The sequence below is a fragment of the Aedes albopictus genome, chromosome 2 (genome assembly GCF_035046485.1).
Source record: "Aedes albopictus strain Foshan chromosome 2, AalbF5, whole genome shotgun sequence".
Taxonomy (NCBI): Eukaryota; Metazoa; Arthropoda; class Insecta; order Diptera; family Culicidae; genus Aedes; species Aedes albopictus.
In genome coordinates this window covers 493,558,184-493,630,272 of record NC_085137.1, presented here as the reverse complement: position 1 = coordinate 493,630,272, position 72,089 = coordinate 493,558,184, and the positions used below count along the sequence as shown (strand labels likewise).

The window sequence follows — 72,089 nt, the reverse complement described above, 5'->3', positions numbered from 1 at the left end:
GACGTGGTGGTGAAAACTATAAGAAAGCGGCCAGTATTCTAAATAACTTTGCCGATGGTTAAGGCTTGAATTACGTGGTATGTATTTAGGATGCTATGAGATCCATCACCTGGAAGTGCTCCTGACCAACTTTACCGAACTTTAAGATCGTATCTTCCTATCTGGCTTGAATTTTGTGCTATATGCAGGTATCTCACCAAAGTCATGCGGGAAGTGACTATGAACACGTGGTGGTGAAGTTCGAAATTAAAAAATCAACCACCTGGAAGTGCTCAAAGTCCTGAACAACTTTGCCAAATATCGGTAGGGAACTGAGGGCATAACGCCCTCCGGGGACAAAACGCCTCCAGGCGATTTCATCATGGAAAGCGACGATTTTCATCATTTGGAAAGATTCCCTAATTTGTAAGGCACAGAAATTTAAACATTGCGCGCTGGTTATAGGGAATCAACTCATTAAACTACCACGCGCCTCCTGCTCCTTCATTTGCTGCTAGGAAGTGTTCGATGGAGCCCCTTGGTATTTCACAACAAGTCAAAGCGGGAAATGCCAGCGGGCGTTTTGCCTCCTACAGTTTTCCGGAACCTAAAAAGTAACACTCTTTTGAATTGTTCATTTGAATGGGAAATTTTGTGGGCACGCGGGCCAAAAGTTGAAGTCTCTTAGGTAAGGGAGTAAAATACTCTCCAAGGCAAAATACAACCGGAAAAACAGTACAATTTGAGGTTTATGCTTAGGCGGGGCGTTATACCCCTCTTTCCCCTACCTTCCTAGTTGACTTCAATTTCGCGATACATCGTACCATAGTCGTATCGGAAGCAACTATGTACACTAGCGCCACGTGGTGGTGAAACTCGGAACTATGAAATTCAACACTTGGAAGTGGTTGTTGTTCTTGGCAACTTATCCGAAGACAGAATGTTCCTACCTTGCCGATGTTTCTAGAGATCTCGCTACAGAGACATGGTAAACATAACGATCAAAACGGAATCGGAAGAAGTTTAAAATGTGGAACTAATGTATATGCCTGGCTCTCAGTGGAAGCAACACGAAATTCCAATCGGCTTTCACTACAAGTTGCAGGGATAGTGTAGGTTTACTACGAAGCAAAAAAAATGTTAATTAATTCCTGAAATATGGCAACGCAAAGTCTAAAGTTCCACGTTTTTCATCCTGTCGGTACTTTACGTTAAAAAACTCATATTGGTACAGGGGGTGGCCAAAATGATTGGGATAGGTAACTTTTTTTCTCTCACAAAAAAGTTCAACATGCTGTGACTTTTCATAGAGTGCATAAAAAAATATCAAATTTTGACTGTTTGTCAACCTATTATGTGTGCATCAAAGATACAAATTTGGGCCCGATTGGTCAATCTTTCGCGAAGTTAGAACTGTTCTCGTAAAACATTATTTTAGACTAAAAATTTTTGAACTGTCATATCTCCGAAACCAGTAAACCAAATTGAATGAAATTTTGAAAGTTTATCAACAATATATTGATGCTTCATGCGACATTATAAAATGTAATATTTTCACACGGCGAATAAATTTATACCGGTTTGACATTTTCACCCATATAGAGGAAATTAAGACAAATTTACAATATCACACAAAAATTACTAAATATGTTCTTCCTTCAACCCAAATAGGAAATAATATATCGAATTAAAGATATCTTGAGAACAGAAGTAGAAAATCTTTGGATATCAAAACTAAAATTTAATGACATTGATGAAAAAAATTTAAATTTTTTCGAGAAAGATCCAAAAAGTGTCAATCCATGATAAGTTTTTTGAACGTTTAAAGAGTACATATGTTTTAATAACTTGTGAAGCATTTAAATATTGTTGATAAACGTACAAAATTTCATTCAATTCGGTTCACTAGTTTCTGAGATATGACAGTTCAAAAATAAGGTGTCTGAAAAATAGTGTTTTACGAAAACGGTTCTAGCTTTGCGAAAGATTGACCAATCGAGCTCAAATTTATACCATTGATGCACATATAATAGGTTGACAAACAGTCAAAATTCGAGATTTTTTGATACACTCCATGAAAAGTTACAGCATGTTGAACTTTTTTGTGAGAGAAAAAAAAGTTGCCTATCCCAAACATTTAGCCGTTTAGCCAATAGAGTAGCCAGATCCGGCAATAGTCAAAAGTAAGAGCAATTTTAAAAAATGTGCGAATGTTACACATTCTATGTATGCGCTGCATGGATGTACTTTTATTTTAGAGAGTTGAGGTATCGCATGAATGGGTTTGGTTTCACCTCCAGCCCGGAACCGGTTGCGGAACACTGCCGGTAGTCTTTTGAATAGTCTGAGCCTATTTGCTTGCTAACGTTTATTAGGTTATCAAAAAAGCCGCGCTTTGCTGTGCCGCATGCATGGGTTTGATTCAATTTTATATTTAGCCGCTTTTGGAGGGAAACCCGGAACTAGTTTCGGCACTACTGGCAGTCCCTAATGTGGTCTTAGCTTACCTTCTTGATAACCGGTCATCAAGTTGTCGGAAAGCCGTGATTTGATGTGCCGCATGCATAAGTTTTGTTCACTTTAATATACGACCACTTCCAGCGAGACACCCTGAACCGGTTCCGAAACACTACCGGTTCAGATATGGTCTGAGTATTTTTTTATGCCAACCTTTCGTTATCAAAAAAGCCGCGCTTTGATATGTCACATGCATGGATTTGGTTCACTTTAATATTTGGCCACTTCCGGCGAGACACCCGGAACCGGTTCCGGATCACTACCGGTTCAGATATGGTGTGAGGCTATTTTCATGCTAACTGTTCATCAGGTAATCGAAAATTCCCCAGTTTGATGTGTCGCATGTATGTGTTTGTTACATTTTTATGTATGACCCCTTCCAAGGGCACTGATCCGGAACACCTAATTGGCCATAACTCCAGAATGGCTGGACCGATTTCAATAGGAAACAATTGGAGCAGATTCCAGATCGAATGAACCGTCGGTCATTTAAATCGGTTGAGGCTTACTGCCAAAAAGTGATGTGAGTTTTTTGTACACACACATACACACATACACACATACACACATACACACACAGACATCACATCAATTCGTCGAGCTGAGTTGATTGGTATATGTGACTCGACCCTCCGGGCCTTCTATCAAAAAGTCATTTTTGGAGTGAACATATAGCCTTTCCAGTACACTTAGTGTACGAGAAAGGCAAACATGTATGAACAAAAGACCACGCAGGTTGGAGGGGGTTTCAGAATCTCCCACGTGGTTTATGGACAGCCCCATAGTCCATACTTCGTGCCCATAGAGTGCTACTGGTCTAATCAGCGTTTTGTTGACGGTTAACTTCGTGCGGCGACGAACTTTGTTCGATCGTGGCATTTGGCGGCGGAATTCAAAGTAGGCTCGATTTCCTGCCACAATGCGTCTCTGAATTTCTCTGCTGGTGTCGTTGTCGGCGGTTACCGGTGAGTCGAAGTACACGAATTCTTCAACCACCTCGATTTCTTCACCGTCGATAGAAATTCGGGGTGGCGGGTGCGGTAATTCTTCCCTAGAGCCCTTTGCCATTATGTATTTGAAAGTACTTTGTTTTCGACACATTAATGACTATGACTATTATAATGATTATAATCCGATTCGCCGCCTGTCTCAAATTTGCGAGCTATAATATCAATATCATCAGCGAAACCAATCAGCTGAACGGACTTCGTGAAATTCGTTCCACTCGAGTTTATGCTCCCTCTCCTTATTACACCTTCTAAGGCGATTTTAAACAGCAAGCACGGTTACCTTGCCGTAACCCTCTGCGAGATTCGAAGGGGCTCGAGAGTGTCCCTGATACTTGAACCACAGACAAACAGACGTATCACTTGGAACAAATTGCGATAAAAATCATCGTCAAGAAAACATAATCGCCCAATGCTAACCAGGCTGTGTTACGCAAACCACTCAGTAGGTGGCAGTAGTGAGCAAACGTCAAACAGGAGCAAAAACGTTGCGAGCGCCGTGACCGAGCGATTTGCGAACTACAAAATATTTGAACTAACCGGTAAAAAGGGTAACGATGAGAAGTGAGTAGAGTGAGACGTCTGTTTGTCTGTGCTTGAACTACGCACATCACTCATCAGTCATATCAGTTTATCCGGGAATCCGCATGCGTGCCTAGTCTGCCATAGCTGGTCTCGATCGATTGTATCATACGCAACGATCAGCTATTACTCTCTTGTATCGATCGCTACACGAAGCTTTTTCATGCGATTAGTACGGTCGTTGATGTTACTATGTAGCTGCTAGTTAATCTTCTTCTAGTTGATATTCTACTCCAATTTCAATCATTTACTTTTGTCGTTTTGGATTTAATTGAACCGAGGAAAAAACCCAATTCATCGAATAATTAACAACTTTGTTGATTAGTACGTACCGTTCGGAATTGCATTCCGGAAGACTTCTTAAAGGAAATATTGTAAAGTCTATATGCTTGTTGTGTTAAATAAATGGTAACGTCGAGTTTGTTTGTGACATGCAGATAAAATATACGAGATGGATAGAGGCAATACAGAAGAATGTAAGGTCTGAATTTTAGCATTTTATTTTTACGATACGAAAGAGCTTATCGAAAAATATCCAGAGAATTAGTTAGAGATATGATTAGTGGAGCTCTGAAAAATGGTGAATAGACAACCTGTAGCTCCAACATAGCTCTGGTCCTCACAAGTTCCTACCTCATGCTTCAAGGGGTCAATTAACGACAAAGACCGCCAGCTAAGAGCTGTGTGCTTAGTTGGCAGTGCAGCCTGGGCACTGTTATCCTTCTGACTTCAGCTAGATTGAGGAGGTGCGTCCCGAGCGTCTAGCCACCAAGGAAGAAGGGCTCAACAGCGTCTGGTCTGGCATTCGCGGCTGAATTACAAACGCTGTGCCGTGTCAGTTATTCCTAAGGTGATAAGGAACTACGATTGGAGACTCGGTACCTGGAACGTCAGAACCCAAAAGTGAAGCTTGACGAGTGAGCCGTTTGCCTCGTGAATTGCAGAAAGTAGGTATGTGCGTGCGTGGTATAGGCACGGTAAAGGCTGGGTATGCTGCGCAATTCAGATCCCATTGTGATCCACTAGCCTCTGCCCAGCAACTCCTATCCCTACCTCCACGCGGTACCGGCCGGAAACTATGAGCAACCTTAGGGAAGATCGGGTAACCAACCCCGGTGGGAACTTTGGTCGTAGGCTGACAGGGAAGGCAAACCTGAGCGCCTGTTCTCCAGGAGGAGCGGCTCACAACAGCGTCTGATCCCCATGTTAGGGGTAGCTGATCTACGTCCGAGTTCCAGGGAAGGACTCTAAGCTCAACTGTGCACTATGGTCCTCCGGAAAGTAGGGGGTTGGTGTCAGGCCCTACGAGCCAGCCATAAAAAGCCATTGTAACGGAAAATCAGCAACAGAATAATACGAACCGAGACCAACGGCAACGACCCCAGCGAACAAAAAGGACTTGCGATTGGAAACTCGGTACGTGGAACTGCCGATCTCTCAACTTCATTGGGAGCACCCGCATACTCGCCGATCTACTGAAGGACCGCGGGTTCGGCATCGTACCCGAGCAGAAGGGCATACCTTACAAAAACCAAGCGAAGAGCAATATGTGCTCTAATACCTAAAATTGTTATTGCTGTGTTACTCTACGAAATGTTATGAGAACATCACAATAACAGTTGTAGGTATTTGAGCAGAGTTTGGTATTGATGTAGTATTTGTTGGTTTAGAAGTGAAAATAACCAAAGAACATAATTTGCTATTATATCATGAAGTCATCGAAAAATTAAACATTTAATAACATGAAATGATATTAGTTTGTTATTCAATAACTTTGGAATAACAAATACAGCACTTGAAATTTTAGGTATGCATTCATTATTGAAATAACAAGACTTGTTATTTTCTAGGTGTTATTTATACAAAGTTTTTGTATTCGTTTTTGCTATTTTGCCTCTTATTACCACCTACTGAAGGGCATATCAAGGTATGGTAGTATTTAAGATAGATACCTTGATATGTTATTCACTTGTTATTTTCTTCTGCTCGGGTAGCGCTGCAGGAGGTGTGTTGGACAGCATCAATGGTGCGATCGTTTAGAGGTAATCATACCATCTACCAGAGCTGCGGCAACACACGCGAGCTGGGAACAGCTTTCATCGTGATGGGTGATATGCAGAGGCGCGTGATCGGTTGGTGGCCGATCGACGAAAGAATGTGCAGGTTGAGGATCAAGGGCCGATTCTTCAACTTCAGCATAATAAACGTGCACAGCCCACACTCCGGAAGTACTGATGATGACAAGGACGCATTTTACGCGCAGCTCGAACGCGAGTACGACCGCTGCCCAAGCCACGACGTCAAGATCATCATAGGAGATTTGAACGCTCAGGTAGGCCAGGAGGAGGAATTCAGACCGACGATTGGTAAGTTTAGCGCCCACCAGCAAACGAACGAAAACGGCCTACGGCTCATTGATTTCGCCGCCTCCAAAAATATGGCCATACGTAGCACCTTTTTCCAACACAGCCTCCCTTATCGTTACACCTGGAGATCACCACAGCAGACGGAATCTCAAATCGACCACGTTCTGATTGACGGACGGCACTTCTCCGACATTATCGACGTCAGGACCTATCGTGGCGCCAACATCGACTCCGACCACTATCTGGTGATGGTCAAACTGCGCCCAAAACTCTCCGTCATCAACAATGTACGGTACCGGCGACCACCACGGTACAACCTAGAGCGACTGAAGCAATCGGATGTCGCCTCAGCATACGCGCAGAATCTCGAGGCCGCGTTGCCAGAAGAGGGCGAGCTCGATGAGGCCCCTCTAGAAGACTGCTGGAGTACAGTGAAAGCAGCCATCAACGACGCAGCCGAGAGCACCATCGGGTACGTGGAACGGAATCGACGGAACGAATGGTTCGACGAAGAGTGCAGAACGGTTTTGGAGGAGAAGAACGCAGCGAGGGCGGTAATGCTGCAGCAAGGGACTCGACAGAACGTGGAACGTTACAAACAGAAGCGGAAACACCAGACCCGCCTCTTTCGGGAGAAAAAGCGCCGCCTGGAAGAAGCGGAGTGTGAAGAAATGGAACTGCTGTGCCGTTCCCAAGAAACACGGAAGTTCTATCAGAAGCTCAACGCATCCCGCAACGGCTTCGTGCCGCGAGCCGAAATATGCAGGGATAAAGACGGAGGCCTCTTGACGGACGGACGTGAGGTGATCGAAAGGTGGAAGCAGCACTTCGATCAGCACCTGAACGGCGTGGAGAACGTAGGCACGGGAGCCCACGGCAACGGAAGGAACGACGACGCCAGTGCAGCGGAGGACGGAAATGAACCAACTCCCACGCTGAGGGAAGTTAAGGATGCCATTCACCAGCTCAAAACCAACAAAGCAGCTGGTAAGGATGGTATCAAGCTACCGGAGGAGTGGAAGGAAGGGGTAATCTGCCCCATTCACAAGAAAGGCGACCATTTGGAATGTGAGAACTTCAGGGCGATCACTATTTTGAATGCTGCCTACAAAGTGCTATCCCAGATCATCTTCCGTCGTCTGTCACCTAAAACAAATGAGTTCGTGGGAAGTTATCAAGCCGGCTTCATCGACGGCCGGTCGACAACGGACCAGATCTTTACCGTACGGCAAATCCTCCAGAAATGTCGTGAATACCAGGTCCCAACGCATCACCTGTTCATCGACTTCAAAGCGGCATACGATAGTATCGACCGCGCAGAGCTATGGAGAATCATGGACGAAAACGGCTTTCCTGGGAAGCTGACTAGACTGATTAAAGCAACGATGGACGGTGTGCAAAACTGCGTAAGGGTTTCGGGTGAACTATCCAGTTCATTCGTATCTCGCCGGGGACTGCGACAAGGTGACGGACTCTCATGTCTACTCTTCAACATCGCGCTGGAAGGTGTGATGCGACGAGCCGGGCTCAACAGCCGGGGAACGATTTTCACAAAATCCGGTCAATTTGTGTGCTTTGCGGACGACATGGACATTATCGCTAGAACATTTGGAACGGTGGCAGAACTGTACACCCGCCTGAAACGCGAAGCAGCAAAGGTCGGACTGGTGGTGAATGCCTCAAAAACAAAGTACATGCTGGTAGGCGGAACCGAACACGACCGGATCCGTCTGGGTAGTAATGTTACGATAGACGGGGATACTTTCGAGGTGGTGGAGGAATTCGTCTACCTCGGATCCTTACTGACGGCTGACAACAACGTGAGCCGTGAAATTCGGAGGCGCATCATCAGCGGAAGTCGGGCCTACTACGGGCTCCAGAAGAAACTGCGGTCGAAAAAGATTCACCCACGCACCAAATGCACCATGTACAAAACGCTAATAAGACCGGTGATCCTCTACGGGCACGAGACATGGACCATGCTCGAGGAGGACCTACAAGCACTCGGAGTTTTCGAGCGACGCGTGCTAGGAACGATCTTCGGTGGCTTGCAGGAGAACGGTGTGTGGCGGAGAAGGATGAACCACGAGCTCGCTGCACTTTACGGCGAACCCAGCATCCAGAAGGTGGCCAAAGCCGGAAGGATACGGTGGGCAGGGCAACAACCCTGCAAAGCTGGTATTTGCAACGGATCCGGTTGGCACAAGAAGGCGTGGAGCGCAGAGAGCACGATGGGCGGACCAGGTGGAGCGTGACTTGGCGAGCATTGGGCGCGACCGAGGATGGAGAGCGGCAGCCACAAACCGAGTATTGTGGCGTACTATTGTTGATTATGTCTTGTCTTAATGATGTTGAACAAATAAATGTATGTATGTATGTATGTATGTATGTAGGTATGTGCGTGGCAGGAAGTCTGGTGACCCAAATCTGGTGAACGCGAATTCAGGGCGGTGGATCCCCTCGCCAACACGTCATTCAATTTTATCATATTTGAATACAGGCAGAACATGGAGTCGGATTCATAGTGATCGGGAAACAGATGAAGCGAGTTATGAGGTGGAAGCTGATCAACGAGCTGATCAGCGAATTGAGGATTTGAGGCAAACTCTTCAACTACAGCGTTATAAATTTCTATGCGCCAACCAACGACAAATCCGGTGACGTGAAGGATGCGTTTTACGAAAGTCCTGAAAAGACCTATGGAAAATGCCCAAAACACTACGTTAAGATTATCATTGGTGACGCCAACGCTCAGGCAAGAAGAGAGGACTTTTCCGTCCAATACGGAGAGCCAACACTTCATCATCGACACAGATAACTACCTCGTAGTTAATCAGATTCGAGCTCTGTTATCAACAGTGTCGGACTCTACGAACCGGCGATCGATGCATTTCAACATCAAGTGTTTTTCAGCAGATGGTACGGTAACTGACTAAATATCACCAGCAGCTGGACGAGCGGATAATTGAGATCAACGAGAGCGATAAGCTCACCACTCTGTGGCAGTCTGTCCACAGAGCGTTGTGTACGACAGTGCGAGAGGTGATAGGTGCTGCTCATAGACGACCAAGGGACGGGGACTGCCAGAGGGTAACGAACAAGAAGCATGTTACCAGAAGCCGGATGCTGGTGTCGGGGGTTCAGTAAAGCAAGGAGTGACATAGGGAAGCTATGAGTAGGCGAAAAAGAATCCACCGCTAAAAGAAAAGAGAGCATGAGGAAAGTGTGTATGCTCAAACGCATGAGAGTATGGAACCGAATGATATGCGGAGCCTTCTCCTGCCATGTGCGCCTTCTCCTGCCATGTGTAACGACCATGACGGAAACATTCTGGCAAACAAAACAAATGGTGGCTGCCAGAATTCAAATCAACAATGACGAACAAGCTGTGGAATATCCAACGCTAGATGAGGTCAAGACAGCCTCCCGGACAAACTCCCGGCCAAGCTTCTCAAGTAGCGGTAGCGAGCAGCTGTATCAACTCTTACACCGTATTATATTGAAGATTTTGGAAGAGGAAGATCCACCTACTAGTTGATTGGATGACCCCATTGGCCCTCTATACAAGAAAGAGCATCGACGGGACAGCGCGAATTACAGAGAATAACACTTCTCAACTCAGCGAACAAGATGTTGTCCGGAATTCTGTTTAACAGGCTAAGGTGATTTGATAATTTGAGGAGCCCTTAGTCGGCGAATATCAGGTGGGTTTTCGTGATGGTTGATCAACGACGGAAGTACAACTTACATACCTTACTTACCTTACCGGTCAGACTGAGGCCTGAGTGTCCTCTGCTGTACGTAGGATTCGTATCCATTCTACTCGGTCCATGGTTGTGCGACTCCAGTTTCGCACTCTGCGAAGGGTCCGCTAATCGTCCTCCACTTGATCGACCCATCTAGTTCGATGCGCAGCACGTCTTCTTGTACCGGTCGGATGGCTCTCCTCGTGAACCAAATTAATCGGGTTGCTATCCGACATCCTGATGACGTGACCCGCCCACCGTAGCCACCCGATGCAGCTCGTGGTGCATTCGCCTTCTCCAAGTTCCGTGTTCCAGCTGCACTCCACTGTAGATGGTACGCATCACCTTCTGTTCGAAAACTCCAAGGGCGCGTAGGGTCTAATCAGCGTTTTGTAGATAGTTAACTTCGTATGACGGCGAACTTTGTTCGATCGTAGAGTTCTGTCCAAAGTAAGCTCGATTTCCTGCTACAATGCGTCTCTGAATTTCTCTGCTGGTATCGTTGTCGTCGGTCACCAGTGAGCCCAAGTACACGAATTCTTCAACTATCTTGATTAGACACATTGATGACTAATCCGATTCGCCGCCTGGCTTCATTCTTTAGTCGGATGTACGTTTCCGCCATTGTCTCAAATTTACGAGCAATAATATCTATATCATCAGCGAAATCAAGCAGCTAAACGGACTTCAAGAAAATTGTTTCACTCGTGTTTATCCCCGCTCTCCTTATTACACCCTCTAAAGCAATGTTAAACAGCAAGCACGAAAGACCATCACCTTGCCGTAATCCTCTGCGAGATTCGAAGGGACTCAAGAGGGTCCCTTGTTTGCAACGATTATCATTATTTTAATTGCTGGTGCAACTTGGATGGACAATTTGCCATACAACTGAGAAGCGTCCGGTATATGAACCCATACGGTTTGCTCTTTTTTCGGTAGCCACGAGTTTTCCATTGACAATAGCCTTATCAGCAATGCAGTGTACTTCTCCAGAATTATTGTTGTTGTCAATAAATCTAGGTTCTTCTTCGGAGCAGTAATCTATGCTAGTCATACATTTGGGAAGTTCCTGTTTATTTGCGCGAATAGATGTGATTACTTAAGAAGCAATTCGAATGAATCGATTTCTTTAAAATCCTCCTGATTGATTTTCTGGTATTATTGTTGACTAAATGTTTGTCACATTGCGCACACTTACAGCCGGAACTTAAACGTTTAAATTGTTAAGAACACATGTTCTCAAAAATCATTCAATAATATGACCCTTTCTAACGTTACTCCTCAGTATTAGATTGGGCCTGCCGCACTACAATTTGTCTTGAGCCGGCAAGCCACCGGCCCATCAATTCCGTTTTCAGTTATGTTTGGATGCTGGACGGATTCAATCGAACGATCATCTGAAGCACAAGAGAGAAGCATGTTCTACTTGCATCCCGCCCTGATATGGGCTATCGCGTTGTGCTGCTTGTGCGCACTGGTGAGATTGATATTTCCCTTCGGGAAGATGCATCCGCAAAATAAAGAATTAGTAGAAATTTATTTAATTTTCCGTTTACAGCTTTACTTCTGCACATTTGCGTTCTACTTAAAGGGCGTTAAGGGATCCATCAAGCAAATGATCAGCTTGGTTCCGATGGCAGATCTGAGTCCAAAATTGCACTCGACGGCGGTCAGTGTTTTTGTTATCGATGTGGAATCAGGGCGCAATCAGGAGCGCCACGTGTACAACAAGAGCGCAACTTTGAATTTGGATGCTTTGGCGAAAGAAGGTTTCATGTCTCTTGGCGAAACCGATGCTGATTTACTGGAAAAGACTGATAGTTTAACTAATTTGTTGGTGTGTGATGGAAAGAATTAGAATTTCCGCGATCAATAAAACGCTAGAAGAAAGCTCTGAGTAATGAATATCATTCTAATTATATTGGGGAGAATTAGGTCGTGTTTACAAACTTGGTTGACGTTTTCTAAAAAAAAGCAAAACTGTGCTTCTTTGTGGATCACCGTTCCCCCTGGATCTTGGTCTGCCCATCTTCAACTTTGCGTTGTCTTTGATATAGTTGTCATCATTAAAAAAAAAGTTAAGTCAAAAGTAGTGTTCTAGTTTAAAATTGAACTGTGTGCATTAAATATGTATTCACTGTACACCACTCTCTGGCTTTCAATGCCAACCATTGCATGGATTTGTACATTGCGAGGCAAGCACAATGATACACTATGTTCAGGAAAATCGAGAAACGTTTCCGACCGGAACGGGAATCGAACCCACCGTCTCCGGATGGGCAATCCAAATCCTTATCCACAAAACTGACTGGAGACCTGTTAACTATTACAGTAACTGTACTTGTAGTAGGTACATCTACATCGTTATGCCAATTAATCAATATACAGGGGGTTGCCAAAATGTTTGGGATATGCAACTTTATGTTCTCTCAAAAAATGTTCAACAAGCTGTAACTTTTCATAGGAGTGCATCAAAAATTCTCAAATTTTGACTGATTGTTAGCCTATTATATGTGCATCATTAGTACAAATTTGAGCTCGATTGGTTAATCTTTCGCGAAGCTAGAACCGTTCTCGTAAAACACTATTTTTCGGACAACTAATGTTTGCACTGTTATAAGTCCGAAACCAATGAATCGAATTTAATGAAATTTTGTGCATTTATTAACAATATATTGATACTTGATACGACGTTATTGATTGTTATATTTTCTCACAACGAATAAAGTTATACCGGTTTGACATTTTTACCCATATAAAAGAAAATTATTCAAATTTACAACACCACACTAAAATACTAAAAGTGTTCTTCCTTTAATCCAAATAGGTTCTAATATATATTATTAATGATATCTTGAGACTAGAAGTAGAACATTTTTTGATATCCAAGCTGAAATGTAATGGTGTTGATGTAAAAAAATAGCATTTTTTACAAGAGAGATTCAAAAAGTGTCAATCCATCATTACTTTTTTCATCGTTCAAAAAGTGTCTATTTTGGAAAGACTTTTGCAGCATCAATATATTGTTTATAATCGTTCAAAAATTCATTTCGAGCCCAAATATGTACCGATGATGCACATACCTATAATTAATAAACAAACAGTCAAAATTTGACTATTTTTGATGCATCCTTTGAAAAAATACAGCTTGTTGAACTTTTTTTTGAGAGAAGAAAGAGTTGCCTATCCTAAACATTTCGGCCATCCCCTGTACATCTATACTGTCCCTATTCGCATAGTAGTCTCATGTTCGCTGGGTTTTATATTAACGTGGGACTGTTGTGCGAATTTGGACAGTATAGACTGTTCCAGAAATTATAAGCACACCTACGCATAGCGAGAAAATAATAATTTTTGAAACAAACAATTACGATTATATTTTTATATTTTTATTTAAAGTATATTCTTCGATATATGTAACGAGTTTATACATTAAAATGTGTTTTTATATCCATAATGTTCATTACAAAAATCAACTTTTTAACTCTCTGCACAAACTATTTTTTTTAATACTTATTTATGCTGAATTCATGTACTATAAAATAATCTTTTTCCATTTTTTTTACGAGATCTTCACACAAGACTTCAAAAACATGTTTCTTAAGATACTTGATTGGCGGTTTTCGGAAAATAACATTTGGCCTGTGCATACGGGCACTTCAAAATTTTGAGAAACTTCTAAATTCAGCTCTTTTCATTTTTTAAGGAATGTGTCCACAGATTTTGGAATTTTTAAACATGTTCCTACGACAATAAAAATATTTCACTCTACGCACAATCAAGCTTAGGCATTGCTTTTACCTATATTTAAATTAAATTGTAGTTTAACACATGCTCTAGTATAAATGTTGCGACTTGTTTCAGCTATTGTAAAAATTGGTTTTTGGAAACATCAATTTTTGAAATTGAGTGGAAGTTATTATATATATATAGATTATATTTGAAACTAAAACCAATGATTGACCGATGGATATGTGTAATTACTGTCATGAATGTATTTTTTTCAATTTTTTTCTAGTGTAAATTTTTACATAGAAGATAAATATAAAAATGCAGTGGCATACGTGGGACCGCGCATAACTTGCGAACGGATGGTCCGATTCGGGTCGTTTGAGTTTTGTTCTGTTAGTTTTCACCCCAGGAAGGTTTTTTTTTTCCTGTAGGGTAACTTATCACTACGACCAATTTTCTGATCTTTTGTGATACACCACCCGCTTTAATCTATGTAACCACATATCAAGGCGATAGGTCACTATGAGCAGAGACCCTCAGCGCATGATCGTCGGATGTTTCCCCGCAGGGAAGAATGTGTCGTATAAAATTAATTACTTTACAAGGCTGTAAGTACCATATTTCAGAGGGCTGTAGGAATCCCTTATCAAAATATCTTACTCTTGTAGTAAAGAGTGTAACACAGTCACATAATAAATGTGCAGAGGATTCAGATTCCTCATCGCAAAATCGACAAGCATCATCTTCAACTTTTCTCATTATTTTCTTGTGATAATTGGTAAGACAGTGTCCTGTTATTAGTCCTGTATATGTGCACAGGTCTTTTTTGGACAGTGAAAGAAGCTTGTTTGTAATTGATACATTTGGAGTAATGAACTTTTTAGATTGTCGTGCACCTTGGGTTTTATTCCAATTTGCATGAACCATAACCCTTTCCCAGTTCCTCAGTTCCATTTTTATGGAACATGGAGAGTTGCCACAAAAAGGCTCTGGGCCTAGAAGAGGTTTTGATGATCCTATTCTTGCTAGTTCGTCTGCCTTTTCATTCCCATCTATCCCTTGGTGCCCTGGCACCCAGTAAATATTTATGGTATTGTTAGCAGATAATTGCTGTAGCAAGAGAATACATTCCCATACTAACTTCGAATTACAGCTGTAAGATTTTAAAGCAGTTAACGCTGCTTGACTGTCAGAGAAAATGCAAACATTTGAATGCTTGTATTTCCTCTTCAAACAAATTGTGGCACATTCTAGTATTGCTTGTATTTCAGCCTGGAAGACGGTTGGCCATCTACCCATTGAGACTGACAAACTTACACCAGGGCCTATTACTCCAGCTCCCACTTGATCGGAAGGTTTATGAGACAAAAAGCATAGAAAAATTGAGCGTTTTTTGAAAATCGGGTTTTCGTGCATTTGGAACGGGGACTTGGACTTGACTAGGGACTTGAAACGTCAAAAAACGCAGTAGGCAAGACAAAGTTTGCCGAGTACAGCTAGTAGAAGATAAATTGCTAATCAAGGTTTTTTGAAAATATTTAGTGCAATTTGTGCAAAACGTTTTTGTGGTACTACTAAGGAATACTATGCAACTTACAAACCAAAAGTCAAATGTTACTTTCGATAGCCAGTATTTGATGTTAATATATTAGAGTAGGATATGTGAGAAAATGAAGTTGGTTCATGCATTCATTCCTAAATGGCTGGGCTGCAAAGATGTGCTTATAATTTCTGGAACAGTCTATACTGCCCATAATCGCATCCCATGCAACACGACATGTTGCTAAGCCAGTAATAGCAACCTTAGTGCAATTTATTCACTGTCCGTATTACGGACGACAGAACACAATTGCTTCTTCTTTGAAACCCAAAAAGTGCAGATTCTGAATTCTTATGCAACATAAACGAGAAGGAATGATAAAAAAATGGAAAAAGATTTTGTCCAGACTCGAACTATGGACACCAGGAGTATTATCTACTCACCTTACATACTACACCAAGAGCTCTGTGAGAAAATCGATGCTCAACGCACCATAAAAGCTACTAAAGCTACTTGTTACTTTATTGCACCTTCTTTGCCACAAGTTAGAGAACTGTCAAAATGAAAAGACGCTCAAGTTTTCTGTAACGCATTTGGAACCTAATCTGAACAAACAAACCTGAGTTAGATGTTTCAAGCATGTTACATAACACATTTAATGTAAGCTGACTGCATTATCACTTGCGAGCAATATGTAAGCTCTGCCTCCATGAATCGATGTCAAACACGTGGTAATTTGTGATTCCTATGAAACAAAGCCGCAACTTTACGAATTTCGGAGTTTAAATGCAACTCAACTGACAAGATGGAAGTTTCGCGTGCTTCTAGTGCAACTCATTTAGACCAAAGCATAGAAAGCCACATTCTGGATGATGTTGCAGGTGCTGCTTGGGATAGTTGACGTAACCACCATTGACAATGTCAGGACTCACAAGCTAATATCTATCAAATGTGCATAATTGTGACCAGTTTTATTCAATAGAGCACAAGATCTATTCACTAGTTAGATATCAACATGAAAAAAATCATAAACCTTTCATTAATCATTGTTATATTTTCAAAAGTGTGTTGAAAACTACAGTGGCGCTTACGTCAACTATGCGATTATGGGCAGTATATATGAATGTTAAACTAGAAAAAACGAAATTCTTCCAAATGTTGTGTAGTACGTTCAGATCTAAAATCAGTTTTAAAACAAGTTTCCAGTTTTCAAACGATTGGCAACATTGCGGTTGATGAATAGTATTCATTTTATTCTGTTGACTATCGTATTTTACAGATCATCGTGTTGAAGCGTATTGCGACATGTTTCGTGCATAGCTGTTGTATATGGGCATCTTATTGAAATGTACAAATGTATTCATTATTTTATCGGTAATTGAAGAATTGTACTCTGACTGAACGATTAGCCGTTACATGCTCTGGCATAGAGTTTTTAAATCCGTCATTTGTTGACTACCATCCATGCAGGGATTGGCGGCATGCACCGTGCGGTGCGAAAAAAGGGTGTGCTTCACACAATCGCAAGTGCTCGTCTCCCGTTTTGCCGAGAGACAAGAGACGTATGAGTGAGAGCTTTCGTAATTGTGCGAGAGACAATCGCAGCACTAGCTCTACGGCGCAGGGAGTAATGCACGGTGCTTGGGACTGCGCTTGTCTCCAAACAGAAAAAAATCAATTAATAAATTAATTGAAGAGTTTGTGTTTTCGGCAAAGTTGTTAAGCTTGTCAAGGGTTGACAAGTGATGGGTCGTTTGATTCGAAATTTTTGCAATCATGCGTAGTATCAAGCCAAGTGCTAAGTACGGAGACAAGCACCGAGAGAGTGCAGCGTGAGAGACAGGAGAGCTCCAGCGCGCGGCAAAGCAAGCGAGCAACACACAACCGATTGCGCGTACTCGTCTCCTTCTAGTTTGTTGTGCTGTCTCGTAGCAGAGTGTGCAGCACGCAAAGAGTTTTGAGTCGCACCCTATCCCTGCATCCATGTGATATTGACATTGACCTGTTGCTTTTGGTCCCCTCGGACCAGAGATGCCAGATATACAGATTTTTCTGTATTATACAGATTTTTAGAGGTTGATACAGACAGGATACAGAGTACAGAAAAAATACAGATTTCATGATCATGATACAGATTTTTCCTCTGCATATTTTTTTTCCTCACACATTCGCGCAAGATGGAAAATAAAGTTATAAACATTATTGAGAGTACAACATACATACATTTATTTGTTCAACATCATTAAGACAAGACATAATCAACCATAGTACGCCACAATACTCGGTTCGTGGCTGCCGCTCTCCATCCTCGGTCGCGCCCAATGCTCGCCAAGTCACGCTCCACCTGGTCCGCCCATCGTGCTCTCTGCGCTCCACGCCTTCTTGTGCCAACCGGATCAGTAGCAAATACCAGCTTTGCAGGGTTGTTGTCCGGCATTCTTGCAACATGCCCTGCCCACCGTATCCTTCCGGCTTTGGCCACCTTCTGGATGCTAGGTTCGCCGTAAAGTGCAGCGAGCTCGTGGTTCATCCTTCTCCGCCACACACCGTTCTCCCGCACACCGCCGAAGATCGTTCTTAGCACGCGTCGCTCGAAAACTCCGAGTGCTTGCAGGTCCTCCTCGAGCATGGTCCATGTCTCGTGCACGTAGAGGATCACCGGTCTTATTAGCGTTTTGTACATGGTGCATTTGGTGCGTGGGTGAATCTTTTTCGACCGCAGTTTCTTCTGGAGCCCGTAGTAGGCCCGACTTCCGCTGATGATGCGCCTCCGAATTTCACGGCTCACGTTGTTGTCAGCCGTCAGTAAGGATCCGAGGTAGACGAATTCCTCCACCACCTCGAAAGTATCCCCGTCTATCGTAACATTACTACCCAGACGGATCCGGTCGTGTTCGGTTCCGCCTACCAGCATGTACTTTGTTTTTGAGGCATTCACCACCAGTCCGACCTTTGCTGCTTCGCGTTTCAGGCGGGTGTACAGTTCTGCCACCGTTCCAAATGTTCTAGCTATAATGTCCATGTCGTCCGCAAAGCACACAAATTGACCGGATTTTGTGAAAATCGTTCCCCGGCTGTTGAGCCCGGCTCGTCGCATCACACCTTCCAGAGCGATGTTGAAGAGTAGACATGAGAGTCCGTCACCTTGTCGCAGTCCCCGGCGAGATTCGAATGAGCTGGATAGTTCACCCGAAACCCTTACGCAGTTTTGCACACCGTCCATCGTTGCTTTAATCAGTCTAGTCAGCTTCCCAGGAAAGCCGTTTTCGTCCATGATTCTCCATAGCTCTGCGCGGTCGATACTGTCGTATGCCGCTTTGAAGTCGATGAACAGGTGATGCGTTGGGACCTGGTATTCACGGCATTTCTGGAGGATTTGCCGTACGGTGAAGATCTGGTCCGTTGTCGACCGGCCGTCGATGAAGCCGGCTTGATAACTTCCTACGAACTCATTAGTTTGAGAGTACAAACCCATTTAATTATTCATATTTTTCACATTTGACCTTAATTTTCAATAATTCCAATTAAGGAAAATGTTTCTTTCGAAGTGAATTTAATAAAAAAAATATTACGAAACATTAAACGTCCTAGATATGCAATAAGCATACGTCAAGGTCGGGCTTCTTTACGTTTTAATCACGTTGAAATCTTAATCTTGTAAAATATAAATTTTCAATCTTCGCCCAAAATTAAGTTTTTCAGCAAGTTATCAAAGATTATGTTGTTATATGAAAAAACCGAATAAACTATATCTTGACTGATTTTTTATGTGTATTGCTGTTTGCTTGACAATTTGCAAGAGTCGCAAATTTCCAATGAAATATTAAGTTGTAAGGGAAATTTAAGCTTGAAGTGAAATAAAAGTTGGAAACTTGGCTGAGCATAAGACCTGATTTTTTTTATGCTTTTCATTCTTATATGTAGAATTAAATAAAGAGAAAACTTACGAATAATGTTTTCGTTGAAAATTGAAAATAATGACAGTTTTTTTAAATAATAATATCGAATCTAACCTGAAAAGAAATAGCCAGTACACACCCTTTCAAACAACTGAGTGTTAAAGATTTAAAATCGATAGAGCTTTTGAAAACTACAGAGTAAAAAAACAACTTGCAAAAATATAATGCATCGAATGTAGCAAAAGGAACACGTCATATCTGATGGAAATTTTTGAACATTCTCAACGTTACCTTGCAGATGAAAAGAAAATAATTGCGAATGCGAATTAAACTCAGGTCCTTTGGGTGTGAACACACGCCCTAGCAATTTTGGCCATCTTAGCTTGTTGAAGCATAGAGAGGGCGACATAGGAGGGTTTTTTTTTAATTTCGATAAAAGACGGAGAGGCGCCTAGTATATGGAACACCGGTAATGGGAAGGGTTTTTTTTAAGAAATTCTTGTAGAGATTCCTTGAGGGCATTCTTAAGATATTCCATGATTAATTTCTCCAGGAATTCTTTTGAATAGATTTCTAGGGGTTCCTTCTTAAACTCCAGCAAGAAAAACTTTACACACTATTTTTGGAGATTTGTTTAAAACATTATCGAAAATTTCTTGTCGACGGATAACTCCATTAATATCTCCACGGATTCTTTGAGAAATTCATTCAGAAATATTTCCAAAGAATTTCTACGGAAATTCCTTAAGAAATATCTGAAGAATTTATTTCTGGGATCTTTGCAAATGTTTTGTAATGCATTCCACCAAGAATTTCCCGAAATGTTTCTCCAGGTATTTCCCCAGGAAGTTCTTAAGAAACTTCTTCTAGGATGTAGAAAACGAAATTCGGGTTAAGTACTGTTCCTTTCAATTCCACTAAGAATTTGCATCCCTTGACAGATACTTATTTCGACCTCAACTGTAAGGTCGTCTTCAGTGTCTCGTACTTGACTCGACTGGACTTGACTGGAGTCATGTACGAGATACCGAAGACGACCTTACAGTTGAGGTCGAAATACGTATCTGTCAAGGGATGCAAATTCTTAGTGGAATTAAAAGGAACAGTACTTAACCCGATTTTCTTTTTACTTACCACTAACTTTACTTCCTCTAACTCTTTCTTTCAGAATTTCCTGTTTAGATTTCTTCAGAAATTCGTATGTGATGATATATTTACCTCCAGAGATTTCTTCAAAATTTCAAAATTAAGAAGTTACTTCAAAAAAAAAAAAAGAAGTTACTAAAAAAAATAAAAGTTCTGAAGTTCTTCAAGTAAATTATTCACAAATCCTAAAGCGATTTGTTCGAAAACTGCCCCCAGGGATCTCCAAGATTTTTTTTGAGAAATTCGTTCAGTGATTCCTGTTGAAACTTTTTAGAAAAAAAAATGAAAAAAATCTTGATAAACTTCTGGAGTAACTCTATCAATGGAAGAATTCTTGAGATATTTCTGCAGTGATTCCTGGAAAATCCGTGAAGGAATTTCTGGAGAAATCTCTTAAAAAATGCAGACATTGCCGACAAAGGTACTTGTGGATTTTTTTTAAAAAATCCTTCATTGAATATCTAAAGATTCCCTGAAGGATTTTCTGAAGGGATCCTTGGAAGAACTGCTGGAGGTACTTCTGAAAAATTCATCGAAAAAAAAAATCTCGTGCAGTTTATGAAGAGATTACTTGGAAGAATTCTTTAGAGAACCAATAAAGAAATTAAAAAAAAATGGAGAACCCTCTACAAACATTATTTGGAACATTTGTAGAAAAAATCTTTGGAAAATGCTTAGTAGTTGAAGTTCTGCAGCAATTGATGATAGAATCTTTTGGAAAAAAAAGAAAAAAATCCTGAAGAAAGGTCTGAACAAATCCAAAGCAATGCAAGAAACTCAAGGAACTATTGTATAAACTCCTGTAGGAACTTTCCAGAAAAATCTTTTGAGCATTTCTAGAGGAATTTCCAAAAAAATCCCTGAAAAAACAGAGTAATCCTTTAGGTAGAAATTTTAGCGACAATTTCTGGAATGGCTCTTGAAGTTTATTTTTTTATAATCTTTCTAATTTTGTGTATTTTAAATTATGCTAGTTCTTCATACAAACTGGAAGTTTCTGAATTTCTGATAGAATCTCTGAATGTTTGTTAAAGAAAAATATCTCCTGGAATTCAATCTTTTCAAGATACGTGACAAGAAATTCTAGGAGAAACCCTTGGAGAAATTCAATGATAAATTTTCGGAGAAATGCTATAGAAAAACTCCTGAAAAAAATTTGGAGGAATTTCTCCAAAAATATAGAAAAAATATATTTAGAAATACAAACATAACTTATGTAGCAATCCCTGAAATAATTTTCTCTTTAATCCTTTAAAGAATCCCATGAGGATTTTCGAAAGGGATTTTCGCGTAAACCCGTGAACCAGTTTCATGATATTTTTTGAGAAACTCCCTGGAAAGTCCCAGGGAAAATTCCTGGAAGAATCCCTGGAGAAATTTTCACACAAATTCGGCGACGTAAAAGTTCAGAATTATTAAGAATATAGGGCTTATGTGCTAGTAGTGGACCCTGAACCCCCTATAGAAAAACCCGAATATTAATGCCAAAATCACCTGATTCGAGGCAACTTCCACCGGGGGAACATCAATTACATTGTTCCACAGCAGTTCCTGGCACACAAATTGCCAAGTGGTTTCAAAAATCGATTATTTTAACTATTTAATGAGTGTAAACATTCAAAAGGGTCCACTATAGGCACATTCAGTAGGGTTACTTACTGCAAATAGAAATGTTCGTGCAAAATTCGAAACACAAAAATTTACATGTGCAACATACAGATTTCTTACGGGGTCTGACTGGATTTACGGAAACTTGGTGTTTTTTTGGCTTTTAGTCACAGTTTCAAAATACAGACAAATACAGATTTTCTAAAATCCTAATACAGATTTTTGGAAAAATCATCTGGCATCCCTGCCTCGGACTGAACATAAAAATGTATTCTTCAATGTAATAAGAACAGGCCCATATAGCCGAGGCGGTAAACGCACGGGTATTCAGCATGACCATGCTGAGGGTGACGGGTTCGATTCCCGGTCGGTCCAGGATCTTTTCGTAAAGGAAATTTCCTTGACTTCCTTGGGCATAGAGTATCTTCGTGCCTGCCACACGATATACACATGCAAAATGGTCATTGGCAGAGGAAGCTCTCAGTTAATAACTGTGGAAGTGCTCATTGAACACTAAGCTGAGAAGCAGGCTTTGTCCCAGTGAGGACGTTACGCCAAGAAGAGGAGAGGAGAAAAGAATGTAATAAGAAATATCGAATTTATTTGAAACTCTATGTTCACATATACAACACTCCTGTTAATGGTCGTCATTCTTGTGTATTCATTTTTGATCAAATATATTGTTTGTTTTTTTTCCTTTCAAAAATCGTTTAGTCAGAGTGGAACAAGTAAAATTAATTACTTAGCGATCTCTCGGTTTTAAGCTTCATTTTACGTTTTTTTTTGCAATCAATACAGAATGATGCTTTGTCGAATAGTAATGAAGAGTTATGAAAAAAAAATATCAAGAAAATTTGAACATGAGCATGAGCATTGGTGACCGTACACTTCGTAGTTGCTACTCCGTGATTGACGAGAGCTAGAGAACCAACAGAAAAGTCTTGGAATTAGCACAGCATCCTCAATGTACACTTTATTGGGTCACTAACGGCGCCGGCCACGTCCTTACGGTCAGCCGGGGAAGGGAAGGAATGATGGTTTGACAACCGTTGCTACTAGAGGTTGTTTATAGTACTGTGCCCTCCACAGCGATGTGATGCATGCAGGGATGCCAGATGATTTTTCCAAAAATCTGTATTAGGATTTTAGAAAATCTGTATTTGTCTGTATTTTGAAACTGTGACTAAAAGCCAAAAAAACACCAAGTTTCCGTAAATCCAGTCAGACCCCGTAAGAAATCTGTATGTTGCACATGTAAATTTTTGTGTTTCGAATTTTGCACGAACATTTCTATTTGCAGTAAGTAACCCTACTGAATGTGCCTATAGTGGACCCTTTTGAATGTTTACACTCATTAAATAGTTAAAATAATCGATTTTTGAAACCACTTGGCAATTTGTGTGCCAGGAACTGCTGTGGAACAATGTAATTGATGTTCCCCCGGTGGAAGTTGCCTCGAATCAGGTGATTTTGGCATTAATATTCGGGTTTTTCTATAGGGGGTTCAGGGTCCACTACTAGCACATAAGCCCTATATTCTTAATAATTCTGAACTTTTACGTCGCCGAATTTGTGTGAAAATTTCTCCAGGGATTCTTCCAGGAATTTTCCCTGGGACTTTCCAGGGAGTTTCTCAAAAAATATCATGAAACTGGTTCACGGGTTTACGCGAAAATCCCTTTCGAAAATCCTCATGGGATTCTTTAAAGGATTAAAGAGAAAATTATTTCAGGGATTGCTACATAAGTTATGTTTGTATTTCTAAATATATTTTTTCTATATTTTTGGAGAAATTCCTCCAAATTTTTTTCAGGAGTTTTTCTATAGCATTTCTCCGAAAATTTATCATTGAATTTCTCCAAGGGTTTCTCCTAGAATTTCTTGTCACGTATCTTGAAAAGATTGAATTCCAGGAGATATTTTTCTTTAACAAACATTCAGAGATTCTATCAGAAATTCAGAAACTTCCAGTTTGTATGAAGAACTAGCATAATTTAAAATACACAAAATTAGAAAGATTATAAAAAAATAAACTTCAAGAGCCATTCCAGAAATTGTCGCTAAAATTTCTACCTAAAGGATTACTCTGTTTTTTCAGGGATTTTTTTGGAAATTCCTCTAGAAATGCTCAAAAGATTTTTCTGGAAAGTTCCTACAGGAGTTTATACAATAGTTCCTTGAGTTTCTTGCATTGCTTTGGATTTGTTCAGACCTTTCTTCAGGATTTTTTTCTTTTTTTTCCAAAAGATTCTATCATCAATTGCTGCAGAACTTCAACTACTAAGCATTTTCCAAAGATTTTTTCTACAAATGTTCCAAATAATGTTTGTAGAGGGTTCTCCATTTTTTTTTAATTTCTTTATTGGTTCTCTAAAGAATTCTTCCAAGTAATCTCTTCATAAACTGCACGAGATTTTTTTTTTCGATGAATTTTTCAGAAGTACCTCCAGCAGTTCTTCCAAGGATCCCTTCAGAAAATCCTTCAGGGAATCTTTAGATATTCAATGAAGGATTTTTTAAAAAAAATCCACAAGTACCTTTGTCGGCAATGTCTGCATTTTTTAAGAGATTTCTCCAGAAATTCCTTCACGGATTTTCCAGGAATCACTGCAGAAATATCTCAAGAATTCTTCCATTGATAGAGTTACTCCAGAAGTTTATCAAGATTTTTTTCATTTTTTTTTCTAAAAAGTTTCAACAGGAATCACTGAACGAATTTCTCAAAAAAAATCTTGGAGATCCCTGGGGGCAGTTTTCGAACAAATCGCTTTAGGATTTGTGAATAATTTACTTGAAGAACTTCAGAACTTTTATTTTTTTTAGTAACTTCTTTTTTTTTTTTTGAAGTAACTTCTTAATTTTGAAATTTTGAAGAAATCTCTGGAGGTAAATATATCATCACATACGAATTTCTGAAGAAATCTAAACAGGAAATTCTGAAAGAAAGAGTTAGAGGAAGTAAAGTTAGTGGTAAGTAAAAAGAAAATCGGGTTAAGTACTGTTCCTTTTAATTCCACTAAGAATTTGCATCCCTTGACAGATACGTATTTCGACCTCAACTGTAAGGTCGTCTTCGGTATCTCGTACATGACTCCAGTCAAGTCCAGTCGAGTCAAGTACGAGACACTGAAGACGACCTTACAGTTGAGGTCGAAATAAGTATCTGTCAAGGGATGCAAATTCTTAGTGGAATTGAAAGGAACAGTACTTAACCCGAATTTCGTTTTCTACATCCTAGAAGAAGTTTCTTAAGAACTTCCTGGGGAAATACCTGGAGAAACATTTCGGGAAATTCTTGGTGGAATGCATTACAAAACATTTGCAAAGATCCCAGAAATAAATTCTTCAGATATTTCTTAAGGAATTTCCGTAGAAATTCTTTGGAAATATTTCTGAATGAATTTCTCAAAGAATCCGTGGAGATATTAATGGAGTTATCCGTCGACAAGAAATTTTCGATAATGTTTTAAACAAATCTCCAAAAATAGTGTGTAAAGTTTTTCTTGCTGGAGTTTAAGAAGGAACCCCTAGAAATCTATTCAAAAGAATTCCTGGAGAAATTAATCATGGAATATCTTAAGAATGCCCTCAAGGAATCTCTACAAGAATTTCTTAAAAAAAACCCTTCCCATTACCGGTGTTCCATATACTAGGCGCCTCTCCGTCTTTTATCGAAATTAAAAAAAAACCCTCCTATGTCGCCCTCTCTATGCTTCAACAAGCTAAGATGGCCAAAATTGCTAGGGCGTGTGTTCACACCCAAAGGACCTGAGTTTAATTCGCATTCGCAATTATTTTCTTTTCATCTGCAAGGTAACGTTGAGAATGTTCAAAAATTTCCATCAGATATGACGTGTTCCTTTTGCTACATTCGATGCATTATATTTTTGCAAGTTGTTTTTTTACTCTGTAGTTTTCAAAAGCTCTATCGATTTTAAATCTTTAACACTCAGTTGTTTGAAAGGGTGTGTACTGGCTATTTCTTTTCAGGTTAGATTCGATATTATTATTTAAAAAAACTGTCATTATTTTCAATTTTCAACGAAAACATTATTCGTAAGTTTTCTCTTTATTTAATTCTACATATAAGAATGAAAAGCATAAAAAAAATCAGGTCTTATGCTCAGCCAAGTTTCCAACTTTTATTTCACTTCAAGCTTAAATTTCCCTTACAACTTAATATTTCATTGGAAATTTGCGACTCTTGCAAATTGTCAAGCAAACAGCAATACACATAAAAAATCAGTCAAGATATAGTTTATTCGGTTTTTTCATATAACAACATAATCTTTGATAACTTGCTGAAAAACTTAATTTTGGGCGAAGATTGAAAATTTATATTTTACAAGATTAAGATTTCAACGTGATTAAAACGTAAAGAAGCCCGACCTTGACGTATGCTTATTGCATATCTAGGACGTTTAATGTTTCGTAATATTTTTTTTATTAAATTCACTTCGAAAGAAACATTTTCCTTAATTGGAATTATTGAAAATTAAGGTCAAATGTGAAAAATATGAATAATTAAATGGGTTTGTACTCTCAAACTAATGAGTTCGTAGGAAGTTATCAAGCCGGCTTCATCGACGGCCGGTCGACAACGGACCAGATCTTCACCGTACGGCAAATCCTCCAGAAATGCCGTGAATACCAGGTCCCAACGCATCACCTGTTCATCGACTTCAAAGCGGCATACGACAGTATCGACCGCGCAGAGCTATGGAGAATCATGGACGAAAACGGCTTTCCTGGGAAGCTGACTAGACTGATTAAAGCAACGATGGACGGTGTGCAAAACTGCGTAAGGGTTTCGGGTGAACTATCCAGCTCATTCGAATCTCGCCGGGGACTGCGACAAGGTGACGGACTCTCATGTCTACTCTTCAACATCGCTCTGGAAGGTGTGATGCGACGAGCCGGGCTCAACAGCCGGGGAACGATTTTCACAAAATCCGGTCAATTTGTGTGCTTTGCGGACGACATGGACATTATAGCTAGAACATTTGGAACGGTGGCAGAACTGTACACCCGCCTGAAACGCGAAGCAGCAAAGGTCGGACTGGTGGTGAATGCCTCAAAAACAAAGTACATGCTGGTAGGCGGAACCGAACACGACCGGATCCGTCTGGGTAGTAATGTTACGATAGACGGGGATACTTTCGAGGTGGTGGAGGAATTCGTCTACCTCGGATCCTTACTGACGGCTGACAACAACGTGAGCCGTGAAATTCGGAGGCGCATCATCAGCGGAAGTCGGGCCTACTACGGGCTCCAGAAGAAACTGCGGTCGAAAAAGATTCACCCACGCACCAAATGCACCATGTACAAAACGCTAATAAGACCGGTGATCCTCTACGTGCACGAGACATGGACCATGCTCGAGGAGGACCTGCAAGCACTCGGAGTTTTCGAGCGACGCGTGCTAAGAACGATCTTCGGCGGTGTGCGGGAGAACGGTGTGTGGCGGAGAAGGATGAACCACGAGCTCGCTGCACTTTACGGCGAACCTAGCATCCAGAAGGTGGCCAAAGCCGGAAGGATACGGTGGGCAGGGCATGTTGCAAGAATGCCGGACAACAACCCTGCAAAGCTGGTATTTGCTACTGATCCGGTTGGCACAAGAAGGCGTGGAGCGCAGAGAGCACGATGGGCGGACCAGGTGGAGCGTGACTTGGCGAGCATTGGGCGCGACCGAGGATGGAGAGCGGCAGCCACGAACCGAGTATTGTGGCGTACTATGGTTGATTATGTCTTGTCTTAATGATGTTGAACAAATAAATGTATGTATGTTGTACTCTCAATAATGTTTATAACTTTATTTTCCATCTTGCGCGAATGTGTGAGGAAAAAAAATATGCAGAGGAAAAATCTGTATCATGATCATGAAATCTGTATTTTTTCTGTACTCTGTATCCTGTCTGTATCAACCTCTAAAAATCTGTATAATACAGAAAAATCTGTATATCTGGCATCTCTGGATGCATGCAACTGTGAGCATAAACAAAACAAATATACAAGAAATTGTGTTACCTCACAATTTAGAAAAATGGTGAGACCCTGGAGATTCAGAGTATACATTTTGAGGAAGTCTTATGTAACGAAAGAGATCTTGCGTCACCTCGCAATTAGGAGAACTGGTGAATCATTATACAATGTTACATGCTTTTATAACGATGAAATCGAGATATTTAACCAAAACCTTATGCTGGCATTATTACGACGGGCCGCACAAACTACAGGAAAAATATTGAAACATAATTGAGGAACAAAATACTGCGGCCAGCACCTCAAAGTGATGAACTATACAAAAATACAGGTAAATTTCATGAAAAACGCAAGAGAATGAAAATATAGAGCCAATACATGATAATTATTAGTGCAATCCTCACCGCTGAAATACTAATTCTGTCAAACAGAAACCAAGTCGACACTCACAGTGACAAACCAAACAAATTAGGTGAAAGATTGTTATAAACATATACTTGAGATAATCAACAACAGATATTATTATAACAAACATCATTAGGAAAAGTGTTGATCAATTATTGAAAATATAGTATAAATCCAAACAATAATGTTTAACAATAATATGGAACGAGCTCACCCATTAAGATTCATCTTTATGCCACCGAAGAACTTGCAGCTACACCAGTCATCATGATGACCATTCGATGCCAAAGAAATATCTACACGACCGAGCATAACAAACGGAACTCAATTCTTCCACTATGCAGCACCCATTCACACCGACCAACGACGACGATGCTACTTTTCGCGAGACTACACTACCGTTCGCTGCTGACGACCGAACCGAGCAAATGGAACTGATATCTCTATGGGAAAATTTCAAGAAAAACTCAAAATTTACAGAGCTGTGAACTTCAAAGTCGTTTTTTATCGAAGTTCCTCTGGAATTCCTCCAGAAGCTTGCCGAGAATTTCTTCAAGAGATCTTCGGGAATTCCTTTGGGAGTTCCTTGGGAATTACTCTAGAGAAGATCCTTGAGAATATCTCCAGGAGTTCATAGAAAATTCATCCATGTTTTCTTCGGAATTCCTCCAGAACTTCTTTTTTTTTTGTCTGTATTAACGAGATTTTTAACCCTAGGCTAATTCATCTCGGGACCCACGTTTTACTTCCCTTCCGAAGGAAGAACCCACTAAGTGAGTATGTCGGGAGTGGGATTCGATCCCAGGTCCTCGGCGTGATAGCAGAACTTCTTCTGGAATTCATCCAGGAGTTCCTCGGGAATTTCTCCACGAGTTCCGCGGAGAGATTCTCGGGTATACCTTCAGGAGTCCTCCAGGAGTTCCTAGGATATTCATCCATGTATTCCTTGGAATTCTCCAGAGCTTCTCGATTATTCTCCCACGAGTTCATCGGGAATTCCTCCTGAAGTTTCTCGGGAATTGCTGCAGAAGTTCTTCGGGAATTTCTCCAGGAGTTCCTCGGGTATTCTTCCAGGAGTTCATCGGAAATCTCTTCAAGAGATTCTAGCGTATACCTCTAGGAGCTCCTAGAAAACTCCTCCAGGAGTTTACCGAGAAATTCTTCAGAAGTTGCTCGGGAATTCCTCCATGTATTCCTCGGAATTTTTCCAGAAGGTCCTCGAGATGTCCTCCAGGAGTTCCTCGGGAATTCCTAAGGGAGATCCTTGGGAATCTCTCTAGGAGATCCTCGAGAATCCCTCTAGAATTTCCTCGGAAGTACTTCCACGAGATTCTCAAGAAATCTTTCATTAGTTTATCAGAAGTTCAACTGGATATTTCTTTGGATACCTACAGGAACTCCTGAAGAAATTCCTGAGGAACTTCTGGAGGAATTTTTGGGAAACTTATGGAGGAATTCTCGAGGAATTCTGAGGAACTCCTGGAGGATCTCCGGATTATCTCCAGGAGGAATTCCCACGGATCTTCTGGAGGATTACCCGAGTATCTCCAGGAGGAATTCCCAAAGAAACCAAAAGACGACCTTCTGGACGTATTTCCGAGGATATCCTGGAGAAATTTCCGAGCAATTTTCGGATTTCTTTGTGAAACTCGTGGAAAGAAATACGAGGAACTTCTTTAGGTATTTTCAAAAAAAAAACATTAAAAATACTAGGGAAAACCTAGAGAGAACCATACATTATTGCTGGAGGAGTTTTTGTTGAACTTCTGAAATAAATTTCGTGGATATTCTGGATGGAATGTCCATGAAACTCCTAAAGGAATTTTCTGGGTGCTCCAAGGTACACTCTCGGGGACTCCTGTCGAAATTGCTTGGAAACTAAAAAACTGATGGCGGAATTCCCGAGGATCTCCTGAAGGAACTCCAGAAGGAATTCCCTAGGATCTCTTGGAGAAATTACCGAAGAACTCCTGGAGCAATATCCGTGGAACTCCTGGAGGAATATCCAAGGAACTCCTGTAGGAATTCCCGAGAAAGTCCTATAGGAATTCCCAAAGAACTGCTAGAAGATTTCCCGGGGTTCTCCTGTTGCTATTCCCGAAGAACTCTAGGAGGATTTCCCGAGGATCTCCCGGAGGAATTCCCGAGATATACTAGGAGGAGTTCCTGTAAAACACCTGGAAGAATTCTCAGAGAACTCCTGGAAAAATTCCCGAGGATCTCCTGGAGAAATTCCCGATAAACTTCTGGAGGAATTCCCGAGAAACTACTGGAGGAATTCGCGATTTGCTTCTGGAGAAATTCTCGAAGAACTCTTTGAGGAATTTCCACGGAACTCCAAGATGAATTCCCGAGGATCTTTTGAAGGAATTCCTGGATTTTTTGCGGACTCTTGGAAATGAATCCGAGGAACTTCTTGAGGAATTTAGGAAAAACCTGGAAATATTCGAAGAAAGTCCTGAGAAAACCATGCATCATTACTGGAGGACTTCTTGGAGAACACTTGAGGTAAAATTCATGGAAGTTCTGGAAGGAAATTTCGGATAACTTGTTTAGTTATTTCCTGTCAAATCATGGAGAAATTCCCTGGGTAATGCTGAAAGAATTCTACCACAAATGCTGCAGGAAATCTTCGGAAGCTTCTTAAGAAATTCTCATGGAATTCGAGGGGAAGCTATGGAGGGATTCCTGAGAAACTTCATGAGGAATTCTCGGAGACGGAGTACTATTTTATTGATTACAACATATTTCAATATTATATTTCATCATAATAAAAAATTATGTGAATTACAGTGTTACCAATTAACCCTCTAATACCCAACCCCGCCTTTAGACGGGGTATAGTTTGAGCATTTTTGTAATTTTTTTTTCGTGGAAAATCAAAATTTTTATATTTTTGGCTGTAATTTAGGACTGTTTTGTATATCTCAGAATGGTTTTTGGTGTACTTTGAAGTGTATTTTCCTTTTTTAAAAAATCATCGAAAAATTGATGTTTTGGTCACCTTTCAGAAGTCATTGTTTATTTTATATTGAATCGCTACAATTAACATGTTTTAAATTTTTCCCAAATCATTCTATCCTAGTTTAATAGTTTAAGGGAATCGAATACACTCTAAAATTATTTTCCTTAAAATTACACGGAAAATAAAATTTCCTATGAAAAAAATTTAAAATAAAAATATTTCAAAAATATTCATTAAATCTCAAAATGTTTTCATCTCAAAAAATCCGTACCCCAAATAGGCTTCCAGGAAAAATATAAAAGTGTGGAGATGTTTGAAATTAAAAATTAGAAAAACCAAAAACTGAAATTCACGGAATCGAGAATTAAAAAGAATCATCTTCCAAAACATGTTTAAATCGATTTTAGATGACAAAAAATGATATTTAGATCAAAATCAAAAATTTGGGTATTAGAGGGTTAAGCTCTTTATCTTAAAATTGTAATTTTGCGATAATTTAAAAAGTTAGGCTCAGAAATAATTTCTTTTTTTTCATATATCAAATTTCTAGTTACTATGAATATAAAGAAAAAAAAATTGAGATCAATTAGTGCATTATAAGCTTAGATTCAACCCTCAAAATATAAGCATTTTGTATGAAAAATGATCAATGCGCACTTTATTCTGTCCAGCACTAGAAAACATGCTACTGCTGCCCGCCCATTGTCGGTTACGTGACAACCATATAATGAATGCACCATGGTTTGTCATGTTTGACGTTGCTTTTCAACATCATTCATATGTTTTATGCATTAAGCATAAATGTCTTATTAGAACGGTACGGTATCGGTATGTTTAGGTGAAAGTGCTGCCTTCTTGGAAATGTCAGTACAACGTGCATCTGGAGCCGACCTACTGATACCAGTATAACATTGGCCGGTCTAATTGGACTTAAGGAAGTCCAGGTGGGCAAAAGCTGTGGCCAAATCGTATCCTACGACTGCTATCACTCATTTGAAGGGTTTTAATTAATTTTAGTAAATTTATGTTTTTAATTATCGAAATCTTCGATCACGAAAATTTAAGTAGGTGTGTTACAATGAAGTGTTTCAACCAGAACGGATTTTGAATCATAGTATACCAATAATCACTCAGAAAACGAATTGCATCGGTCTGAAACTAATCAATCACTTGTGCCATGAATGCTACTAGACCATCTGTTTCCATGGAACCTGTCAAGTTGCTCCCGCACACACATTCTGCACTCATTCACCGATTCGATGTGATTGTCTTTACACAGTTGTTAAACCCATAGTCGAACCATCATTTCTTACTACCTACCTATACTACTGATTGAAGATTGTTGTGTGCGCCCATTCATCGCCGTCAAGTCATCAGTGTGCAGTGTGTTGTGGGCTAGGTTGCTGCTGAACATCTTCTGCCTTCTGATTGGTGCGTCTTCTTCAGTCGCACATCGTTGGCACTGGACGAGACACAGGGAAAAACAGCCGATCCCGATCCGGAGAAGGACTATGGTTGTGTAGGGAAAATCTGTTCTCTTGGTGGAAAAAAACAATGGAGACTTTCCCGGCCGTGTAGAACGTTTTCATTGATCCACGACTGGCTACCGGAAGGCGAGAGGTGAGTTTACAAGAGTTCGACGTAGAGTTTGATCACGGGAAGAATTCTGCAGAAATATCACACTTTGCGGACGATGCTGACTATTCCTCCGTATGATTGACCACGTAATACAAACAATTATCATTTTAATCTCAATCCATCAAAAATGCGACGGGGACTGGTGTTGTGTGGTTTTTGCTCGAGATAGAGCAACTTAGTTGCGCCTCTAAGGAACAGTCGTCGCATCTTCGTTTTGAACACGGCACTTGCTCGATGCACTATGCGCCGCTATCTACCTTCCAGATCAAAACAAGGTGTTCCGAAGTGAGCGAGGTGAATGTCTTCTCTCTGCGAAGGCACTGGACGGAATCAGCGCGATACTGCTATCCTAGCAGGCCATTCATTTCGGTTGGTAGTTTTGGTAACACGGTGACGCCAGCTCGATTATTGCTTTATGGCTGCCTTCTTCTAGTAGTGAGGTTGCTTAGTCCCAGAACGACGACGTTGATAAGAAACGGCAAAGACACGGCCTACTGCCGCAAGATGTGGGAGTTTTATCAATTTCACGCCGTAGCTCACGTACGCTTGGCCAAACGTAATTAGCTGTGAATTGCTCTTTTAGGACCGAGGGGATCGTCTGGTTTTGGAGGCAGTGATGAGGATTTTTTTTTTCGCACTTAATCATTGTGACGGAGTCCGACGCAAACCCAATCATTTCCTTGAACGAGTTTTGGCGAATCAATTTGATTGGAGCAGACGGCGGGGATAGCGAGTTTAATTATGCAGCAAAAACTTGTTGAAGGTTAGTCGTAACAATAGTCGGCCCTCGTTGCGTTCGGCAGCCCCTCGGTTGAAGCGGATCGCCGTGATCTAGGATAGCGTTTACAACTTGTTTGTTTTCTAGAGGAGATACATTTCAGCAAAGGGTGCTGTAAATTAGAGCCAAGTTTGTGTTTTAGAGCCAGCAGCATCCGAGCTGCAGAGCTGAAGTGCTATGGTGTAGAACTGTATCATCATCAACTATATAAAGATGGGTTGTGGGCATTGCAAGGACTTACAAGCGCGCCGTTCGGGGCTCACGGGTGGCACGTTTTGGTTTCCGCGCTTTTCAAGTCTCGTTTTCGTAAAATTTTCTACTTGTTGACTTCAAACATCTGATGAGTAATTTTATATCGCTTGGGTACGACTAGATTTTTTTTTGTTTCGCTTTGCTTACCATTACTGATATTTTTTTTATTTTTTAGGACTACTACGAAACGCTTGGTAACGATCCAGAAGATTTCCAAAATCAGCTCTCTGAGACCGATTATATGACGTGAGTACTTTTGTTTGCTACATTTATGGGCTTTTGTTTTGCTTTTGCATTCCCTTACGTATATATCAACCTTTGATTACAAGATATTATTCCAGATGATTGTTGTTTCAAAATCATAGAGGAAACTGCAAAAATAAATACAGTAGCTTTTGCAATTTTGTTCTCTTCGTCTGTGAGTTCAGTTTTCCGAAACTTGGCGGTCTACCTCAGATTGGTAGCAAAAGCTTTGAAGTAAACACCTCTTGACGATAAGAACAAAATTTCTGATGGCCACAAACATTTGTTGAATGGATGTTGGATCAAAAAGCAGATTTTATTAAGGGAGTATCCAAAATCGACATAACATTTTTTCACATTCGATTTTCGACACCACCCTTCCTTCCACGTAGCCTTTTTCGCATTTCTGATACGCGCTTCGCCTGAAATTCAGAGTCGACCGCTCCCCCACAAAATGAAACGTCATTTATTGATTTGAAAAGATGAATATTTCAAGTAACATTTTGATGACAAATTAGAGGTTTTTAGAATCGTCATTAAACCGTACACCTTTTATTTTGGATTTATGATGGTCTTAACTCTTCTAGTAATCTCATTTTTTGAGTAAAAAATGTTACTTGGGATGGTTTCTTTTTCGGGTAACCTGAGCAGCATGAGATAGTTGACGGTCGCCATATAATATACAGCTTGAGATAAGACAGCCATTTAAATCTCCAGTAGTCAATTGAGCTGCTGGATTTTTCCGCAGTATCCAAGCTTTTCTGTGCATTAATTGATTGAAGAGCCGATCTGGCGAACTTTAGGACATATGAAGTTTGGTTGAAAATACGTTTTTTTTTTCGAAAGATAACCTGTTTTACGACGTCTTCTATATATATACAGTGTATCAAACAATTGTCCGTACAGCAATTTTTTGGTCAAAATAATTTTTCATTTAAATGATTACAACTTTTTTATACGTCAATCAAAAACGCTGATTTTCTGACCAATTATAACCCATATATTAAAGCTCCATTGGTAAAATTTTGAGCGAGATCGAATAAGTTTTCTGAAAGTTATGGAACTTTTAGTAAAACTTATAAAATTTTTGAATACATTTTTAAAACATTATATCTTGATATGTACTTGATGAAACTTTTTCAATATTTTTCGTGTTACAGCTTATACCTAAGGCTTTCATGTGCAGCTTCGTTTAAGATTTTATATTCACTACAAAAAATATGAAAAATCTGTATACGTTCAGAGTGTCACTTGGAAATTTATCATATTTTGATCAATAAAAGTGCCAAGTGTTCTCAACTTTTTTAAACCCTCTTAATGATATATTTTTATACAGGACCTACTAAACTACAAAATATGGTAAATTTTAAAACATCGTCAACTACATACGCACATTTTTCATATATTTTGTAGTGAATATAAAACCCCAAACATGGCTGCGTATGAAAGCCTTAGGTATAAGATGTAACACAAAAAAAAAATGAAAAAAAATCATCGAGTACATATTGAGTTATAATGTATTAAAAATGTGTTCAAAAATCTTATAAGTTTTACTAAAAGTTCTATAACTTTCAGAAAACTTATTCGATCTCGCTCAAAATTTTAATAATGGAGCTTTAATATATGATTCATGATTGGTCAAAATTTCAGCGTTTCTGATTGACGCATAAAAAAGTTATTACTACTTGAATGAAAAATTATTTTGACAAAAAAATGCTGTACGGACAATTGTTTGATACACTGTATATATATAAAAATGCAGTGGCATACGTGGGACCGCGCACCGCTTTTCTCATCAGAGATTTTTCGTTCTTCTAGGGTTTTCTTTCAAGTTTTATTATTTTACTATTTTCAGACGTTGAAGCTGCTGACTTCCCATCAGTTAAATATTCTTCCTTCTTTTAAACATAGGCTGTTCTTTCGTGAGCCAATAATGAGTTAAACGCAAGGTAAAACGTGTTCAATTTTTTGCACGTTAACGCAGTAGCCATTGAAGAGACGGGCTTGGTGGTCTAGTGGCTACCGCTTCTGATTCGTATGCAGAAGGTCATGGGTTCAATCCCTGGCCCGTCCCTTTCATCCTACTTTGTATCTTTCTATCAACTTTCTCTCTCTCTCTCTCTCTTCTCTACATATACAACTCATGTATATTCATATGCTCATAGCCATCGCTAGAACCAGAAACGAATCTAATCTAATCTAATCTAATCTAATACATACGCAGCCAGTACAAGAAAGCGGCCAGGCTTACTGCGCAGTATTTACCGCAGAGATGATTCTTGGAAATGCCTCGACTTCTACATTTTATTTCATTTTGTGTCGAAACATTTCTAGAATCTACAGGGGTGGAAGGATGCGTGGACATACCGTGCCAAACGCTCCATATTGTACGCAATTGAATTCATGATTGAAATATCAATAAGTAGTATATCAAAGGTTATTGAGATTGAAAGTTAAATAATGTATGTTGGAAAGATCTCACCAATCTGTTGAGTTGCTCGTTGTCCAATGGTATACTTGAGGAACTTTCGACAGTTGATCATTTTGAAATTTTGGAGCCTGATCCCATTCAACGGCAGATGCTATGTTTACGGCGTTGTTAACATTACTTCATACTTCCACTATGAATCTCTATTATCGCATTTTTGCTACGCCATCACAATCAAATTTTCTCTTGAAGAATATTCTTATAGATCCATGCACATTTTCTCAAACACGGGATGATGTCCTCTCAACTTTCAAAGGGATCAACTGTTTTTTTAGCACCACATCACCAGAGGCAAATTTCTTCATAGCTTCTGGCAGTCAAACACTCCCCAAGTAACACAACTTGTTATAATAATGTATATAATACATGCTTCATACAAACGACTATGTTTTGTTCTCACTATGGAAAACTTATTTTCGTACACTTATATCACCGAAAAAGCGCAAAAAATGGCGGCTTATAAAACATCTTCATGATGTTACAAAAGATGTTTTTCAATACATTCTTATAACATAACATTAAGTATCGAATATGTTCTCAGCAACATCGTAAGAACTTAGTTGCTGGTATCAGAAACAACACGATTTATCAAATGAACACTGCAAATAATTGTGACACCTATTATGTGATATTTAGTAATAGCTGAAAATAATGTTCAAGCCTTACATTTCATGTGTAATTTACCATCTCGATGTTCGGTCACTATGACTTAATTTCATGTGCCATTCAAATTTTATGGTGAAATAAGCACATTCACCTTTCATGCATTCATTCGCTTTCCATCAGATAGATAACAAGAAGGGAGGTTTTGGTCACTCCTCGGGTTTTTGTGAGATTTTTCAACAAATTTTCAGACATGCAACATGGTGGTTACATGACACAGCACCGTCTGGAAGTTTCGAAATGCTACTTTTAATCATTGTACTAAAGATGTGCTTGTATTCGTTATATATAAATAAGGAAATTAAATCACTTCATTGAATGTTTGAACTGCCCTAGATAAATATTTTTTGGATACGAATCTGTACATGATCAAACGGCTATATATACAAATATTAGTGTGAAACATTTTAGCAGGCACTGTAATAAAACAGTCCTGATAGGAAAGAATCCAGAATATTAGAATTACGTTTTAATAACATCGGATGTACATCACAACAACATGTTTGTCGAATACTACTTGAATCGAATGAAATACATTGAAATAACATCATAATAACGTTTTTGAAACATCTTTTTCCAAATAGCATACAACGATGTGATTGTTGTTTTTGAATACCTGTTTTAAACATAGGTATAACAATAACAAAGTTTTAGTGCAATTTCTTACTCCAATCAAAATATTTTAATTTTTAATGTATCGCGGAGTCAAAATTAGTGTTTTTAAGTGAGATTTAGCTGTCACGTAAGTACTCGAAGTGATTTTTAGATAACATATAAAGCTTGACACTGAGGTGAAGTTCAATGGTGACTTTCCTTTGCTGACCCATTAGGACTAAAGCGACTTCCGCAATCGCCAAGAATTTTAGAGAATATTCTTATACCCATTAAGCAAATTTGGTCCCCGGATGACAACGAAATATTAACTCCAGGCAATCAACAATCGCAAAGCATTAAATATTAGTGTTGGATTAAATGGAAAGCTTCAAGTGCAAATGATTTTTCATAAAAAAATGTTCAAATGAGTGAAGTGATATAGTGAATTGATGAACTTATACACCAACGTATTTGATACGTACACTTAACGTATTCTTAACATACTTCAGCCCAAAGGTTATAACTATGTATGTACTGTTGATGTTTTCATATCATCTTGAACTGAAGGAAGACAATGATACAAAACCCTAGTGCAATTAACGTTCAACTTAAGTTACTCTAACTTGTGGTTGGGTTGATAAGATTTTTCAGTGACTTGTTATTGCCAAACATAGTTAAAACATGATTTTAACATAGGATGTGTTCAGATTCGATTATAGTACTATACTACAACATCTTTTTCAAATTTAACTTTCAAAGATGTTTTCTGTGTTACTTGGGTCGCGATCTCAACAGAAAAGCCATATTGAAACGCTGGACTTTTCACCACTAGCAAATTAGCAATCACTTTAAATAGCCTTCCGCTGGAAGCACCATCCGCAGAATCAATTTTTCTCCAGCTGAACTTTAGAAAAACAGTCGAGACTAGGGCTCCCATCAACACAGCATAGAAAATCAGGACATTTCATGTATTTTCTCGAAAATGAGTAAAACTCATCGGATTTGTTAAGCAATTTTGGACAAAATTAGTCGAAAATCAGGACATGTCTTGCTAAATCAGGACGGATGGTAACCCTAGTCGAGACCGCTGTCGAACGCGGGTGCTCTTCTGGCAGCGAGCCGCAATTCACTCAGGAAACACTTTTTGCGAAAAAAAAACGTTCTCCAGGAGAAGTTATATTTTCAAAACCAAAATTCTAGAACGTACAGCCCTACACTTGCTTTTCGAGGCAATCATTGCTAGTTGCGGTAATTATTGGGGTAAAATATGAATTTCGCGGACACCGAAAAAATTGACAGCGGAAAAAGCCCTAGAACCAGAAACGAATTGGAAAAAAAGTCGTTTCCCTCCCTTCCAACTTCCACTCACAGCACAGTGTCTATAACGCCTACAAGTTATGCAACCAAAGCGTGCTGTGCCGCTTGACCTTATTCACCTTATTCACCACACATTCTATCACCATACGAACACTATAAATAACCCCCTATCCATGGATCGCATCACCGACCCAACGGTGACTCCCAGATATACCATCCTTTCCGTATAACAAATACCCCAGTCCGTGCTGGTTGTGGGGATGCAGAGGTGATCTCGGTCTTTAGTAGTAACAACCAGTACACTCTAACATTCCTTTCCCTTCCCAACTGACTATAAGGACGTGGCCGGCGCCGTTATTGATCCAAAATGTATGAGCTGCTTAAATTGCACTTTGAGAATAAGAGGAGTGACCCAGCCCTTATTCATTTGGATCTCAGTGCAATTGTTACCAGCTCAGATCAATCACGGAGGAGCAACCATTGACATGTTTAGTCAGATTTGATCGATCGTTTTGATCGTTAACGCAGTAGCCATTGAACTTTCGTGTCAGAGCTTTGTACTGCTCAAAAGGGATCTACAGATCTTAATTCGGCTTTGAACTCTTAAGGATTTTATCTATTGAAATGTCATACGAATAAAGTGGTCCGATCAACCAGAGTTCCTGAAATATACTGTGGACATTCTAACGTACTAACTTTACATTGTTGGGTTTATATGTAAGAAAGTGGTTTTGATAGTGATGGCTTGTTGAGAATCCTTTTCTGAAATTATCGGTTGTTTCAATTTTATGATTTCTGAAAGTTGTTGTAGCTGACATGCCGAACAGGATAAGTTTTTGAATCTAACATGCCCAAGATTATTCAAATCTGTATCATGCCACCAGCGTATCATGCTGGCATTTTACAGTGTATTGTTGGCGGGTTGTTCATTTGCCATTCACGTTCCAAGTTTTGAACTAAAGATTTTTGGAATATTTCTGATCGCTGTAAGCAGAGTTTGAACTTTTATTCATGCTCTTTAATGACGTTATTCCCAACAAAGAAAAGCTCGCTAAATACGGTATCGGCAGAATACCTGATTTTAACTGTGATACCTGTCGGACTCCTGACAATAATTTCCATCGCATTGTGGAATGCAGAAAAACGGTTGAAATTCGCGAATGGGTTTCTGACATCATTCGAAATAAGCTTCACGTAGAGTTTGTAAACCTTGATGAGATTCTAGCTTGGTTTGTTCCAGAAAAGAACTCAAGACTAAAAGCAGCAATGTGGCTGGCGGTGCACAGTATAAGTTATATGGCAAGACAAAAGCATTCGTTAAGTTTGTACTGGTTCAAGAAAAGCATAAGAGATATTAGATGGAATAATAGAGCGTTTTTCAAAAAGCAATTCGGAAACTATTTAAATGTGTGTTAGACTGTTAAAAAAAAATGTAAACTTAGATTGTAAAACACGAATTATTTTAATAAAAAAAAAAAAGAAATAAAATTAAAAAAAAAAACTTTAACGCAAGTGGATCGCGCTCAAATGCATCACTACTTTTATCAACCACCCCTCAAAGAACAATTATTAAAAAAAAAGTTTGTAACGAGTCCTTAGATACAGATCAAACCTAATACCCACTGTGACATACAAAATACAATGACCTAGTGGAACTGATACTGAAATAAGTTCAGTAACATATAAATTATGTTACCGAAATCCATAATATGAATTATTTTTCACTCGAATCTCTTTTCTTCAGTCAGTACCTTTCGACCAAATGTCCATTCGACGAATTGTCCATTTGACTAAATATCATATGCTTCATCTTCCACAAAATGGGTTTCAGCCAAATGTCATATTCCGATCTGGCAAATACTGAATTTTGGGTGAATTTTTTGGAAAAAACCTGCAGAATTTGACGGAATTTATAAATTCAGGTTTTTTATTCAAAAATTTGAGATTCAGTTCATCTAGTGGAATTCCTGTCGAACTTAAAGTTTTTTGCACAAAACTCTGACTGAATTATCAGAAAAGAAGTAGGAAAACTTTCCTAGTAATAATATTTTAAAGATAATCCTAGATTTCAACACATATTTTGCTAAATATTCTGAACATTTGTTAGATATTTATTCAAAAAATATTCCTTTTTTAAGAATATCGGGATTTCATACCGAATTCATCTTGGATTTCTAGCAGATATCGTAGAAAAATTCCAGGTTTTCCATAAAATGTTTCATGAGTTTCTCAAAAAGTTTCTTCAAAAATTTATCGAAGGATTCATTTTAAAAACCATCGAATGGATATTGAAAAATTTATCGAGGGTTTTAATTTGAAAACCATGTCTCCATGAGTTCTAAAAAAATCGGGCATTCTTTCAAAAATTCCTCCAAAAATCTTACAGCGATTTTTAGGAAACACTGCCAGAAATGAGTTAGCAGATTTCTATGAGAATTCTTTCAGGAATTCTTCCAGGGATAACTTGGAGAAATTCATAGTTTCCTTTAGATTTTTCCCAAAATTTTTAAGAGATGAACCCAGAAATCAATTTGAAAACTCCTTCATAAAACTTTCCTTGAATTACTCCAGCAATTCCTTTCGGAAAATCTTTCATAGATTTTTGGAAGTTCTTTTAAAACATCTTCAATAGTTCGGAAATTCTTCGGGAATTTGATTCAGAATTTCTGACAGAGGATCCTCCAGAAATTTCTTCAACAATTCCTCAAGACAAACTCCCATAGGTTTACTAAGAAATTCCTCCATACGTTCTTCTAAAAATCAGAACGACATATCTTTCAGGAATTAGCCAAGGATTCCTTCAGAAATGCTTTTAGCAAATCTTTCAAAAAATCAATAGTTTGGATTTCCTTGATAAAATTCTCCAAGGATTTCTTCAGATAATCTTCCATACTTCTTCAGAAATTCGTCAAAGCTTCGTCAAAAAATTCTTGTAGGGACTTTTGATATAAATTCTACAAGAATCTTTTTAGATTGCTTTCCATGGTTTTTTCTTTCGGAAACTCCATCATGGATTGCTTTAGAAAGTTTTCAAAGGATCGTTTAGATAATCCTTTGGAAATTTCTTTGGAAAATCTTCTGAATTTCCTACAGTGACTCCATTGGAAATCCATTCAAAAATCCCTTCATAAAATGAGATTTTAGAAAATTTGGGCACCCATTTAAAAAAAATGCTTAGGCTATAACTTTTTTGTTACCTCATCAAAACGTTTGAAAATTTCACTCGATATTCTTAACATAGTATCAATTGAGTGGTAAAAATTTGATCGAAATCGGTTCAGTACTTTTTCTAGTAAATATCCAAAGCTCAAATCGCTTCAATGTAAATTTTAGGTACTTTTTGACCATTTTTAGTTCCGCGTGCACTATTTTGACTGTAGAACTGGTAACACTGTCCCGATTTTTATAAAACTTAGACAGTGTAAAATTGTTGTGTTAAACTGTTTACAGTGAAAATTTCAGCCATTTTTGTTGAGTACTTTCAAAATAAGAGCAGTTTGCAATCTATTAAAAATCCTTTAAGGATTTTCTTTCTTTAAAAATTTTGGAAAAATATTGATCATTCTGAAAGAATCCCTATAGGAATTTCTGGTGGATTTCCTGGAGGTAATCGTGGAAAAAATTCTGATCTACTTTTCAATATGTGTAAATGTGTTGCATAATGCAGCACATTATATAACAGAAAAGTGTTGCATAATGTGCTAAATTATGCAACACTTTTCAATGCCCAAGAATGATTTGTGATAGAGCACTACTTATGTTCGCTAGCCTTCTGTCGATGATTTCGTTACTGCCACTACATCTGTTTTGCAGTTCTAATTCAAATCATGTGTGCTTAGTGGCTTAGTTCGGTTGGAAAGTATTGGAAGCAGCAACAGCAGTTCCAGTAGCAGCTTGACGACGACGCGACGGAAGCCCGAAAATTTGTGACAGTAATGATGGCACACAGAGTCGCATCGAACAAAAAAAAACTGCTTGTGCGGGTGAATGATCACACGTGGGTGACTTTTTGCAACTCGTTGCATAAATAACTATTTCCTACAAATAAAAAAAATGCTGAAGACGATTTGATCCGTGCAATAATCAAGTTAATCAGTTCATCCGTTCGTGGGTTTTTTGCCTCAACGGGAATTTAAACTCATTATAGAGATAATGATGCCTCTGTCAACTCTGCTAACACAATTTCGTTCATTCTACTATTCCACAGGTTTGCTTACCCTTCCGATCTCAAGCACTAGAAAACAAATCAATTCATCAGCTCCACCGCACCCACCATGATCCAGGGTTACGGTTCGGTGACGCAAGCCCTACTGGGCACCCTGCTGACATGGGGCCTCACGGCGCTCGGTTCCGGAATGGTGATCTTCCTGCGGGGCAATCAGCGCAAATCGTTGGACATCTCGCTTGGATTCGCCGCCGGCGTCATGATTGCGGCCAGTTTCTGGTCCCTGTTGGCTCCGGCCATCGAACTGGCGGAAAGCTCCAACATGTACGGAAGCAAAGGGGAGTTTGCATTCATTCCGGTAGCGGTGGGATTCCTGCTGGGGGCGATCTTCGTGTACGGAACGGATAAGGTGATATCGTTTTTGGGAATCAATAGCCCTACCATGATGATTGCGTTGACGCATGCCAACAAGGATAAGGCCGATATTGCGATCGACGATCAAGTGTCCTCGTTGGAGCATGGACGCAGCTCGTACGCGGGAGTTCCTCCGAACCCGCAGGACAATTCGTTGGCAATCGGGATGGAAAGCTTTGCGGACTGTTTGAACGCACAGCATGGAAACGTTTCGCGCAAGCGCAGGAAGGGATCGGTTAAGGAGCAAGCCACGTATACGAACACCAGTCAGAGCCAGATCGATGCACAGCTGTCCCAGTGGAAACGAATCATGCTGTTGGTGGTGGCCATTACCGTGCACAACATCCCCGAGGGGTTGGCCGTCGGAGTGAGTTTTGGTGCTATCGGAACAACGGAATCTGCCACCTTCGAGGCGGCACGAAATCTGGCCATCGGCATTGGCATCCAGAACTTCCCCGAGGGATTGGCGGTGAGTCTACCGCTACACGCTGCTGGATTCAGCTTAGGGAAGAGCTTTTGGTACGGTCAACTGTCCGGAATGGTTGAACCGATCTTCGGTGTGTTGGGTGCAGTTGCTGTCAGTGTGGCGAGCATTATTTTGCCCTATGCCCTGTCCTTTGCCGCTGGGGCCATGATCTACATCGTGGCGGATGATATTCTACCAGAGGCGCATGCAAGGTACGTATGAAGGGAAAAGTGAAGTTACTCCAAGAAAATGCAGGTTTGACAAATGATTTTCTATTTGCAGCGGAAACGGACTGATTGCCACCTGGGGAACGATAACCGGTTTTGTGGTGATGATGTGCCTCGACGTTGGTCTTGGATAAGCATATGGGCATTTGGTGCTCCGTACAAATACGACAATTAACAAAACTACTTTGACCGCAACATACCGATGTGATCTAAACTGTTGGAATGTACTTTAATCGATTAAGTATTAACTGTATTTGTTTAGAAAAAATGAGGAAACCATTAGCTGTACGAGAATTGGTTGATTTCTTAAAAGGCCTTGGAGAGCAAATCGAACACACCCGCTTATGGGTGGACGAACAAAATGCGAAGAAAAACATCATTTTCCCAAAATTTTATTTTATTTCTAGGAATAACATGTACAAATGAAACCCATTTTTATGATCTAGCTACACAAACCTTTGTCATGTATCAATTTTATCGATATCACAGTTCTCAGGATGATTTCTCCGAAAGACCAACCATCTTTTCGCTGATGTCCCACAACCAACGGGCAGTATCGTTATCGCGTCCTTCCTTGCTGGGCTTCACTGCACGGCAGTCACTGCAAAGAAATTAAAGCTTAAGGTAAAATCTAAATCATGCCAAAGCTGTAGCTCGAACTTACGCGTAATACTTTCCGCTTTCGTTAGCCAAATCCTCGTCCAGGGCAGTGTAGAGGCTCGTTTGGGCTCCAGATTTGGGAGTTTTGAATGTTAGGCGCAGAATCGGTTTAACAATGTTGCTAAAAGTAGTCAAGAAAAGCATATTATTGAGAGGTTCAAAAATGGTTGGGTCAGATTGTGCGACGTACTGCTCAAACAAGAAAAACAAGGATCCCATGTGTCGAGGTAGCTCAGTGTCAACGGTTCCGGGGTGTACCTAAAATGAAACGGAAAATTTGATATAAAAATTGGAGCATTGGGCATAGTGTTTTCTTAAGTCGACACCAAGTCAACCTGGATGGGATCGGACCAGATATCGATGGGCAGTGCTCTACATGAAAATCCCCAGTACTTAAGAAACCACTGGACGAATTTTTCAAAGTTACTTTGGAGGAAAAACCAAAGGAATCTTTTAAAGGTTTTTCCTTGGAGAGCTTTCTGAAAGAGTCGCTGGACGCATTTTTGAAGGAACCCGTGGAATATATTGCAGAAGCAATTTCTGTAAGTATCCACGGATACATTTTTGGAGAAAGCCTTGGAAGGATTACTTGCGGATTATCACTATCAAATTTTCGTGATTTGTGCCAACGTAAGAACAGTAATGACATTCACAATACGTGCGACGTGAGACGAGACATAACGCTTATATTAATATGTACCTTTCATCGACCGGTTTCGGGTCGACTTGCGGATTTCTTTAAGAGTTATTTTGTTGGAAATGCCGTCCGGAAGGAATTCATACAAGATTTTCTGAAAGAATTCTTCAGAAAATATCTGGATGAATCTCTAGAGGAATTTTTGAATGATTTACTGAAGAAATTTCTGAAGCAATTCCAAGAAGATAATTTTTTGGAACATCTGCTGGAGAAATTTCTCGAGAATCACTGAAATATTCATGTAAGGAATCCCTGGAACATTTTGGAGAATTTATGAATGAATCGATGCACGAATATCTGAAGAAATCAGTTAAAGATTCTAAAGTGTTCCTGAAGGGAGTTCTAAAGGAATCCATGTATTTTTCTAAATGAACCCTTTGAGAAATTTATGGAGGAACTCTTAGACTAGTTTTTGAGGAAATTCCTGGAAAATTTCATGATAGCCACTCTAGAGATATTTATTTAATCGCGGAGAATTTTCTAAGGAAATGATTGGAAAAAAATCTTAGAAAATCCATGTAAACTTATTCAGCAGATTGTTTGAGAAGGTTTTGGAGGAACTTCTAGAAGAATTTCTGAAAAGGTTCTAAGAGGAATTTCGGAAAAAATTGAAGGCATTTTTAAAACTTCCAGAACCTTGGAAGATATTTTTAGAGAGATAGCGAAGGGGAAATTTCAGCAGGAATTTTTGAAGGTATCTTTCCTCTCTGCTCTAAGCTGAAAATTGCTGCACCAATGTACTGCTCTTGATCACATCAAAAACTTTGCCGAAGACGAACTTACCTATCTTCTTTGAATCTTTAGACACAACAGATCAAAGTTAGACTTAATTTTTGGTAACTAGTGGTAAAATCACTAACTAAATTATTGATCACCTGATTGCTCTTGACTCCACTTGGCTCCGAATTGTAATGCGGCTCTTCCCTTGACAGTGCTGGCAGTACCTAAGTTTCTCCATTGATTATTATAACTTAAACATTTCACTTCGTGTATTTCGTAACGTCCTTCGAAGAAAGGTTGCAGGAGCGTTTCAGGGTTCCCCAAGGGGCTTCAGAGGGGTATCAAGAGTTCTCAGGTGCATTTTAAGAGGGTCCCAGGGTATTTCAGGAGGTCTGAGAGGCGTTCAAGGGGTATCAGGGTCATATATGGGGGTTTATAGGGGTTCTAGAGGCGGTCCACGAAGTTCCAAAGGATCTCAAAGTCATTTCAGTTGGTTTCAGGGGGTACCAAGAGATCTCAGGGGCGTTTGGAAGGGGTCTCAGAGGGTTTTAACGGGTATCAGGGCACTTCAAGGGATCTCATGGGCGTTTCAGGACAGTTTCAGAGAGTCTCAGGGGTATTTCAGAGAGCTTCCCAAGTAACACAACTTGTTACAATACTGTATATAATACATGATTCATACAAACGTCATTGTTTCGTTCCGAATATGGGAAACATATTTTCGTACACTTATATCACCGAAAAAGCGCAAAAAATGGCGGCTTATAAAACATCTTTGATGTTACTAAAGATGTATTTCAATACATTCTTATAACATAAAATTAAGTATCGAATATGTTCTCAGCATCATCGTAAGAACTTACTTGTTGCTAGCAGGAAAATTATTCATCATCAATCACACACTGTGCAAATAAATGTGACACTTATTAAATGATATTTGGTAATGGCTCAAAATAATTGTCAAGCCTTGCATTTCATTTGTAATTTACCATCTCGATGTTTGGTCACAATGACTTAATTTCATGTGCCACTCGAAATTTATGGTAAAATAAACACATTTGCTCTTCATAAATTAATTCGCCTTCCATCGGACTAAAACAAGAAGGGAGGTTTTTGTCATCTTTCTAGTTTTTGTAAGATTTTCGAGCACATTTTCAGATATGCAACATGGTGGGTTCTTGACACAGTACCGTCAGAAAGTTTTGGAAAACTAAATATTTTCAATTATATCGTATTTATCATGTGCTTTTAGACTGTAGAATTAGTATTCGTGTTCAATAAGGCCATTATATTATTCCATTGAATGCTTAAATTTTCCCGGATAAATAATTATTGGGAGAAAAACTTGTAGATAAACAAGCGGTTACACATCTATAAAAGCACTAGCCGTACCCGGCAAACTTTGTCTTGCCTACTGCGTTTTTTGACGTTGCAAGTTTCCATCCAAGACCAAGTCCCCGGTCACAAAACGTATGTAAGATCGATTTACAAAAACTCAATTTTTCCATGTTTTTTGCCTCATAAACCTTCCTTGGGTGAAAACTAACAGAACAAAACTAAGATGATCAAAATCGGACCTTCCGTTCGCAAGTTATGCGCGGTCCCACGTATGCCACTGCATTTTTATATATATAGATTTGAGTCAAACCTTTTAGTAGGCACTGTAATTTAACTGGCCTGATAGGAAAACAAACTCAAAATATTGGAAATACGTTCAAATTACAATTTTTGTACATCCCATGGTACATCCTTATAACATGTTTGCCTGAACCAATTGAAATACATTGAAAAAACATCTTAACAACGTATTTTCAACATCCATTCGCAAATAGCATAGAGGATGTCATTTTTGGTTCGGATACTTGTTTTGAGCATAATTATAACAATAACAAAGGTGGAGTGCAGCTCCTGGGACCAATCTGAATAAATTCTTCTCTAAATTTGCGGGAGTAAAATATGTGTTTCTAAGTGAGTTTTACTGGTCACGTAAGTACTCAAAGTGACCGCTAAACAAAAAATATGAGTTTCGGGTGCCATTGTAGTTAAATTTCCGTGCATCGGATGCTTCATAAATTCAAGTGAGTGAGAGAAGACAGAGATCAGATTAACTTATACATTAACGTATTAAATTCGTAAAAATAACGTATTCGTAACATATTTGAGCTCAAAGGTGTTAGCAATGTGCTGCTGAGGTTTAACATATCATCTTTAATTGAAAGAAAACAATGGTACACCAATCAAGTTTAAGCAACGTTATATTTACGTTTCTGTAACATGTGGTGAGGTTGATAAGATTTTGCAGTGGCTTGTTTATGCCAAACATAGTTTAAACCTGATTTCAACATAAGATGTGTACAGATACGGTTATAGTACTGTATTACAACATCTTTTCCAAATTTCATTTTCAAAGATGTTTTCTGTGTTACTTGGGTTAAGGAGCGTTTTAAGAGGTTTGAGGGGGTATCAGAACATCTCACGGGCATTTCAAGGGTGTCTCAGAGGGTTTCAGGGGGTTCCACAGGGCTCCGGGGGTCTAAGGAGCGGTTTTGAGGGCTTCAGGGCTCTCAGGGGCGTTTAAGATCTCTTCTTCTTGGCGTAACGTCCTCACTGGGACAAAGCCTGCTTCTCAGCTTAGTGTTCTATGAGCACTTCCACAGTTATTAACTGAGAGCTTCCTCTGCCAATGACCATTTTGCATGTGTATATCGTGTGGCAGGCACGAAGATACTCTATGCCCAAGGAAGTCAAGGAATTTTCCTTTACGAAAAGATCCTGGACCGACCGGGAATTGAACCCGTCACCCTCAGCATGGTCATGCTGAATACCCGTGCATTTACCGCCTCGGCTATATGGGCGTTTAAGATGGTCCCAGTCAATTTCAGAGGCTCCTCTCAGGTGGTTTCAGAGACGTGTCAAAGGGGCTCAGAAGCGTTTCAGGGGCTCCCAGAGTCATTTAAGGTTGTCCCAGGTGATTTCAGAGGTGTATTTAAAGGTCTCAGAAGCGTTTACGGGGGTGAGGCTCCAGGGGGTCTCAGGGGCATTCCAGAGGATATCAGGTCCATTTGAGGACGCTCCAGGGAGTTTATGAGACCCTTCAGGATGTCTCAGGAGCGTATTAGGGGGTCTTAGGGGTATTTCAAGGGAACCCTGGGAGTTTCAGGGAGTACCTGGAGGTCTCAGGAAAGTTTCAGTGCGATTCCAGGGGTCTTTTAAGTGCTCCATACGATCCAAACTGCGTAATCCCTTGGATTAAACCCAGGAAATACCTCCGAAGGCCCTTAACTCCTGAGACCCCTACAGAAAAGCTCTTAAAATCCTTAAAGCGCCCCTGAAATACCTTGAAACGCCTCCAAAACCTTCGTTATCGCATTAAAACGTCCTTCAAACGCTCTTGAAATCCCTGTAATCCATTTGAAAAGTCCATGAAAGCCCAAAAATAACCTCTTTCTTCAATTTCTTACAGTGATTAATTCAAATATTTCACTATCTATTCATACGAAATTTCTTAAAAGATTATTTTAGAAAATCGTGCGTCGACTACTTCAGAAATTCTTCATTAATTTCTACGGAAATCCTTAAGTACCTAATTCTTTCAGGAATTCTTCGAGAGAAGCATACAAAAACTCATCAAAGGATAAATTAAGACAACCATTCAGAAATCTCTTCAGCGATTCCTTCCGTAATTTTTTAAAACATTCTGCCCGAAATGCCTTCGGATGTTTTTTTGTGAGAATTCCTTCAGGAATTCTTCCAGGGATTTCTTTAGAAAACGTAGTTTCCTTTAGAATTCTTTTCATTTTTTTTCATAGAATTTACGCTAGAAATTAATTTAAGAACTCGTTTATAATACCCATTTTGTATTCCACCAGAAATTGTTCCTAAATTTCCTCCAAGTAATGTCTCCAAAAATTTCTTTAGAAAATCTTCCACAGACTCCATCAGCAATTCCTTCAAAGAATCCTTCAGTAATTCTTCCTGGAATACCTTAAGAAATTACTCCGGGGCTTCCTTCAGATATTCCCTTAAGATTTTCTCCAGAATTTTTTTCAAGAATTCTTCAAGATGGGTACCTTCTAAAACACCGTTAAGGCTATTCTTTATGGGACTCGTTCACGAAATCCTCTTAAATTCTTCTACAAGAAAGAAATGCTTCAAAATTCGTTTAAGAATAGGAATTTCTTTAGAAATTCTTAGAAAAATTGTACAAAAATTCTTTCAATGCTTTTTTTAAGTTTTCCAGAGATTCAAGAATTTCTGTTCATATTACATTAAAAATTCTGCATAAATACGTCCAGGTATTTTTTTTTTCAGAAGCTTACCTTGGTTTTTCTCTAAGTACTTTAACAGGAATTCCTAAAAAAAATCCTAAAGATGTCTAAAAAATTCTTCAATAAACTTTTATAGGAATTTCACCAAGGGTTTTTCTAGGAGTTTCTCCAGAATTTTGCAGCAATTCCTTGAGGAATGCCTTCAAATATATCTCAAGAGTTTTCTTGAGAATCTTAGGGATTCAGAAGTTTTAGCACTGGACTACTTCGAAAATTCTTCCATTTTTCAGAAATTCAACTTTAATTCTTGTAAAAATATCCTACAGAGAATGGAAGTTTTTTCAAAGATACCTTTAAGAATTTCCTAAAAAAATCCTTCAGGATTCAGATTTTTCTCTTGGGGTTCTTCCAGAAGTTCTTCCAGAAGTGGCACAAAACTTACAAAATTCCTGTATGAATTTCTAAAGAAATATCTGAAGGACTGTCTGATAAAAACTCTAAAAAAAAACTGCTGGTGATATCTTTGGAAATTACTAGTAAAAAATTCTGAAAGGGTTTCAGTACAAACATTCCTGAAGCAATTTCTGAAGTTATCCCTGGAGAAATTTCTGGATGAATGCCTAGGTAAATACTGAATCTCTTTAAAATATAGAATTTTCTGGACGAATTCAAAATGAATGCCTGATAGAACCCCTGTATATATGGAGCAATATCTGAAGGAATTCTGGAGAAGTCCCTTTAATTATTTTTAAAATTTGATCCTGGAAAAATTTCTGAACTTCTGAAGAAAAACCCTAAAGGTAGAAGAATCTCCGAATTTTTGTAAAAATATCTCATTGCATTTAAAAAAAATGGAAAAAAAAAAATCGAAAAAAAACTTCTCATAAAAATTCTGATAAAATTCGTGGGCAAAAATGTTTGAAGAAATGCATGCACGAACTTCTGTAGCAACACTCGAAGAAAGCCCAGGAGCAATTTCTGAAGCAGTACGTGGACTTTCCGTGGAAATTCTGAGAACTTTTGACTAAAGAAGAAGACCCAAAGAATAATTCCTGGAGGAAATCCTGTAGAAATTTTCAAAGAAATACATGGAAAGGAATAGATTTCAAAGGGATACCTAAAGGAATACCTGAGGAGCTTCTGATGATATCATTTTTGGGAATTCTTCAAAAATCTACTTTACATCTACTGGCGTGCGTGAGAAATGGACTCTTACTCACTAGACAGGCGCGTTGCCAACTACACCACAAGAAGACCCGAAGATGTAGTGACTAACCTGAATTCAAGTTCAGCTCGTAATTCTGAGGTTACCTTTTCCACAAACCGCACTTCTTTCGGATGAATTAGAGGTCCATCCACACCACGCATCTATTGTATACACTAAAGTTTTTTTTACGACGGTAATGATACCGCGTAAAAAAACCGCGTTATTTAAAAAAAAAACGTCGTAAAAAACGCATTATTTCAAACAACGTCGTAAAAAAAGTTTTTACGACGGGTTTTGAAATAACGCGGTTTTTACGACGTTTTTTGAAATAACGCGGTACCGCGTAAAAAAACTTCGGTGTATGTGTAAAGCCTAGCCGAGAGCGCATTGTTTTCAGTGTGAGGAAAAGATAACCTCAGAATTTCGAGATGAACTTGAATTCCGGTTAGTCCCTACATCTTCGGGTCTACTCGTGGTGTAGTTGTCAACGCGCCTGTCTAGTGAGTAGGAGTCGTGAGATCGAGTCTCACCGAGAGGACGAGTAACTTTTTCACAAATCCCGCCTCAATTTGTCCATTTCTCACTCACGCTAGTTTTTCTTAGACGCAAAATTTCACAGCCTACTGTTTTGGAGTTATTATAAAATTAAAATAATCATAAATCAGTTTTTGACACTGATATATGTTGCCCTTTACTGGCATTTACCAGATTAGCTGGTATGTCATAAACATACAGAAAAACTTGTAGTTAGAAGACACAGAATGTTGCTAATTGACAAATTGAGGGATGAATTTTTGAAAAAAATCGCGTTCTGGTGGGATTCGAACCCACGACCCCGTATTCGCTAGACCGGTGCTTTAACCAACTAAGCCACAGAACAGGTGATAATTCTGCGGAATAGAAAGCCAAACTGAACCCGAGCCCTCACCATGAACATTCACTTTTTCAAGAACCATCATCTCTCTTTCGGCTTAGATGTCAATCCACAACACAGCCTCGTTTGTGCCCAACAACTACAAGTGAGAGCGTATTATTTTTATTTGAAGCCGAGACTTACTCTCGCACTCCGCATACCTAGCCACCAAGCAGTCTGTTTGCTGGTGTCTAATTCAGTATGCGTCGAGAGCTCGGCACGGTCGCACGCTCCACGACCAACTGCGCCGATGACGCAAGGTAGGGTACACTGATATATGTTGCCCTTTACTGGCATTTACCAGATTAGCTGAGAGAGAGATGATGGTTCTTGAAAAAGTGAATGTTCATGGTGAGGGCTCGGGTTCAGTTTGGCTTTCTATTCCGCAGAATTATCACCTGTTCTGTGGCTTAGTTGGTTAAAGCACCGGTCTAGCGAATACGGGGTCGTGGGTTCGAATCCCACCAGAACGCGTTTTTTTTTCAAAAATTCATCCCTCAATTTGTCAATTAGCAACATTCTGTGTCTTCTAACTACAAGTTTTTCTGTCAGTTTTTGAGCTTATTTTAAAGTTTTTACGAAGATCTTGTGAATTTAAAATATTTGTTGATGCAGATGAGTCAAATAATAATTTTCGGACAGAAGCTGGTGGGATATAAGCATTAAAATCTGCCAACAAAATCGAAATGTGATGTAATTTTCAAATTATAGTATCTCACAAAGCGCAAAAAATCGCAACCTGAAATTTTCTCACATATACATCAATACTATGCAAACACACCGTCAAAAATTTTAAGAAGTGTTTTTGGCGATTTCGAGATATTCGTTCTTTTGTAATAGTATTAGTAAAGGTCATGCCAGCGTCTAACTTTTGACCGTAACACAATGGGAGTAGACCTGTGCGCCGACTATATTTTGCTCGGCGGCGGCGTGAGGGCCATTTTTGGCCGGCGGCGGCGTGAATCGGCGTGATCAAAATTTGACCATAATGTCAACATTAGCGAAATTAATTTTTACCAGTGCTGAAAATTTCATTTCGTCGTATCTAAATTCAATCACCTACAGCTCATTTTAGAAGCTGAACCTGAGAATATGGTATATGAAAAACTTGTGGCACTATACCAGTTCTGCAAGAAAGTCACGGAAAACCCGCTATTTTTCGAATATTTAAGGTAAATGTCACGGGCTACCTTCGAAAAATGCCAATGATATTCACGGTGAATATCATTTGGCATTTTTCAAAGGTAGTCCGTGACATTTACCTTAATTATTCGAAAAAAAAAACGGTTTTTCCGTGACTTTCTTGCAGAACTGGTATAGTGCCACAAGTTTTTCATATACCATATTCTCAGGTTCAGCTTCTAAAATGAGCTGTAGGCGATTGAATTTAGATATGACGAAATGAAATTTTCAGCACTGATTTTTACATTTGATTGAATACCTTTTTTATTCCTGTTCGGGTCCGTCACTGCGACCAGTTATTAGACCTATTCTGAAATTACCGTATTCTTAGTGTGCTGCATTTTGTATTACTCTGTTGCAAAAGAAGGCCATAAAATGTCGATTTAGCTATAATTTTTATTTTGTTTTCCTCAAACATTCAGGAGCTATCAAAATTGATAATAAGGTCGAGCTATTCACACTAAGGAATCCACGAATGATTTCCGGAAAGAATCTCCGAAGGAATTCTAGCAGAAGCATTAAAAAACTTATTGAGAAGTCAATGAAAAAAACTTCTGGACTGATCGCTGCACGAACTGCTGTACGAAACCATGAAGGAACTTCTGCAAAAATGTCTGGTGGTTCAAGATTCTCACTTAGAGAGATCCCCGAAAAAACTTATTAGGGAAATCCCTGATTGGAATTTTCAAGGAATTTCAGAAGAAATTCTAGGAAGATTCCCAGGAATGCAAAGGAACTTCCAGCAAGAATACCAGAATACCAGGAATACCAGCAGGAATTTCCAAAGGATTTCTAGGAGGTCTCATCGTAATATATCCTGGGGGAATTCTTGAAGGCATTCGGGGAATCTTCGTAGGAATTCCATTAGGAACCCCTGAAAGAATGCCAGCGGGAATCCTCACAAAAATTCCAAGAGGAAATCTCAAAGGAATTCTATCAGTAATCCTCAAAGGATTTCTAGCGGGAATCCTCAAAAAAGCTCCAGTGGGAAATGCAAAGGAAATTCGAGAAACAGTCTCCAAAATGATTTCTAGAAGAAATCAACAAAAGAATCCAAAAGGAAACTGTAGAAATTCCAGGAAGAATCCTTGAGGAAGGAATTGCCGAATGAATTCCAGGAGAAATCCTCAAAAGAATTCCAGGATGAATCCTCGTAGGAATTCCAGCAGGAGTCCCCGAAGCAATTCTAGGAGGAGATCCGAAACGAATCCCAAGACGAATGAATTTCAGGAGGAACCCCCAGAGGAATTCCAAAAAGAATCCTCGAAGAAACTCAAGGAGGAATTCCAAGAGAAATTCCCGAAAGAATTGCCGAAGAAATTCTAGGAGGAATCCCTGAAAGAATTCCATGAGAAATCCCCGGAGCAATTTTATGAGCGATCCCCGAAGGAATTCGAGAAGGAATCTCCGAATGAATTTCAGGAGGAATCATTGAAGGAAGTTCAAGAGGAATTCCCGATGGAATTTCTGGAAGAATTTCTGACAAAATTACAGGAGAAGTCCCCGGAGGAAATCAGTGAAGAATCTCCGAAAGAATTCAAAAAGGAATCCACGAAAAAAATCTAGGAGGAATTCTAGGAATAAATTCCAGGAGGAAATCTAGGAGGAATCTCCAAAGGAATTTTAAGAACAATCTCCGAAGGAATTCCAGGAGGAATCCATATAGGAAGTCCAAAAGGAATACCCGACGGAATTCCAGGAGGAATTCCCAAAGGAATTCCAGGACAAATCCTTGAAGAAATTACAGGAAAAATCCCAGAGAAACCCACGAAGGGATTCCTGAAGGAATCTCCGAAGGATTTCCAAGCAGAATTCTCAAAGAAAGCGGAACCCTCGAAGGATTCTCAAGAGGAATCCCCGAAGGAATTCCCGGAGTAAACACAGAATGATTCCAAGAAGAATCGATGATGGAATATCGGTAGTAATCACCGAAGGAATTTTGAGAGAAATCCATTAAGGAAGTCCAGGAGGAATTTCCGAAAGAGTTCCAAGAGGAAATCCTGAAAGAATTCCAGGAGGAATTCTAGGAGTTATCTTCAAAAAAGTTTTAGGAGGAATCCCCGAAGAAATTCCAGGAGGAATCCCTGGAGGAAGTCCAGGAGGAATCCCCAGAAAAATTCCAGTGAGAACTTCTAACGGCTATGTAGGAGGAATAATCGAAAAATAGCTGGTAAAAGAAATTTAAAAAGTAGCCAGGAGGAATCCTCGAAAGAATTCCGTAAGTTATCCTCGCAAGAATTCCAAAAGAAACCCCTAAGCGAATTTCGGCAGGAATCCCCGCCGGAATTCCTAGAGGAAATCTCTAAAGAATTCCAGCACGAATACCAAGGGAATTCTAGCAGTAATCCCCAGAGAATTTCCAGCAGGAATCCTTAAAAGAATTTCAGTGGGAATTTTCAAAGGAATTCGAGAAAAAATCCCCAAAGGATTTATAGGAGGAATCAACGAAAAATATCCAAGACGAATCTCAGAAGCAATTCCAGAAAAAAAAATGAGGAAATTCTGAGAGGAATCCTTGTAGAAAGTCCAGGCAGAAACCCTGAAAGAAGTCCAGGAGGATTCCCTGACGGAATTCCAGGAAGGATTCTCAAAGAAATTTCAGGACAAGTCTTCGAAGGAAGTCCAGGCGGAATCCCCGAAGGAACTCCAGAAGGAATTCCAAGAGGAATTCCCAAAAGAACTGAAGTAGGAATCTCCGAAACCATTCCAAAATGAATCCCCGAAGGAATTCTTAGAGAAATCACCGAAAGAATTTTAGAAGGAAACCCTGAAGGTTGATTGATTGATTTGTCTTTATTAAAGAGACTTTCAGCCCTTTGCGGTACCCTGAAGGAATTCCAAGAGGAATCCTAGAGAAATTTCATAAGGAATCTCTGCAGGAAACGCAGGAGGAATCGCCGATGGGATGCCTGGAGGAATCCACGACGTAATATCAGGAGTAATCCCTGAAAGAATTTTAGTGGGAATCCATGAAGGCAGTCCAGAGGATGCCCGAAGAAACTCTAGGAGAAATCCACGAAGGAATTCCAATCCCCGGAAGAATTCCACGAGGAATCTCCGAAGGAATTCTAGGAGGAATCACCAAAGAAATTCCAGGATGAATACCTGTAGAAAGTCCAGATGGAATCCACGACGGAATATTAGGAGAAATCCCCGAAAACAAAAAATCAAGAGGAATCTTCGAAGGAAGACTAGAAGAAATCCTCGAAAGAATTCCAGAAGAAATACCCGAAGGCATTCTAGGAAGAATCTCCAAAGAACTTCCAGTTCCAGCAGGAATCGCCAAAGGAATTCCAGGAGGAATCCGGGAAGGAAGTCCAGGAGGAATCCCCTAAGGAATTTCCGGTGGAATCCCCGAAAAAAATTTCGGGAGAAATTCCTGTAAGAATTTCAGGGGGAATCTCCGAAGGATTTCCAGGCATAATCCTCGAAAGATTTTCAGCGAATTCTCCTAAGGGAATCTTTCCGAGTAGGGGAACGATTTGCAGGAGGTATCCGAAGGATTTCAAGGAGGAATTCCCGAAAAAAAATCCTGGGGAAATTCCAGAAGGAAATCCTCAAGAATTTCCTGGAGATATGTCTGATTAAATCTTAAGGAAATAATAAAGGAATTCCTGAATGAGCTTCTGGAAAAATCTCAGATATAACTCCTGGAGGCATCCGTGAGTCCTCCTATAAAAATCTCCGAAAGAACCCCAGGAGGGATCTCTGAAAAAACTCTTGGAAGAATCCCTAAAAGAGCTTATCGAGAATACCCTGGAAGCATCTTAGAAGGAACTTTTGTACTAATCTTTGAACGAAATTCTGCGGGAATTCTTGAATTCTCCTGAAGGTATCCTTGGATCCTCCTGCAAGAATATCTGGAGGTAATCCTGGAGAGATTTCTGAAGGAACTCCTGGAGGAATCGCTGAAGAAATTCTGGAGGAATCTCTAAAGAAACATCTGGACTTATTGCTGTAAAAACTCCTGCAGGAATTCCTGAAACATTTCCTGATGGATCTTCAGGAGGTATCTATGAATCCTCCTGAAAGAATCTCTGACGGGACTTCTGTAAAGCTACCTGAGGGAAATGCTGTTGGAATAGCTGAAGGTATTTCTGAATGAATTCCTTATGAATTTCTGAAGAAACTCCTGTACTAAAAGTTCTCCTGTCGAGATCTTCTGAAAAATAAAATCTTCTAGCGACATCCTTGAATCCTCCTAGATGAATATCTGAAGTAACTCCTAAATAAATTTCTTAAAGAGCTCCTGAAAATTTCTTTGATTGGAATTTTAGAGGAATCTTCGAAGAAATTTTATGACGAATTTTGTATGTATTTCCAAAGTAACTCCTTTAGGAATCCCAGAAGAATTTTCTGGAGGATTCCCTAGTGGATCATCTGAAGGTATCTCTGAATCCTTTTGGAAGAATCTCTGAAGAAACTTCTGGAGAGATGTGAATGATAAATAATAAATGAAATCTAATAAAATATGAAAAAAAGTTCTGAGGGCTTCGTATTTGTATCCTGAAATTCCCTTTAAAATTTCTTCAGAAGTTCTTTACAAGAGTCTTCTGCATAGTTTACCTAAAACAATAGAAAGAAAAAAATAAACAGACCAAAGCTCCAATGGCCAGACTTTAAATTATTAGAACACACTGTTTTCAATATTAATATCATTATGTCATATTTAACTTTGATGATGTTTTTTTTTTGTTGTAATTTTTTAAATAGTATTATTTCCGATCTCTTTTTGGATAATCTCATGGTAATCCGATAGAGAATGGTTTTGACTAGCGTCTATAACTGCAAAGGTGAATCATTGATTAACTCTTTCGTTAATGATCGTATTACATTAACAGATGGTAAATCATAAATAAAAATCTCATAAATAAAGACATAAAAAAAAAACAGATGGTAAAATCGATGATGAGAAATCAATTGTTGTAGTTGCAGTTGCATTCGAAGTCTTATGATCGTGAGATTTTTTTTCTCAACTTTATGTGAATTTATTTTTTTTTTTCGTGCACTGATCACCGGCGTGAAAAATGAAAACCGGCGGCGTTGCAAACAGCGGCGTACGGCGCGCCGCCGATACTTCGGTCGGCGTCGGCGTGGGACAAAAAGTGCCGGCGGCGGCGGCGTGGCGCGGCGGCGCACAGGTCTAAATGGGAGCTTGCACAGTGACGTCACTTTTTATCTCCTTCTCTTTCTCTCCTACGGCGTCGTCCCATATCCGAGTAAACATTGCCCTCAAAATTTTGAGGGCAATGTTTACTTTTTGTATGAGAATTTGCGAGGTTATGTTTTTAGTGCAAGCCTCTATAGTGAGTTGGCTCCTTCGAGAAAGTTGTCTTTAATTTACGTCGAAATTCCTAGGCCTACTGTTTTCGGTTTATTATAAGAAAACATTATTTATATTTTTGAGGAGTATATGTTCAGAATAAACTACAACTGTCAATAACTCAAAAATAGTAGGCCGTGGAATTTTGACGTCTATGAAAGAGTTGTTTATTTTGTCAAAACAAACCATTTTCTCGAAGAAACCAATTATCTATACTGTTACGGTCAAAAGTTAGATCCTGGCATCACCTTTTCTAATACTATTTCTAAAGATTAAATGTCTCAAAAACACAAAATATAGGAATCTCTCCAAATTTTTGACAGATTGTTTGCCTAGTATTGATGTATATTTGCTGAAAATTTCAGGTTTCAGTTTTTTGCGCTTTGTGAGATATTATAATTTGAAAAGGTGTTTGAAAAACCATCAATGCTTCGAAAAAGAACAAAGATGATCTACAGGGGATAGACAAAATGATCGGGACAGGCAAAATTTTCCCTTCTCAAAAAAATTTCAAATAGCTGTAACTTTTCGAAAAGTGCATCAAATATTCTCAAATTTTCACTGTAAGTTCATCTACAATTTGTGTATCAGTGGACAAAATTTGGAAAAGATCGGACTATTCTGCACAAAGTTACAATGATTCAAAAAAGAGGTATAATTATCCGATAGCCTGTAAGTCATAAATAGTCAGAATTTCGTGTCATTCGGTTCATTGAATTCGGAGATATAACAGCTCAAAGTTGGATATCGGATAATTCTACCTTTCTCTAAAATGCTTATAATTTCGTGCAGAATAGCCCGATCTTTTCCAATTTCCAATTTTGTCCACTGATACACAACTAGTTGATCAACTTACAGTGAAAATTTGAGAACATTTGATGCACTTTTCGAAAAGTTACAGCTAAATGGGCATTTTGAAAAGTGAAAATTTTGCCTGTCCCGATCATTTTGTCTATCCCCTGTATGAACCTTACCAGATTTAGCAAATTTAGAGTTTAAATTTTAGTTTCTGAAATCAGCATCCCAGTAATCTGACTAATGCCGTTTTTCTTTTTGATCCAGTTCCAACCTGGGTTCACAGTTACAACCCAAACCCGACTTCGGTTTCGCTTTTACTAAAGTTTGTTTGACGTTGTTTGCTTACACATTTTCCGCCAATCCAGTTCCAGCCCAGGTTAAAAAAGAAAAACTGCATAAGAAATTATCGTTTTTGTAACGGCTACACACTTAACACTACAGCCGTTACACAACTACTAATTGTCACACAAAACACACAGCTGACCTCATCATACTCGTTTTACGATCCCTCGCGTACGATTAGTCCATTAGGTACTCACAGCCCCATTCAACTACTCAGTACCTATATAAAACAAAGCATTACCCACTACCCGCAAACGAAATATTCCATGCCGATGCACCTGAGAAGAGCACACTTACCGCGTACGTCGTGACTCCCGTTCCCTGCAGCCGCTTCGCCAGCTCTCGCGTAAACAGCACATTGGCCAACTTACTCTGGCAGTAGGCGGTAACCTGGTTGTACGACTTCTCGCTATTCAAATCACGCTTGTTGATCGTTCCGAACCGATGCGCCAGACTGGATAGATTCACCACCCGAGACGGCGCGGACGCTTTCAGCCGGTCCAGCAACAAGTTTGTTAGCAGAAAGTGTCCTAGGTGGTTTGTACCGAGCTGTAGCTCGAAACCATCCTTGGTAGACGCTTTCGGACAGGCCATCACACCGGCGTTGTTGATCAGAATATCTAGACGTTGTTCCTCTTTGAGGAAATTGCTGGCAAAGGTTCTCACCGAGTCCAGCGACGACAGGTCCAACTCCCTAACGTGAATCTCGGTACAACCGGTCTCGGCCATCAGGTCTTCCCGAGCTTGATTGGCCTTCTCCAGCGATCGACACGCTATGTAGACTTTTCCACCACGCTTCAGCAACTCCTTCGCGGTTTCCTTGCCAATTCCCGTGTTGGCGCCGGTTATCACAATCACTTTTCCATCGCAGCGCGTTCGCTTGCGAAACTGGCCTCCCTCGATGTACAATCTGCGAAATAATGGAAACCAAAACGAAGTCGACCTTGAACTTGATCTAGATGTCCAACTGTGAAGGCCGAGCAGTTCATTACCTTATCAACTTGAAGCCAACAAAGGCGATCACAGAGTAGGCCGCGATGTGAACGAACGAAAACATGTTTCCCACCGAAGACCGTTTGCTTGAGACTACTGGGGACTTGGATGGATGCAAGTGGTGACGACTTGATTAGGAAACCGGAGCGCGACTGCAAGAAAACCTGATTCGAAGCCGATGAAGCGCAGGGCTATACTGAGAGAGCGATTCGTTCGTTTACCGAGTGGTTGCCGTTGGTTGCAGTTAGCACCGTCGTTACTTGGGAATGCCTGTGGGTACAATGCGCGTGAGTACTTTTTGTGTAATTCCACCGCAAGACGCAAGTTTTTGGACGCGGTGTTGAGGAAGGAAAAGCAGACATGTGGGTACTTACTGCGGCGGCCTGAATACTAACTATCGGATAGACATGAAGAAAGTACGCAACTACTACTGTCGACGACAAGCCTTCTTCTGCGTGTTGTGATGTAAACTGGTTTACTAGAAGTCTAACATCGGAGCTTATTTCGTCAGACGGCGGCAGTGCGGAGATAAGATTGTAAATGCATGCCTACCTACGTACAGTTGAGTAGGAATAGATTTGTGTGAGTAGCATTCTTTTTTACTATTGTAGGGCTCAGGAACGCAATGTGAACCAATTATGCAAATCAATCAGTTTTATTACTCTTATATAGCAGTGATTTACAATAAGTATGAACACAAATATTTATCACTGAAGATTTTTCTGTGTCATCACGTATAAGAATATTTCATTGTGCTGATTGTTGCAAATTTTCATTTTCTACTGTTGATCAAGATTAGAAATGTGCACCCTAGATTAATCATCCACTGAAGCGCAGAACACGCTTTTCGAGATTGTCAGATAATTTGTTGAACTCTGATCCTCTCAATATGAGGGGCAATGCACAAATTACGTATGTCTGGCATCAGAATCAACATTTTTGGCGTCATTTCGATGATTTCGTGAAGATTGTATTTTTCTCGATTCCGCTTCTTTGAAGTGTGACATATTTTTTGCATGGTCCATTAGACATGCCAGTCGGTCAGTAGGGCTAAGGTTTGTACTATTCCTAGAGAAGTGTAGGAAATGCTGAGAACAAAAGAGAGTGCAACTAAGATTCTCATGGGTTATGTTCTAATTAAGTATATCAGCTAGTGAGCGGGCAATAATGTTTGACAGCCATTTTTATGGTTGAGTCACAGACAAGCTGACGCAATACTCTAATATTTCCCAACGTACACTGACTTACCGGTCTAAACTTGATAGATGGCCAACTGCCCATCCGTGGTGCTCGCATTGTTTTTGTTCGAGTTTGATATTTGCTCACTACCGCCACCGTTTTGATGATTGGCCAAACTCAGTCCCTTCAGAAGTGGAAGAATATGTTTCGTAGACTAAAGTTTGAATCGAAGTGTCACGTCTGTAGGTCAGTAATTGTGTGTTCAGTTTTGTACTTTTAAATTGCACCCTCTATTGCTTATCGATTGACAGATACGTGTTTTCCAACTACCACTTCTCTTTCTAAGGAGAAAAAAACATAAGCAGATGTTATATCAGCTCGATTTAGTAAAATAGTTTGATACTTTGGAATCATACCATGGCCATCTTAACGTCTTAACGTTCAGAATAGAGAGAAAATTTGCCATTGAAGCTATAGCTATTCATCGAGCGCATCACTATACTCTACTATTTATTGGAGCACTGCATGTTGGGCATTGTAGCGTTACAGTAGATTTGTTGAACGGAAACCATGCTGCGATCATAATCTGCCATACGAATGCCGCCTTGTAATCAATAAACGGATGATGTGTCTGCAAGTTGTACTCCTGGAAGACATCGGGAATTTGCCATATATTTAAGAATCTGATCAGTCTTTGATCGGTTCTCATGAAAACTAGCTTGAAGTTTTCCGACGAAGGACTTTTCAATCGGTCTCAGAATTGAGAAAAGTTATTCCGTTGAATTAAGAAGTGTCATTCCACTGTAGTTTACACACTCCAGACGAAACCCTTCCTTTTATGGAGGGCAAGTGAGACCTTCCCATTATCTAGCAGTCAGTTCTTCCTCTGCCCAAGCTCCTGTAGAAAAAAAAAATACTTTTTTCAAGAAATTTCTTCGAAAATTTGCTGCAGAATTAGTTTTAGATTTGTTTAAGACTTTCTTCTCATCTTCTTCCTCCTGGCGTAAAGTCCCCACTGGAATAAAGCCTGCTTTTAAGCTTACCCAGGGGTAACTCTCGCTGAGACCGTCCCACTATTTACACCATGTCTTCAAAAATGTTTAAGGTGGCGATTTTCTGAAAGTGCCCCCCCCCCCCCAAAAGTAAGAAAAATGCATTTGGTTAATCAATTTGATGGACCCCCCGTTAGTTAGAGCCACAACCATTTTTGCGGACCCCTCGATTTTGATCAATTGTTGGCTCATTTAAACCGTTATAACTCAAAAGTTTCTCCAAAAACCACCTCATAACAAAATGTTGTTGAAAAGAGGAAAGATAGGTCTACTATTTACAGTTATAAAAAGTTGGGTCGGCCATATTGATTTTGGCCGCCATCTTGGATTTTTATACCAAAACTGTTTTTTCACCATGTTGGCAACCATCGATTTTTGCGTCAATCGAAAGCAGGGACATTTTTACACAACATATCAAAAATTTAGAGATGTATCTTTTTCCTATCAAAAGTTATCTGCACTTTTGTAAATCATGACACTTTAGCGCACTGGGCCAGGTGCCGGTTGTTTACATAAATGCAGCGTTATTTCACAGTGTTTACGAACAATTATTTGAAATTGATCCCACTAATGGAAAGCTGAAGGTTTAAGCTTTTCAAAACACCAAACAACTTTAAAAAGCAATGTCCGCATCATTGAGAAACAGTCAAAAAAGGGAACGAACCTCCAATTTTCCCTAATTTGGCTGCAGGTGTTGTTGTGTATACAAGCAGGCGCCAACTTTGATGCTGTTGGGTGTCGTTGCCGGTGCGCAAGGAAATGTATGAAGAAAACGTGTCATGATTAAGAAAAGTGCAGATAACTTTTGATAGGAAAAAGATACATCTCTAAATTTTTGATATGTTGTGTAAAAATGTCCCTGCTTTCGATTGACGCAAAGATTTTGAAAATCGGTGGTTGCCAACATGGTAACAAAACAGTTTTGGTATAAAAATCCAAGATGGCGGCTAAAATCAATATGGCCGACCCATGTTTTTATAACCGTAAATAGTAGCTCTATCTTTCCTCTTTTCAACAACACTTTGTTATGAGGTGGTTTTTGGAGAAACTTTTGAGTTATAACGGTTTAAATGAGCCAACAATTGATCAAAATCGAGGGGTCCGCAAAAATGGTTGTGGCTCTAACTAACGGTCCATCAAATTGATTAACAAAATGCATTTTTGTTACTTTTTTGAGGAGGACTTTCAGAGAATCTCACCCTTAAACATTTTTAAAGACATGGTGTAAATAGTGGGACGGTCTCAGCGAGAGTTACCCCCAGGTAACAAGAAGTTCAGATATGAGGGTACTTTATGAGCTAAGCAGCTTGTTTGAGGTGACTCGTTAGTCTTAAAAGCAGTTTCGTTTTATGTTATTTTGGAAATTCTTTGGAGAATTTCTTGGCTTCTCGATTCGATTGTGAGATCAAAAACACCTTATGTTCTCTTACTCCGACGTTTCGATCCGTATCCGATCTGTATCAAGGAATCTGTATTTATTCGAAACATTACAATTATTTTCGTTTTACAAGACACTTTACAAACAATTAACACATTACCGAGCTTTTGGTCGTTTTTTCGTCATGTAGATTTTTCAATCTTTCAACCGTCATTCGATGTTCTAGTTTCCCGTCCGTTTTCATCCGGAAAACCGTAACTTAAATCACTAGTGATCGGGATTTGGACCTCTTTCGCTACTGTATGTCTACGTTTTTGTCGTTATTTTGGAAACTTAATGTTCTCAGAAGCTACTCGGATAGCTTGCTAAGCAGCTTCTGTCTGTAAGAACAGAAACGTATTTTTTTCAGATTCGTCTTAATCTGTTAGTATTGAGAATCACGCCTAAAATTGCCTTCCATTTCTTTACTTACGCACACTAAGGGTATGCGGTATACCGAATGATTTCGCCAAATACACCTCGAAACAAAATTCAGCGGAATTCCACGGAATTCACCTAGTTTCAATTTCTTGATTTTTGCTTAGACTAACCAAGCCATGTGGAAATTACAATGTTTGATTGCTCTGACACTCATACACGCAAAAGAAACATGTGTTTGATGAACAAATTGGGAACTGAATTAAGAAAAGAAATTCACCTGCGCCGGTGAGAATCGAACCCACTGATGGATTGGAAGATTGGAACGACCAGCAGGTGCGCAGAACCGGAGAACAAACGGAGCGAACGGTAAAGGTTTCGGACAACCGCAATAGAAAAACGCGGCCGATCTCTAGCGAAACGTATTTACTTATGATCATGTGTGTATGTATAACAAAAGGGGAAAAACATATGCAAGGTACATGGCAAGGGAGGTATGCTAATTCAAAGTTCCCTTTTAATCAAGATATATTTATAACGAGGTGTTCATCACACTCCATCACCCACGACTGCCAATTCGTTAGACGGGCACTTCTTCACTCCAAGCTACGGAGCCACTTGACCATCTCCGTCCTCTGAAAGCAGAACATTGAACTCAAATCCACACTGGTTTGTTCCTTTTTCAAATCTCATTCGGATGGAATTAGATAATGAACATCTACACGTCTTTGTTGTGTGCAACGTGCATGCATGTCAGATCGGGAGAGGAATTATTTTCTAAAATTGTCGTGAGCTCCGGACACTGTTTATCCGATGACATATTCGTAAGACAATCTCGACGGTTCGGTCCCCGGTTGACCTATTATGGTAGTGTGACCGTAGCACCCTACGAATGTCATTTTCTCGATTTTTGCTTAGACTAGCCAATCCAAGTGGAAATTACAAAATTTGATTGCTCTGACATTCACCTGAAGTGGTTCCGTAGCTTGGAAGAAAGAAGCGCCCGTCTATTGAATTGAGAGGCGTGGGTTCGATTCCCACCGGAGCACGTGGGTTTCTATTCATAATTCAAATCTCAATTTGTTTATCAAACACTTGTTTCTGTTGCGTGTACTGCCGTGTCTAGCACAGTTGTCCCATGTTGATAGGGATTCCCATAGAACATGGGACAACTGTGCTGCACACGGCAGTGTATGAATGTCAGAGCATTGAAACGATACGGAAGTTGTTGATTTTTGTTTTTGATAGCATCAACGCGCAGTTCTTCTATTTTGATGAATTTTGAAAAAAAAAAATACGGAGGAATTATTGGAAAATTGTCCCAAAGAATTCCTGCAAGATTTCCTAACAAAACTTCTAGAGCAATCAGATCGTACGTCATAGGGGTCGTACACAAATTACGTCACCCTATTATGGGGGAGGGGGGTTTTGCAAAACGTGACAACCCATACAAAAAGTGTGACTTAGTTGGGAGGGGGGAGGGGGGTGGGGTTTGAAAAAGGTCGATTTTTGCGTGACATAATTTGTGTATCACCCCATACGATCGAGAATGATATTCTTATCCTTACATCCTACATATCCTGAACATGAACGAAGAAGCAATACTGGAACTTGTAGTTAGAAGGCACAGAATATTGCCAACAGTGTTGGTAAACTCACACTCAAAGCTTGCTCATGAACCGCTCCTGCGTGAGCAAACTCGCACGCGATTCTGAATCGTTTTCTCACGCGCGAGAATTTCATGCAAAATCTCGCTCTCACGAGTCAAGCGTCGAAATCTCGTTTGCTTGTAAAACGAATTCAAATCAATTTAAACGGCATTCAATGTTGTTGTACGCTAGATTGGCTTTTGTTCTATCATACAATCGTAAAAACTTTGATGTAAATATCAAGAACACCAAGAAATAAAGCAATGAGTGAAATCATGAGTCAACTCATGCATGATTTTTTCGGCGGTGAGTTTGGCGAGTCAAGAATCGCACGTGAAACAACTCAAGCATGAGATTTGAGAATTTGAGTTTTTACCAACACTGATTGCCAATCAACAACCCAGTCAACCAGTAACTCCAACTCTCTGGGGCTGTCCATAAACCACGTAGTCATGAGGGGGGGGGGGAGGTGTTTGGCCAATGACCATTTTGTATGGACTAATAAAATTTTTTGTATGGACTAATGACCACGCGGGGGGGGGGGGGGGGGGGTTGAGAAGTCCCAAAAAAATGACCACGTGGTTTATGGACAGCCCCTCTTTCGGTTTCGGGGAATCAGGAACATTCTGACATGCATATAATGGACAAAAGGTCGAATAGGATAAAAAGTTACATAGGCAAGACAAATTGGAAGTCATGGAACAGTGATCAGAAACCGGCAATTAAAATTCCGATAAAAGTAATACATTCAGTGATTCCAAAATTATTCAACATCTTAAAAAAACGTATCAAAAGATAGGAAAGTGTCTACTAAAACTTGCATAAGCTTATATGCAGCCATTTGTTATCGCATTGCAATTCAAAATAGATGCCCACAAATGATAGATTGAAACTTGAAAGAACAGCCTATGGGTAGAAGGGTGAATCATAGATTAAAATTTTGTCATTTGAAACTCCAATCATTACGGCGTTTTAATAAAGCCAAATAGTCTATGAATCAGAGAAGGACAAATCTCTGGGTATTCTATGAGCAAACAAAACGAATTATTCACCTATACAGTGTAATTCGCAAGAAACACCTATCAATCCACGAGGGGATGATCAAGGATGAACAAGTAAACAATGAATATTTCTGCAGTATAGTTAGGAAGAACAGCTATTGAATAAAAAAAGTAAATATTTTAGATTGAAAAATTAGTACCTTAAAAGTCAATAATTATCTCAGTAACAATACTTAAAAGAACAGCCTATAAATTTAAGAACGAAAAATTCCAGAACAAAATATCAGATTATATCAATCGTATCAAAGTGAATGCCAATCATTCAACTTGCCATCCCCATTCACCATTCACAACTCCTTCCCGTGACTGCTGTGAATGCTTTAGACTAGATACTAGAGCATACTCGGTCTCTAGTGGCAACAGATGTTGCACTTAAATGACGAATGGTTCATGGTCAGTTTTGAAATCCACATTTAATTCATTATGTTTATTATTTTTAACCTAGAAACAGTTGCCAGTACTGCAGCTCCCCAAACTAACATAGTATTAACCGTTATGTGTCCGAAAAACTTTTTACTTTTTTTTACACCGAGCTTTTTCAGACGGCCGGCTCCAGAGGTACATTATCCTCCATTTGGGACATTTGTGCCATCGCCAAAATAAAAGCCTATTTCATCATCTACCTGAGGGAAAAGGAAGGAAATAAGTATAAGGATGGGGATAAGGACAGGTAGGGAAATAGGAAAAGTACCCTGGAAGAGGATACTAACGCATAAGCGTACCACAATGGGTTCAAACAGCGCCCTGAAAGGGGCACTGTAATAACGCATAAAGCAAAAGAGAGCCTATGGCTCTTGACCACAACGGGTTAAGAACAACAGAATATCCTGAATATTCAGGCCTCTGAAGTCAGTTTCACTTAATAAGTGTTTACCGAATACTCGGAGTTCCATAATCGGATTGACAGCTATCACATGCAAATCAATCAGCCTGCTGAATATTCGCCATGTGATAGCTGAGTCGGCAGTGGCCAGTCAATGCTTTGACCACAATGCTGCAATTCTGCTTTGACAGATTTGTGAGATACTTCGCAAACCTTGGAGATGACTCAGTACAATATAATTTGGTTTGACGACATGACTCCAAACTATTCCAATATTGTTTGTGTTAAGTGACAGCCCAGATGCCAATCTGAAGCTTTACCCAACACTTGGATACCGGAATAGCTGGCTCAGGGCCAATGAAGTCATGAGATGCTCCAATGCGAGCTAACTCATCAGCCAATTCATTTTCAGCGATGGATGAACTGCAAGGTACCTATAAAGGGTGAACAGCGTTTGCTGAATTCAGCTCTTCGATTTGAGTTCGACAAGCGATAATTATCTTCGACCTGGAGTTGGCCTAATTAAGTGCTTTAATAGCAGCCTGGCTATCTGCACAGAAGTATATTACTTTGCCCACTACGTGCTGCTGAAGTGCTGATTGCACTCCGCACATAAGATCAAAGATTTCGGCCTGAAAAACGGAGCAGTGTCTACCAAGTGAGTAAAACTGATACAGTCTTAGCTCACGAGAATAAACACCAGCACCTGCTCGACCTTCGAGAAGGGAGCCATCAGTGTAACATACGATGCCGATGACAGATATGCCGATGATCCAAATGTCCACTCTTCCCGGGAAGGGAATTTCGTGGCAAATGTCCTATATGGAAAATTACAAGCAATGGTAAGATCACTTGGAGCAAGGACAATTTCGTCCCAATTCACCAAAAGTGGAAACAACGAGGTGTGTGTTGATGTGCGGTTCACAAGAGTTTCCTCTAGTAGACCGAGTACCCGTAGGTTTAAGACCCCAAGTTGTACCAAAGGTTCACCGGCATTGCCCGAAGGTCATACAAGCTTTCTTGATTCTGAACTCAATGTGAGGTGTCCAGGAAAGCTTGGAATCAAGAATGACTCCAACGTACTTTACCTGTTCCGTTCAGTCACATCGATTTCAGAATCAAAGAGACGCAAAGGTCGAACGCCATTACGGTTTCGCCTTTCCGTGAAAAGAACAATAGATGTTTTACTCGGATTAACCGAAAGGCCATATTGGCGACACCAACCCTCAACTACCTGAAGGGCGCTTTGCATCAGGTCGAAAAGGGTGGTGATACACATACCAACTAACAATGCTAGGTAGTCGTCGGCAAAACCATAAGTAGGAAAACCGCTATTATTGAGTTGCCTCAATAGCGTATCTGCTACGAGATTCCACAAAAGCGGTGGCAATACTCCCTCTTGGGGGCATCTACAAACACTCATTTTTCTAATCCCTGCTAGACGCAATATCGAGAAAAGATATCGGTTTTTGAGCGTTTGACGAATCCAATTGGAAATCATTGGAGATATACCATGACTCCGTGCGGCTTCCAATATGGCATCGAAAGGTACATTGTCAAAGGCACCCTCGATATCTAAGAAAACACCCAAACAAGATTGCTTTTGAGCGAATTGTTTCTCGATATCGTAAACAACCTTGTGTAAAAGAGTCACAGTGGACTTACCAGATTGGTAGGCATGTTGGTTCCCATGAAGAGGCACGTTGGCCAGATGAAGATCACGGATGTGATGATCCACAATGCGTTCCAAGCATTTCAGAAGAAAAGAGGTCAAACTGATAGGTCTGAAACTCTTTGCTTCTTCATACGACGCACGACCCAATTTCGGAATAAACTTCACAGTAATATCCCTCCAGGATTTGGGAATATACCCTGTAGCAAAACTGCAAACAAGTATTTAGTTTTTCAAAACATGTTTGAAATAATCAAATCCCTTCTGAAGCAAAATAGGATAAATCCCATCTGCCCCAGGAGATTTGAAAGGAGCAAAGCTATTAAGTACCCATTCAATCGATTCTAAAGTTATGATACTCCGAGCTGAAGCTAAAGATTCATAACTACAAGAAAAGACATCAGGTTCATCCGAAGATGTAATATCCACACATCCAGGGAAGTGTGTGCTGAATAAGCATTCCAGAACTTCTCATCAAAGGAAGTCAGATCGCCATTTGGCAAACGAAGTTCGTTTACTCGGAAATCCTTAGATTTCGCAAGGATTTTATTTAACCGACTGACTTCACTCAAACCGGAAACATTTGTACAATGGTTTTTCCAACCGGATCGTTCAGCAGACCGAAGAGCTTTCCTGTTGGTGAAGTCTTACCACCAGAACAGGCGATCCGTAGTGTTATTCTTAGCCAATTGAGACAATCGCTACCGACACTACACAGCTATCTAGGCTGATCGAGAAAAGAAGTTAATATTGATGGTCAACTTCATACGGGCCCGAACAGCCGTTTTCTACACCATACTTTTTAAATGGGTGCTGGGAACCCGGGTACCCTGTCGGCCACATAAGGATTGAGAAAGTCTTAGAAATGTGAAAACAAATGTACTATTTGGGCAACCGAGGCTTCCAAATAAGCTCAAAAGTAAGTAATGAGTTCAAACCTGGAGTAATCGGTTACACGTTTTTCTCGTTCTGTTTTTCGTGCGAAAAAAAAAACTCCATGCGCAAATTTGTGCGTCGAGGTCCTTCAACCTGA

General features: G+C 39.7%; 3 protein-coding genes across 4 annotated transcripts; 2 read left to right on the top strand and 1 right to left on the bottom strand.

Moving 5' to 3' along the window:
• Positions 1 to 11,500: 11,500 nt before the first annotated feature.
• On the top strand, positions 11,501 to 12,240 carry LOC109423261 (uncharacterized). Its single transcript, XM_029871716.2, has 2 exons — positions 11,501 to 11,674; positions 11,756 to 12,240. The coding sequence occupies exons 1-2, from the start codon at positions 11,558 to 11,560 to the stop codon at positions 12,053 to 12,055; spliced, it is 417 nt and encodes a 138-aa protein (XP_029727576.2). The 5' UTR covers positions 11,501 to 11,557; the 3' UTR covers positions 12,056 to 12,240.
• Positions 12,241 to 32,799: 20,559 nt separating this feature from the next.
• On the top strand, positions 32,800 to 45,177 carry LOC109423349 (zinc transporter ZIP11). Of its 2 annotated transcripts, none has more exons than XM_019698303.3 (4): positions 32,800 to 33,097; positions 34,321 to 34,391; positions 43,658 to 44,707; positions 44,778 to 45,177. In XM_019698303.3, the coding sequence occupies exons 3-4, from the start codon at positions 43,725 to 43,727 to the stop codon at positions 44,854 to 44,856; spliced, it is 1,062 nt and encodes a 353-aa protein (XP_019553848.2). In that variant the 5' UTR covers positions 32,800 to 33,097; positions 34,321 to 34,391; positions 43,658 to 43,724; the 3' UTR covers positions 44,857 to 45,177. The 2 variants fall into 2 exon arrangements, with proteins under 2 accessions (XP_019553848.2, XP_019553849.2); XM_019698304.3 differs by lacking the exon at positions 32,800 to 33,097 and adding an exon at positions 34,107 to 34,256.
• Positions 45,099 to 63,053, bottom strand: LOC109423352 (retinol dehydrogenase 12). The gene is made up of 6 exons (XM_029870556.2): positions 62,200 to 63,053; positions 61,825 to 62,095; positions 61,130 to 61,742; positions 45,573 to 45,640; positions 45,387 to 45,503; positions 45,099 to 45,323 (listed from the first exon to the last, which is right to left on the bottom strand). The coding sequence occupies exons 2-6, from the start codon at positions 61,887 to 61,889 to the stop codon at positions 45,215 to 45,217; spliced, it is 972 nt and encodes a 323-aa protein (XP_029726416.2). The 5' UTR covers positions 61,890 to 62,095; positions 62,200 to 63,053; the 3' UTR covers positions 45,099 to 45,214.
• Positions 63,054 to 72,089: the final 9,036 nt, after the last annotated feature.

Bases quoted from the DNA above. Each gene is read 5' to 3' on its own strand.
- LOC109423261 (XM_029871716.2), top strand. From the start codon at position 11,558: ATGTTTGGATGCTGGACGGATTCAATCGAACGATCATCTGAAGCACAA. The intron at 11,675-11,755 runs GTGAGATTGATA...TTCCGTTTACAG, and splicing joins TGTGCTGCTTGTGCGCACTG to CTTTACTTCTGCACATTTGC.
- LOC109423349 (XM_019698303.3), top strand. From the start codon at position 43,725: ATGATCCAGGGTTACGGTTCGGTGACGCAAGCCCTACTGGGCACCCTG. The intron at 44,708-44,777 runs GTACGTATGAAG...TTCTATTTGCAG, and splicing joins CTACCAGAGGCGCATGCAAG to CGGAAACGGACTGATTGCCA.
- LOC109423352 (XM_029870556.2), bottom strand. From the start codon at position 61,889: ATGTTTTCGTTCGTTCACATCGCGGCCTACTCTGTGATCGCCTTTGTT. The intron at 45,504-45,572 runs GTACGTCGCACA...GACTACTTTTAG, and splicing joins TTGTTTTTCTTGTTTGAGCA to CAACATTGTTAAACCGATTC. The intron at 45,324-45,386 runs GTAAGTTCGAGC...ATTTCTTTGCAG, and splicing joins GAAAGCGGAAAGTATTACGC to TGACTGCCGTGCAGTGAAGC.